This window comes from Marmota flaviventris, chromosome 19 (genome assembly GCF_047511675.1).
Source record: "Marmota flaviventris isolate mMarFla1 chromosome 19, mMarFla1.hap1, whole genome shotgun sequence".
Lineage (NCBI taxonomy): Eukaryota > Metazoa > Chordata > Mammalia > Rodentia > Sciuridae > Marmota > Marmota flaviventris.
In genome coordinates, this window is record NC_092516.1 from 20,366,974 (window position 1) to 20,433,361 (window position 66,388).

Here is a 66,388-nt window from a genome sequence, read left to right on the forward strand (position 1 = left end):
TGGTCATTCAATTCATGAGCAGAATAAAGAAGAGTATATAATTTCGATGGATGCAGAAGGAACCTGACAAAATTCCAAGATTTAGTTATGACAAAAATTTTCAGCTAAATAAAGGCAAAAGAGAACTTGAACCTGGGAAAAGGTATCTATAAAAACTGTCATCCTTATAAGTGAAAGCTGACTGCTTCCCAGCTCACTTGAGAACAAGGCAAGCTGATTACACTCACACTACTTTCATTCAGTATTGTCTTAAGAGACTTTAATTAATGCAACGTAAGATAAATAAAAAATATATATATATACTGCTAGCCTAGGAAAAGATTATAATTCAAAATCTGAAGTATGGTTTCTACTGAGTACATATCACTTCTGTAGCACCATCATCAGCTGAAAAACTCTAAGTCAAATCATTAAATCAGGGACCATCTGTAGTAATAAAACTATACTTACAAAGTATATGATTATATAACTAGAAAGTAATCTTTAAAATAACTAGAATAGATTTACAAAATGGCAAGATATAAAGCCAGTATACAAAAATTAATTGTATTTTAAATACTAGGAGTTAATAATTGTAAGGTGAAAATAACTGCATTTAAAATAGCATAAAAATCATAAAATATATTTAGGAACAATCTACACCAAAAATTAAACCACCACAGAGAAAAACTAAGTAAGAAATTAAGTAAAGAGATATAATGTACAGGATTGAAAGGTTAAATATTATTGAGATATTAATTAATTTATAGATTCAATATAATCCCAGCAGTCTTTTTATAGGCAGACTGATTCTAAAATTTATGTGGAAAAGCAAAGGACCTAGACTATCCAAAGCAATCTTGAAAAAGAAGTTGGAGGACTCATACTGCCTTGAGTTTAAGACCAACTACCATACAAAGGCTCAGCAATCGAGACAGTGTGGGAGTGGCACAAGGACATACAAAAAGATGAATGAATGGATGGAACAGAGTCCAGGAACACCCTATCCCTGCAGAGTTATGTGGTTTTTCAAAAAGTGCCAAAGCAACACAACAAGGAATGTATTTACTTCAAATGATGCTGGCACAACTAGGTTTGTGTGAAGGGAAAAAATCTCAATCTCACTACGCGCAAACCTTGAGCCAAAATATATAAAAAGGGCTGGGGATGTGGATCAGTGGTAAAGTACCCTTGGGTTCAATCCCCACTACCCAAACAAACGAATAAACAAAAAGCAGGGGCAGAAGAGTTGACCAGACATTTCACAGAAGATATAAAAAAAACAAATAAGTGTTGTTTAAAAACCACCATCACCAGACACCAAATGTTCTATAGATATTTTTCAATTATCTTAAACACACATTTAACAGGATCTATACCTTGGACACAGCTCTGGCAATTCCTCCATATGAAGAAGCCCTCATAATACCAATATATGCAAAATTAGATGTTCTATTGTTAGATAGTGTCCCAATACATGACATTGCATTTGGGTCTTCCCCCCTAGTTTTTTTTTTTTTTAAAACCTTTCTACGTGAGATAATCTAATGTTCTGGACCAGAAAAAAACAATAATATGAATATCGTTAAATTCACAGCTGTCTCTACTCCAAAAGACTTTAATGTAATTGGGACAATATAAAATATGGGTCAACATGGAGGAGGGTCAAAGAATACTGGCATTGAGAAAAGACCAAGCATTTCCTTAGATCTGCAATAAAGAGTGGCTTTACTGGTTAAACCAATTTGTCCAGAGGACAGAAGCCTGGGCTCTTCTTCACCACTAGGGTCAGATGCCTCCTCAGCCTACCTGCACTGGTGGATCTGCATGCTGAATATTGTCTTGTAGGTGGCTCATAAGCATGAGGTCACGGGCCTGATACCAGCGGGAGTGCAGAGCATGGTGGTAGATATGGCAGAGGATGGCACATGTACGGATCCGGTCTGTGCGGTCCTTGGCATAGATGTATTTGCAGAGCCTCTCCATCAGCACAGCTGAATCCTCACCCTCATTTTCTGCCTGGTCTTGCTCAGACTAGGAGGAGGAGAGACATTAATGGAGACAAACATAAAGGCTTTAAATGGCTCAAATTCTAGTAATCGAAGATGAGACTTTATCCAGCTTTATTCTAATCCCTCATTTCCCTCACTACTCCACCAAAAGAAGTTCCTAGGGAATAGATTTGCCATCAAGTCCTAATAGATTAAGTAGCACAAACCAACACACCTCTCTCCCTTGCACAACTGTCAAGTACTCACCTTTGAAGAGCCCTCAGGAGGGGTAAGCTGCCGCTGATGAGCCTTATAATCGAACTTGTAATAGGTGTGAAGGATGCGCCTCAAGTAGATGCGGCAGATTTCCTCGGTGGTGCCCTTCTCCTCCAGGTAGCGTTGCACACGCTCAATGATGGCACATACCTGTGCCTCATCCTTCAGGTGCTCCACATATTCTAGCAGAAAAAGCATTCACCCTCATCTCAGTCAGGCATCCAAGTTTTCCCAACACCTGTCCCTAATAGATCCAGTTAGCTTCATCTATTCTCTGCCATTTGTCAGGAAGTATTCAACGTGCCCTGGAAACACTATCCAGAACCTACAATGTTGCTATCCCATGGTTCAGGAAAAAAATCTCAACTACCAACCTTGGCCAACAAGGGCCTGTGAAATCTGGCACTTGCCCTAATGCATGGGATCATGATTCTCCCCTAGCCTTAGATGAGCCCACACCACTTTTTATTCCTAAAACGTGCCAAGCTCACTTTCTGTTCCTCTCAGTGCTCTCTTCTAATTCTTCCTCTGACCTCATTTCAAATGGTTCCTACTCAACGATCTTTAATTACATTTAAAGCAGCCATCCTTCCAGTCATTTTCAATCTCAGGGTTCCATTACAATGTCTTAATTCATGTGATTCAATATTACCTTGTTTATTACTTTGGTATTATTTGTTCAACTGCCTTTCTCTAGTACCAAAGTAAGCTCCATATGCATGGAGACTTTTGGTGGCCTGTTTGTAAGCACTACACCCTTGATTTAATGGGCATATTAGTATTTTTACTGAGTAAACTGTCCTGCACCTCCCCATTCCAATGCTTCTGATCCATACTAAACAAGCCAATTAAAAACAGATGCCCTGCCCCAATGGTTCTCAAAATATAAGTCCCCAAACCAGGAATATCACCTGGAAACAGGAGGAAAATCCAATTCCTGTTGTGCCCTCCTACCCACAAATGAATCAAAACTATGGGAGTGGAGCCCAGCATCTCAACAGGTTCTTCAGTGTGATGCTGGGTAGGAAAGGACTGACTTTTTGCTTTGATTTACAATCCTTACAAAACCCAAAAGTTAGCAATATTTCCTGCACTTTCCCTCTCAACAAAGACCTGCTTACTTAGGCTCACCTTGGGAGTGAGGATCAGTATTTTGCATTATTTTGGTAAATTCTTCATCCATTCGTTCCACCAGAGTTAGGATACAGCCACGGACACGCAGTGGCTGAAGAGGAAAGCAAAAGAGGAATAAATAAATTAGCCCAGATCTCTACCCTAAATTTTGCCTTTCTTCCATCTCCACTGAACCTCCCCAAAAGAAACATATACCTCCAGTTATCCTGCCAATTCCCCTTTACCTGGTCAACATTTTGCAGGTTCTCACTTTCTTCCAAAATGTTCTCTCCTACAAAGATGTTGGAATTTGCAAACAAGATGTCCATAAGTTCATTAATGCAGTCCAGGCATTTCTGCCACATCTCCGGCTGCCAAGAGATCAGACAGCAGAATCAGAGGTCTGAGGATGGGAAAAGCAACTGTCTCCCAACAGCCTCTTTCACCAAGATTACATAGAGCCTTCAACTAGTAAGATTGTGTCCATAGGCCCCGATTTTTTTAAAACTCTAGGCACCTTTCCCTGACCAGTCAATTCAGCTTTGAGATAGTCCTCTTTGTTGCCCTCACCTTCATATATGTGGCCAGGTTGGGGTTGTAGTCATAGAGAGAAGCAATGATATTGAACTTGATCTTGACGATGACACCCTCCCCCAGGTTGTTTTCAGAAGCAATCTGAACCAGCAGTTGTAGCAGTTCAATCTGGGTAGCACTGGAGGGGTACAGAACTGAGTGAGGCTTTGGAAACAAATCAAAAGGTCTCATCCTGTCATATAGAATGCTCTCTTCAGACAAGCAAGGCAGCCATTTATGATACTCCTATTTTCATCTGTATGCTTGCTTCTCCTTTATATTCCTAACAAAAACAGCAATAGTGCTAACAACCCTGGGATGATATAAAATGGTTTCATACCCATAATTCTTTTCAGTCACCTAATAATTAAAGGTGAATATTATTCCCATTTTACTTGTGGCAAAAACAGTACCAAAACAGAGCTATTTCCTCACCAATCTCTGCCTTGTGTTGTAGAAAAAGAGCTTCTTCATCCTACAGTCCATAGCCCAGGCCCATGAATCTTACCGATCAGTTCCCTTCTTGCCTCGTGCCTGTAGAATCTCATTCAATTTCTTGATGACAACAGCATGGGTGATCTCAGTTCCCTTGGCAAACATTTTTGGCTTCTCCTAGGCCAATACATATCCTGTCATATGCATGTCTGCAGAAATCTTTTACCTTAAGCTTTTCCCCACTCTGACCAGGTGGGCATTGCTCCCCAGTTCATTTTAATTCTAAAGTCCTCACCTTAACGAGGGGCACTCCACCTCGGACCCTTTCCCACTCCCCTCCTTCATTGTCTTCTTCCTCCTCATCCAGGCGCTTAGATTTCCTATCATGCTTCTTCTTGGCTTTGTCCTCCCGTTTCTTTTCAGCTGCCTTTTTGTCCTCCTCTGTGGTGGGGGCCCTGTCAGAAGACAAAAGATGAAATACCAATCCCCTTTACACCACTGAAGCTTCCTCCTCCCATGAACTACTACCTCTTTCCCTCCACTAAGGATCCAAGTTGTGCTATACAACAGTGACCTGCAGAACAGAGACAACCACAACCAGAACCAAAGCCAGGACCACTGAACATTTGATTTGCTGGACTACGCACCAATATGTCACCATGTTACACCAATTAAAATGCTATTATAAAGGGTAGGGAGGGCATGGCCAGATCCAATAAGGTGTCGATCAGGCTGTTATAGACATAAACAATCTGTCATCTAGCTCCAAAGCTAATCTTCAATGTTTAAACAAAGAAAAATTATAAACAACTTGTTATTTTTTTTTAAAATATTTATTTATTTATTTATTTATTTAGTTTTCGGTGGACACAACATCTTTGTATGTGGTGCTGAGGATCGAACCCGGGCCGCACGCTTGCCAGGCGAGCGCGCTACCGCTTGAGCCACATCCCCAGCCCCAACTTGTTATTTTTTAAATTATTTTTTTAAGTTGTATATGGACACAATGCCTTTAATTTTTTTATGTGGTGCTGAGGATTGAACCCAGGGCCTCACACATGCTAGGCAAGCGTTCTACCACTGAGCTACAACCCCAGCCCTTAGTTATTGTTTTTTGATAGGTGCTCTATCTAGGCTAAGCTTTTTTTTTTTCTTCAATAAAAACAGACTCTGACAGTCAGTTTACATTAAAAAAGGTGAAAAAATATTCTGCTGTTACATCGGCTTATTTTATGAAAAATTGATTGATCTAAAGTCTGAATTTAAAAATTTAAGAAAAAAAAACTTCAATGCAAAAAATGCTCCACAAAAAAAAAAAAAATCATTGGTTGTCTCAAAATGTCACTTGATGTTGCCTAAGCCATCTCTAGATTTTTAATTAGTACATAACAAACTATAAACCAAATATGACAAGGTTAAAATATTTAAAAGTTTGGATGTTTCAGTAAGTAGCGCTTTTTAAAAAAATATATATACACACATATTTTTTTTTTTTTTAGTTTTAGATGGACACAATACCTTTATTTACTTATTTATTTATGTGGTGCTGAGGATGGAACCCAATGCCTCACACATGCTAGGTAAGCATTCTACCACTGAGCTACAACCCCAGCCCAGTAAGCAGTTTATAAATATGCCACTTGTGTTAAAATTTTCCTTTGCCAAAAGATTAATGCTTTAGCTCTTGAAAAACAAAACAAAACAAAACAAACCCTTATGGATTTCCCCCATATCATTGTTTCCTAACAATAAAAATTCACTTTACAGGTTTTGTAAATATGCAAAATATGTTCATTAAGTTGAAACCTCTTTGTCCACATTATCCCCACAGCTCTAAGAGGATCAAAGGAGCTAATGCTATTTTTAAAATCAGCGCTTCAAATCTTTGCCACCTGCATCTCAGATATAGCATTAATCTCTAGGATATATGAAGAACTAAAAAAACACCAAAATAACACAAATAACCCAATCAATAAATGGGCAAAGGAACAGAATAGGCACTTCACAGAAGAAATATAACCGGTCAAACAAATATATGAAAAAATGTTCATCATCTCACCAATTAGAGAAATGTGAATTAAAACTACAGAGATTTCATTTCACTCCAGTCGGAATGGCAATTATCAAGATAAAAGCAATAGGCTGGGGTTGTGGCTCAGTGGTGGAATGCTTGCATAGCATGTGTGAGGCATTGGGTTCAATTCTCAGCACCACATAAAATAAATAAATAGTTTAAAAAAATACAAGTAACAATAAATGTTGGCAAAAATGTGGAAGAAAAGATACACTCATACACTGCTGGTGGAATGCAAATTGGTGTAACAATTCTAGAAAGCAGTATGGAGATTCCTCAGAAAACTCAGAATGGAATCACCATTTGACCCAGTTATCCCACTCTTTGATATATACTCAAAGGATTTAATACCAGCATACTATAGTGACACAGCCCCATAAATGTTTACAGCAGCTGAATTCAACAACAGCTAAGCTTTGGAACCAATCCAACTGTCCTTCCAACAGATGAATGCATAAAGAAATTGTGGTATATATACATTACTCAGCCATAAAAAAGGATGAAATTATGGTATCTGCCAGTAAATGGATGGAACTGCAGACAATCATGCTAAGTGAAATAAGGTGATCCCCCAAAACCAAAGGCTGAAAGTTCTGATATGTGGACACTAACACACAATAAGGGAGGGGGGTGGGAGAATAGAAATACTTTGGATTAGACAAAGGGGAATGAAGGAAAGGGAGGAAGAATGGAAACAGAAAAGATAGTATAATGAATCAGACATTATGTTCACATATGAATACATGTTCAGTGTAACTCAAAAAGGATTCAAGACACCCTTTATCAGTATATTCTTAAAAATTTGTACTAACTACAAATTCAGAAACCTGAGTGTGTAATCTGTAATTTACCTCTAAAACAATAAGCTTCAAATTTTAAGGATTTTTAACCCCAATCTAATATATTCCTTAAAAATTAACCAAACAAAATTTATCTCAAATACAGTAAAGACAGAGTCTGTGCAATAAACAACATCTTACAGTTCCTGGATAAATACTCTGGAAAAAACAGATATTTACTCAATTAAGCCACAAGCCACTAGCATATGCCTCTAGTCCTAGTTACTCAGGAGGCCAAGGCTAAAGCTGAGGCAGGACTGAGAGCTGAAACCTTATTATTCAACACAATGACCTTGACTCTTTAAGGGAGAAAAAGAAAGAAAAAAGCCACTTGATTAAAGTTAACTAAGCTGATTCTGAAAAGACATTCTCCTAGATAGGCTTTTAACCCTGTTTGAAAATTAAATATGGGTTCTAAAATATTTCTAAAAATATCTGACAGTTGTCATATTTTCTATCCAAAGCTATGATCTAATATCCAGGTGCTTTAAAGCTACCCCAGTCATAGTCCACACTAAAAAGAGATTGAAATTCTGGAGGATAAACCTACTCCTTTATGAGCTTGTTTCCATCAAAAGGTAAAGGCTGAGAAATTCTAATCAGGGAAAAGATACAGATTGGCTTTAACAAGGAGATGCAGAAAAAGGATACTGGCAGACATTATAGACAGCCCATCATATTTTCTAGAAAATCCATAAACATTGATTGGCTGACTCAAGGAGAGCTTATACAGAAAAATGTGCAAACAAAATTTATTGTGGTTTGTTTCTCCCCTTTGTTCTTTTCCTCTCTCTACAGATGCTTTGACTTATGATGGGCTTACAACACTTTATAAACTGCAACTATTCTAAGTTGCAAATACACTTAAACCACCATATCAACTGATCAAAATCAATTTTCAATTCAGTGAACTGTAGAGTATTAATTTACTCTCATGATCGCATGATTAATGGTGGAGCTTTGACCCCAGCCCAGCATAATAAGATAGTCTCACACCATATATTACTGGCCCAGGAAAAGAATAAAATTTGAAAATTGCAAAATAAATAAATTGGAGCTGGAGTTGTAGCTCAGTGGTAGAGTGCCCACTTGCCTAGCATGTGTGAGGAACTGGGTATGGTTCTCAGCACTGCATATAAATAATAAAAGGTCCATTAACAATGAAAAAAAAATTTCCTCAATGTCAGAAAACCTTTGGGAAGACTGGGACTATGGCTCAGTGACAGAGTGCTAGCCTGGCCCACATGAGGTAGGTACTGGGTTCAATCCTCAGCACATTAAAAAAAAACAAACAAACAAAAAACCCCAACAACACTATGGACTGGGGGGCTCAGTGGCAGAGCACATGCCTGGCAAGCACAAGGCCCTAGATTCAATTTCGAGTACCACCCAAAATTCCCTGTGACAACCAAAATTCCAACATTATTTCTCCAAAAACTTTCCTCAGAACATTGAATCCACTAGTTTTCAACCCTCTCCCTCTTTCCAGTTAGATGTTCCAAGTAAAATTCCATAGGTTAAAGACAAAAACAAAACTCAAGTGTAACCTCTATAACGTATTAATTCCCAAACCAGCAGAGAGAAACAAACTGAACAGGAGGGAAAAATATAGAAGTGCTCCAAAGGGGTGAGAAACAGAAACAGGATTAATCTCAAAATAAAACCAACTGATGCCCTAAATTACATACTATATGATTTCATTTATATAAGATTCTAGAAAAGGCTAAATTAGTGATAGAAAGCCAATCAAAGCTGGGTATGGTGGTATATGCCTATAGTCCCAGCTACTCAGGAGGGTGAGGCAGAAGTATTGCTTGAACCTAACCAGCTATGCAACAAGTTGTTAAAAAAAAAAAAAAAAAAAATCAGGGAAAAGGGTGAGGAGAGTAGGTGTAGCAGCATACAGGCTGAGAAAGGGGCATGAGGAAATTCTTAGATGGTAGTTATTATTTGTTTCAAGTGTGGCAAGACTTCATGGGTATACAAGAATTGTGACAATTTATCAAATTAACTTTAAATATGTGTAGTTACTAGTTACCTCAATAAAGCTATTAAAAATCTTAAAATAAGCTGGGCACAATGGTGCACACCGACAATCCCAACTTGGGAGGCTGAGGTAGGAAAATCATGAGTTCAAAGCCAGCCAACTTAGTGAGGCCCTTAGCAACTTAGCAAGATCCTATCTCAAAATAAAAAGTAAAATGGGGATGTGGCTCAGGAGTTAAGTACCCCAGGCTCAATCCTTGGAACAAAAAACAAACAAAAAACCCTTAAAAAAAAAAAAAAGCCAGATGTGTGTGGTGACCCATGTGCCTGTCATCCCAGCAACTAGGAAGGCTAAGGCAGAAAGACCACAAGTTCAAGGCCAGCCTAAGTAATTTATCTAGGCCCTAAACATCTTGCTCAGTATCACAGTTAATAGATGCCAAAGTGAGATGTGCACCCAGTCCACATGCAATGAGTAAGGTGGTTAAATATTAGGACTCTGGAGTCTTCAAATCCCATATTTAGGACTCATTAGCTTTGTGATCTTAGCCAACTAATATACTTGACTTTCTGAGCCCTGCTGTGAAACAGGAGCACTTAACATTCCTAAAATGACTATATGGAAGAAGCAACAACCTTCAAGATGACTGAAGGCTTTCTATTCTTCCCACCATAGCCCTAGGTCCCATTTATTTCCTTACTTTTTAAGGAATCTTGAGGCCAGTGCTGTTTGTTTCCCTTCTTCCTCCTCTGAGTCTGAACCAGAGGATGTGGAACCTGTGTCCCAGTCTTCATCATCTTCAGAATCTTCTGAGTCCTCATCTTCATCCTTAAAGGGAGGGAAAAAAAAAAGATAAGCAAGAAGATAGGAAGACTGGTCTCTCTGCTCTCCTGTGTCTCAAGGGAATTTTAGAAGCAGAAGGAGAGTGGTTATCAGGAGCTGGAATGGACCTCCAAGACCTACAGACATTACAACTTGCCCCAAGGACACACAACTCCCCAGGGCCAGAGGCAGGCCCAGATTTCGGTTAGCTCAGTGTCCTCATCTAAGAGGAAGCCGGTTCTCAAATCAGACTAGACTAAATCCCACCCCTCCCAACCACAGGGTTCCGTGGTTCTTTTCTTCTTTCCAGGGACCCAAATGACCTCTGGCAGGCAAATCACTCATTAATCTAACCCTGGCTCTTACATCCATCTTTTTGAGGAACTTGCGACTCTCCCCAGAAGGAGCTTCTGATTTCTTCTTCAAGAATGCTGCAGCACTAACTCCATCCTCATCCTCATCCTCATCTGATGAGCCTAGAAGGAAAGGAGGGAGAAAAAATTTAGAATGTTGAAGTGTAAGACTGAAGGGCAACCAACCAAACAAAGGAACCCCTAACTTTGGACCTCCTAACCATTTGCAATAAGGGCCTTGAAGCTTTCTCACCTTCTGAATCCTCCTCATTCTTCTCTGCATCCTCATCTGCAGATTGCTCAGGGTTCTGGACAAAGGAAAATGAGAGATAACTAAGGATGCCTGCCAACCACAACCCATCCCATCCCCCATAATTCCTTTTCCAGTCTCATACCCACTTGTTAATGCTCTTTTGAGGGAGTTATGGGATCAATGATCTCAGTTTAAAAAAAAAAAAAAAAAGTCTGCCTCTAGCATCCCTAACCTGCTTGTAGTTTGTGATATGAGACTCAAAATCTCGGTTGTATTTTCGGATCTTCTGGCGCAAAGTGCTCAGAGCCTTAGCATTATTCTTGTTCATTTTCTTCTTCCCTTCTTTATCTTCCCAAAGCTAAATGAAAGAAGAGATACAGAGGGAGAACAGTAATTTAAGACTAAGTAGTACTGACTAAACTTCAGGTTCCACCACCACTTTTTTTTTTTGGTACTGGGGATTGAACTCAGGGGTATCCTGACCACTGAGCAACATCCCCAGCCCTATCTTGTATATTATTTAAGACAGGGTCTCACTGAGTTACTTAGCGCCTTGCCCTTGCTGAGGCTGGCTTTGAACTTGCCATTCTTCTGCCTCAGTCTCAGCCTCCCAAGCCACTGGGATTACAGGTGTACACCACCCACCATCACTTTTTTGAAGGTCATTACCTATACACCACCTGCACTACTTACCAACTACACATTTTCTTTTTCTGGTGCTGGGGATTGAACTTAGGAACAACACTGAATTACATCCCTAACTCCTATTAACTTTTTATTTTTTATTATTATTATTTTTTGTATCAGGGATTGAACCCAAGGACATTCATCACTGAATTAATCCCCAGTCCCTTTTATTTTGAAACAGGTCTCATTAGGTTGCTTACAGCCTTGCTAAGTCGCTGAGGCTGGCTTTGAACCTGCAATCCTCCAGCCTCCGCCTCCTGAGCTGCTAGGATTATAGGCATGTGTCACTGTACCTTGCCTATTAATTTTTTTTTTAAATCCTTCATATATCACCCTAAAAGAACAAAATCATGAGTAAGAGATAAATACAATCTAAGGCCAAAACGTTTTTTCCCCTTATTTTATCCCATTTTCTATGTTCAAGGAACACTGTATATAGTAAGGAAGAAATGAATCCTGGAAGCCAGATGGTTAGCACAGCCAGGTGTGCTTTTTGGCTTCCCTTCACCCACATGCATCACACCTCATTAAGATAGTCCTCCAGGTCAGCCAGAATGCGGATGTAGAACCGAGGGACACCTTCCTTGTCCACAATACTCTTGGCCTTCCCATATGCTTTTCCCAGGAGCTCAAACTCTTCCAGGCACTTGGTGACATCCCGAATCTTCATGGCATTACGAATGGTCCGGATAAGATTTGTCAGCTCCTCAAACCTGGATTAGGAGCCCAGTTCCACATTTGATATGTCCACCACAGGAAAAACTTCCCACTGCTCCCAGAAACTTCCCACTGCCTCACCTCTTGTCCTTGGCACTTCGGACAACTCTCTTGGTATCTTCTTCATCCTCACTCAGTAACAATGGCCTGTTCAGAAGGAATAGAGACTATTAGCAACCTCCACTCCTAATTATTACGTTTCTCAGAGGGGGCAGGTGGAACCAAGGCACTGTTATATACTACAAGGTAAACCTTGGAAAACACTGTGCAAGACAGACATGGTGGCAAATGCCTGTAATTCCAGTAGCTCTGGAGGCTGAGGCAGGAAGACCATGAGTTTAAAACCAGCCATAACAATTTAGCTAGGGGCTAAGAAACTTACTGAGACCCTGTCTCAAAATAAAACACAAAATAGGGCTGGGGATGGAGCTTAGTAGTTAAGCACCCCTGGGTTCAATCGCTGGTACCAAAAAAGAAAGAAAGAAAGAAAGAGCCAGGCATGGTACCACGTATCTTTAATCTCAGCTACTTGAGGGGCTGAGGCAGGAGATTTACAAGGCAGAGGCCAGTCTCAGCAACTTATCCAGTCCCTGTCTCAAAATAATAAATAAAAAGGGCTGAGGATATAGCCTAGCAGTAAAGCACCCTGGGAATTCTCAGTATGGTGGGAAGACAGGATAGAGAAAAGGCTAGAAAAGAAAAGGCTTCAAGGAGCTGGTACCTAAACTAGATCCCATAAAACACAACAGCAAGGAAAACTTCTCAGTGGCTCAAACACCTCTATTGTCAGTAGTTTTCTTTTCCATGATATTGTGGATTGAACCCAATGTCACTGTACCACTGAGCTACAGCCCCCCCCCTTTTAATTTCAAACAGTATCTTCACTAAGTTGCCTAGATTGGCCTCAAACTTGTGATCCCCCTGCCCCAGCCTGTATTGCTGGGAATACAGCAACTGGCTACTAGTTTAACGAGATCAGATCACAGATCACAGTACCCAGCCAGCAAGAGGGCCTCCATTCTTTTCTTTCTATTTTATTAATTTTTCCAATTGTTTTCCATTTTATGACAAGTGATGCTGGCTTTCCACTTGTGGAAGTGATAAGAAATCATATCCACATTAGTGCGCACATGTGCCTGGGCATGTACATACTAAATAGTAGAACAGGTACACAACAGAAATAATGAGAAGTGGAAAGGGAATGACAATAGTTTGAGAAAATATATTTGCAGAGATGGGGGAAGGCTATTTAAGTGGAGGTAAACGACAGAAGTATAACAGATGTTTAAAAACCTGCTACAGAACCAAGAGGCACATCAGAGGACACCCAGGCATTAACTAAACATTCAAGGTTTGGGTCTCTGAGTCGAATGGTCACTGAGGATTTCTTGGGGTAAGAAAAGCCGGGATTTGGAGGTTTTGGGTTAAGACCAGATTGACGTAAAGGGGAGCAGGGGGTGATGGGAAAGGGACGGGGGAGGCGCAGTCTGGAGACCTATAAGCCAACCAAAAAGCTGATGCAACTGACCCCGCCAGCTGGAAGAGTCTTCTCTGCGATTCCACCCCTCCGACCCCGGGGGTGGACTCCCACAATTCACAACTCCCCATGATGGAGAGCTGCGCTTCCCCCGCCGCCCCGGCGCGGTAAACACCATCCCGCGAAGCCGCGCCCGCCCGGGCGCCGCCTCCATCCCCCCGGCTCAGTGGCGGCTCTCCGCAGCCCGTCCAATCCGCACTCCCCGAGGGGCACACGGCGCAGCCTCTCCTACTCACTGTTTGCCGTAGTTACCCCCGACAGGTTTGGTGACGAGCTCCTCCCCGGACAGGGACGACTCGGACTCGCTGTCCGAACCGGTGGTGAAAAACCGCGACATGGCGACGGCGCTGAGGGGCTAAGGCTGGCGCGGCCGGACCTGAGGGAGAGCCGGAGAGTCACGGGCCACGAGAAAGGGTCCGAGCCACCAACACCCCAGACCTCCGATCCCTCCCCGTCCCCCGACCCGGTATCCTTCCTCGAAGCACGAGGCGCAGGAAATACCAACCAGCTGAGATCCAGAGTCGGTCACACCGCCAAAGCGAAACAGCGGAAACGTCGAGAGAGAAAAAAAGCGGTGCCTTGCGTCACTTCCGGGAAGCACCGACTACACTGGAAAAACTACAACTCCCAGGAGTCTTCGCGCGATGCAGGGGCGGGAACAAGCTTGAGGAGCCGGCGCTAAGACCTTACCAGGCTGCTTCCCGAGTCCACCCCTACTGGCGGCACGACTTAAAATACAAAATACCCTGGCTTCACCCTTGAACAGCAGAATCAGAATCCTAGGGCCTGCGCGCACGTGGTGCTGATGGTTGTTAGATTTGGGATCTAGGGGCTGGGGATGTGGCTCAAGCGGTAGGCGCGCTCGCCTGGCATGCGTGCGGGGCTCGGGTTCGATCCTCAGCACCACATACAAAGAAAGATGTTGTGTCCGCCGAAAACTAAAAAGTAAATATTAAAAGTTCTCTGTCTCTCTTTAAAAAAAAAAAAAAAAGAAGATTTTGGAGCTAGGCTTAGAGCAACCTTCCAGACAGACTTTCAGGGTTGGAATCCTAACCTTTCTGTGTCCGTCAGTCTTCTCAAGCCTTATGGCTCATTTTATAATAAGGGCAATAGTAGCACCCATTTCATAGGATAAGAATAAAATCGTCTATGTGAAGCATTTGAGCCAGTGCCTTGTACAAAATAAGCATATGACATTAGTTAATATTCTTTCATATTCCTCAAATACTTATTCGCTAAACATTTATTATGTACTTCTAAAATGTTGATTTTTTTTCATTTTGGGCTGGAGATGCAACCCAGGATCTCACATGGGCTACGTAAGTGCTCTACAACTGAGCAACACTTCCACCGCGCCCCCATAGGAGCAATGTCTTAAACATTGGTACACTAGTGACCAAATATAATAGATTCTAGATTTCACAAGGAATTCACATTCTAGTGAAGTGATATAATAAACAAGTAAAGGAATAAAAAGCAATTATAGATAGTAATAATTACCATAAAGACATTAAAGTGGTTTGAGGAAGATTATTTTGGATAGGAAGATCAGGACTTCTCTAAAGAGGTAATATTTGAACTGAGATCCAAATGACAGGAAGGAAGGAACCATGTAGAAGGTCATCTAAGGAAAAGAGCATTCCCAACCAGTGCAAAGGCCCTGAAGCAGAAATGAGTTTGACCAGATTCTGGGAATAGGGATAAGGCCAGTGTAGACAATACTAGATAATGCAGGTCCTTGCAGGCCTATGGATTTAAATCCAGAAGATTGGAGAAGTCATGGGGGGGAAGGTTACCTCCAATACTTTTTAAAAAGGTGGTGTTTAAAAAAAAATTTAGTTGTACATGGACACAATACCTTTATTTTATTTATTTTCGTGTGGTGCTGAGGATCGAACTCAGTGCCTCAAGTATGCTAGGCAAGTGCTCTACCACTGAGCAACAACCAGTCCCAAATGTGTTTATTTTTAAATTCATTCATTCATTTTCCCTCACTTTTATTAGCAAATCCTGTTAAAGGAAATTTTTTTAAGGCTTTTCATTCATGGAACATTTGCCACATATCTGTCCATGTTTAGCAATGGAGGTGCAATGCTCCCCTAAAAGAAATATAGGAATCGGCAGATTGCAGGGTAAGAAGGAAGCCATTTCCCTGGAGCAGGTGCACCTGCCTGTGATCCCAGCTACTTGGGAGGTTGAGGTAGGAAGGTGGCAAGTCTGAAGACAGCCTCAGCAACTTAGGGAGACTCTGTCTTAAAAAGCAGCGAGTGGAGGTTGGGGATGTAGCTCAGTGGTAGAGTGCTTGCCTAATATGTGTGAGACTCTGGGTTCAATCTATTTTATCTTTCTCACACACACAGAGGGGGAGGAGGAGGAAGCCATTTGAGGTATTTAAGGTAGAAGAAACAAAATTGGAACAAAACCCTGGAGGCAGGAAAGCTCAAGATCTATTCAGTGGTTTTGGGGTTAAAATGTGTCAGGACCTCTCCACACACCCCAGACCTGTCATCGAATCCCTTTCCCCTCTCTCTTTCCCCTGGCTCTTTGCTCTGTTCTTTCTCCCTCTCCCTCTCCCTTTCCCTCTCTTTTTTCCCTCCTCTGCAGAGATCCACTCTATTCTGACCCAAACCTCCTCACCTCCCCAAACAGAAATCAAAATGCACTAAGATTGTCAAGGAGCCCAAGGTAAAGGGTAAAGGAGGTTGGGAGAGATGATCAATGTTACTGAAGATGAAGAAATGCAAATGTACACTAATGTGAAAGCTACTGATTTTAGAGTGGTTTCCTGTTACTCTGCAAACCTCATTCATTTGCAAAGGAAAAAGCATATCAAATTCTTTATTTTTACTAATCAAGGATGAAATCATTATGAAAGAGGGCCGTTTCACAAGAAAGGGGCTTTTGTAGTGAAGTTTTTGTTGAAGCATAACATAAATTTAGATGCATGACAGATCCCAAGTACATAGCTTGATGGGTTTTCACAAAGGGGACACAACCTGTGTAGCCAGTGCCCACGTCAAGAAACCAAATGTGACCTGCTTCCCCCAGTCCAGCTCCCTTTCGGTATCTGCCTCAAGTCACTATCCCACAGGCTTCTTAAACCTGATGTTTTTTTTTTTTTTAAAGTCATTATTATTGTGAAATACTTCAAACATAAATACAAATATAAAGACTATATTGCAAGCTGGGCACGTCTGTACTTCCAGCAACTTTAGAGGCTGAGGCAGGAGAATCTCCAGTTCAAAGCCAGCCTCAGCAATTTAGTGAGGCCCTAGGCCACTCAGCGAGACCCTGTCTCTAAATAAAATACAAAAAAGGGCTGGGGATATGGCTCAGTGGTTAAGTGCCCCTGGGTCCAATCCCTGGTTAAAAAAAAAAAAAAAGTATAATGCAATGAACATCTATGCACCCACAATCTACCCAGCATTGTCAAATGTGATATTATCAAATACCACATTCTGCTTTGGCAGTAGCTTTTTTTTTTTTTTTTTTTTTTTTTAAGCAAGCGATAAAGTTCATGCAGGAAGCTCTGGGTTCAATTCCCAGCACCAAAAAAAAAAAATTAAAAAGGAAGTCTTAATGAATGATGTTCTTTGTACATCTATAAATATCTTTAAAGTATCTAATGTGCCAGGTCTTTTTACAAGGATGATCTCTATTTTAAAATAATACATAGACATTATTATAAAATGTAAATGGTAAAAAGGGAATACAGAGAAAAATAAATCTCCTTGCCACCCACCCTCTACTTCAGCTTCTCTCTGGAAGGCACACACAATAATTAGTTTATAGTGTTATCTTCCAGGTGCTTCTTTTCTCTCTCTCCCTTTCTTTCCAGATACTGAAATATGAAAGGATATAGACAGATTATTGTATGGTAGACTGTGTATAAGGATTATATAGATGCCCCTTGACTTATGATGGCCTTATGCCTCAATAAACCCATGGTAAGTTGAAAATATCATAAGTCAAAATGTATTTTATATACCCAGGCTACCGACCTTCCTAGTTTGCAACTCAGTACACACCTGGAAGTATCAGGTGTTTCCCCTTATCATCACATGACTGACCAGGAGCTGTCCCTCTCTGCTGCTGCCCAGCATCATGAGAGTATTGTATGCATAGCATTAGTGTGGGAAAAGCTCAAAAATCGGGGCTGGGGATGTGGCTCAAGTGGTAGCGCGCTCGCCTGGAATGCGTGCGGCCCGGGTTCGATCCTCAGCACCACATACAAACAAAGATGTTGTGTCTGCCGAGAACTAAAAATAAATATTAAAAAATTCTCTAAAAAAAAAAAAAAAAGAAAAGCTCAAAAATCAAAGTATAACTGGGTGTGGTGGCACACACCTGTAATCCCAGTGGTTTTGGAGGCTGAGGCAGGAGGATCACAAGTTCAAAGCTAGCCTCAGCAACGGTGAGGCTCTAAGCAACTCAGTGAGACCCTGTCTCTAAATAAAATACATAATAAAGCTGGGGATGGGGCTCAGTGGTCGAGTGCCCCTGAGTTCAATCCCCAGTACCAAAAAAATAAATAAAATAAAATCAAAGTATGGTTTCTACCAAATGTGGATTGCTTTCATATCCTGTAAAAACAAAACAAACAACAAAAAAAAACTGTCCCCTGAAAAAAAAATCAATCTATCTAGATAGAAAGATCTGGAATGTATGTATATCCCTACCTTTTTTTCTGCATATTATTTCATTATTAATATATCTTGTAGCTCATTCTATATCAGTGCATAGGGATTTGTGTCATTCTTTTTTTTAAATTTATTTTTTAGTTTGAGGTGGATACAATATCTTTATTTTTATGTGGTGCTGAGATTCTAATCCAGTGCCTCATGCATGCTAGGCGAGCATGCTACCACTTGAGCCACATCCCCAGCCCCTCTTTTTTGTTTTTATTTTTGTGATGCTGGGAATTGAATTCAAGGACACTTTGCCACTGAGCTACATCCTCAGGGTCTCGTTAAGTTGCTGAGGCTGGCCTGGAAACTTGACATCCCCCTGCCTCAGATTCCTGAGTCACAGGAATTACAGGTGTGTGCCACTGTGCCCATAAACCGTGTTCTTTATATATTTGTTGTATATGGACACAATACCTTTATTTTGTTTAGTTTGTGGTGCTGGGGATCGAACCCAGTGCCTGACGCATGCTAGGCAAGTGCTCTACCACTGAGCCCCAGTCCCAGCCCCAGGCCCCTCTGTGTTCTTGTTAATGGCAGAAACTTGTTTCATTAAGTGCTACACATAAAATTTATTTACTCAGACCGTTACTGATGATTGCCTCTTATGAATATTCACAGTAACCATACAAAGTAGGCACAATTGTCTCTCTTTAGAAAGGAGAATGGTTGGGACACATGACTAAACCAGTCAGGGTCACTCCAAGTGAACTGGGCTGGCACAAAATAATCACACAGAGACAGAGAAATACCTTTTTCTTTGGGTTCTGGGATGGCTCCTCTGACCCAGCTCCCACAAAGGAGGGAAGGCAGGCAAGAAGAGAGAGAGCACGCTCGAACAGGGTTTTATTGGGGAGAAGCCATTCAAATGAGGCAAGGGGCCAGGTTTCAGGTGTTGAGTCTAGCTTCTTCTTTGCAGGTCAGCAGGTTTGCTGACATCTTGGAAGACCACACCCATCTCATGTGCTGTGTGATGATCAAAGGCAGATCGAGTGAAAGGGACACCTACGTGCACAGCCCAGACACAGCAGCATCCTCAGTCTAGTCTCAAATTGCTCACAGCTCACACACACACACAGCTCGTGGCTGGCTCACTAGATCCCCACATTCCCATCACTCAAAGCTAGGGGGCGCTCAGCCCCTATGTGGCGGCTCCTGACAGAGAATGTTAATGCCCTGAGAGGTCAAGTGAGTTGTCCAAGGTCACACTGAGAGCTTGAATTCTAAATCAAACATGATTCCATGGCTACCTGAACTGTCAGGAGCTTTGTTGTTTCAGAGCTAGACTCCCGACAATTTTTGTCAATTGTTTTTTTAGACTCTTAACAATTTTTTGAACTGACATAACTTGGTCTTATAAATAGGATAGATGGCAATGATGCCAGCTCACTAAAGAAAATCTAAGAACTTCTTCATTTAGGAGCATAACTGGGCTGTGGATCTGGAGCCAAACATCACATGGGTGCTTTTGTTTTGTTGTTGTTTTCGGTACCAGGGATTGAACTCTGGGGTGCTTAGCCACTAAGCCGCTTTCCCAACCCTTTTTATATTTTTTTTAGAGATAGGGTCTTGCTAAGTTGCTGAGGCTGGCCTTTAACTCCCGATCCTCTGCCTCATCCTCCAGAAGTCACTGGAATTACAGGCATGCACCCCAGGCCCAGCTCCCGTGGGTGTTTCTAATGCATGAATTTTGTTAATGCTCAGATTTTGATGGGGGTTCTACTGGCCCTAGAGAAAGAAGCATACCCTGAAGGAACTTTAATCCACCTGGTGTACCCAGTTCACATGGGAATACACATTTGTCTCAGTGGATTGCTTCTCTTCTCATTCTGTAACATTATAACCAGGAAGCAGACAGATGATTGTTAGTCATAATTGGCCTTCCAATGGCAATTTGAAACTCAAGATAGTCTGAAACTGAGACCAACTCTTAGGTGGGCAGAAAAAGCAACTATTACTAACCTCACTTTACAAATGAGAAAACCAAGCCTCTGAAGGGCCGGTGGTGGCTCAGCTAGTGACAGCATTAAGTCCTGAAATAGGTCCTGTCATTCACAGGCCACAGAAGACCCTCCCGGATGCATTACTCCACTGTGGAAGGGGAACGCAGTGAGGAGGAGGTAGAAGACAGAGTAAGAAAGGGAGGGGTGGCATTGAGACTCCCCTCTGAGACAAAATGCTAAGTATGGTGGACCCCTGCTCACTATCTGCAGGGCTGAAGCTAGCCTTGAACTTGCAATCCTCCTGCCTTGGCCTCCTGAGGCTTCGGGTCTGGCTGATCCAATATATTTCCTTTCTAAAATGAATATCTTGAGACACAATGAAATTAATAGGCAATGGAACTGTTGTTTGTTTTTAGGTTCTGGGAATTGATTCAATGGTGTTCTATCACCGAGCTACACACCTAGCCATTTTTATTTTTATTTTGTATTTTTAATATTTATTTTTTGGGCTGGGGATGTGGCTCAAGCGGTAGCGTGCTTGCCTGGCATGCATGTGGCCCGGGTTCAATCCTCAGCACCACATACAAACAAAGATGTTGTGTCCGCTGAAAACTAAAAAATAAATATTAAAAAATTAAAAAAATATATTTTTATTTTTTTTTAGTTTTAGGTGGACACAATATTTTATTTCTATGTGATGCTAAGGATGAAACCCAGAGCCTCATGCATGCTAGGCGAGCACTCTACCACTGAGACACAACCCCGCCCCCCCTTTTTATTTTTTGAGATGAGATTTTGGTAAGCTGCTGAGGCTGGCCTCCAATGTACAATCCTCCTGCCTTAGCCTCCCAAGTCACTGAGATTACAAGTGTACACCACCACGCCCTGGAGAAATGTAACTTTCTGGCATACACTATTTTATTTTTTGATACTGGGCATGTTGAACTCAGGGGCACTTTACCACTGAGCTACACCCCTTTTATTTTGAATTTTGAGACAGGGTCTTACTGATTAGTCTTCTACCAGCATCTACAGGTGGTCCTTGACTTATGATGGGGTTTGTCCTAACCCCATTGTAAATTGAAAATATTGTAAGTTGAAACGCATTTAATGTATATAAACCAAACATCAGTAACAGAGCCTGGACTTCCTTAAATATGCCAAGAACATTTAAATTAGACTACAGTTTAGCAAAATCATCTAATGTGGATTGAGTCAGGGGCACTCTACTCCTGAGCCACATCCCCATCCTTTTTTATTTTTGATTTTGAGACAGGGTCTTGCTAAGTGGTTGAGGCTGGCCTTGAACTTACAACCCTCCTGCCTCGGCCTCCTGAGTTTCTGGGATTTCAGGCGTGTGCCACTGTACCCAGCTCACATAATTTATTGAATACTGCACTGGTAGTGAAAAGCAGAATGATTTCATGGGTAAGCTTTACTGTGGTAAAGCTAAAAAATTCTAAGTTAAGGCATGATAAGTCAGGGAGCAGCTGTATTAGTCTTGTCTGTTCTTGAGCTTCATGTAAATATACTGAGATATGTGCTCTTTTATGTGAGACTTCTTTTGCTAACCATAATGCTCTTCAAATGTGTAACTATGTCACAATATATTTGTTGATTTGATCTTCAGTTTGGGCTCTTATAAATAAAGCTGTTATCAACACTTTTCTACAAGTATTTTGTATCTTGGGTACGACAGTTGAGTCATAGAGTAAGTGTATATTCAGTAAATGCTGCTATAATCTAAGCATATTTACTAAAGAGAAAAAAGAAGCTGGATGTGGTGGTGCATATATTTTTTTGGGGGGGGGTGTACTGGGGATTGAATTCAGGGGCACTTCACCTCATCCCCAGCCCTATTTTGTATTTTATTTAGAGACAGGATTTCATTAAATTGATTAGTGCTTTACTTTCGCTGAGGCTGGCTTTGAACTCATGATCCTTCTGCCTCAGCCTCCAGAGCCACTTAGACATGTACCACCACGCCTGGCTTGAAATGACAGTTTTGACAGTTGAGACTTATGAAAAAACAACTGTAACATGAAAAATGTTGATCTTTTTTCTTTATATTTGGCATTTAAAAATAAGTATTTTATGTCTCAAAATAAAAATAATTTACAAGATGTGGGGATGCAGCCTGTGGTAGGGCACTTGCCTAGCTTGGGTGAGGCCTTGGGTACAATCCCCAGTTCCACACACACACACAATTATGTGTCATATAGTTAGCATTTGTATACACACTTATGATCAAAAGTGAATGAGGGGCTGGGGATACAGCTCGGTTGGTAGAGTGCTTGCCTCACATGCACAAGGCCCTGGGTTCAATCCCCAGCAACACACACACACACACACACACACAAAGGGCATTAATGCCACCATGAAGTCCCCACCTTCCTAAACTAATCTGACCCTAGTTAACCCCCAAGGCCCCACCTCCTAATACCATCACATTAGGGATTCAACATATGAATTGGTGGTGGGGAGGCAGAAACATTTAGCTCATAGCAACAGGACAGTCGTAGCCCTGAAAAATTCAGCGTTCATTAAAACCAAGAGAAATACTGTTTACAAAATGAAGTTAGACTCTTGGCATATATTATTAGATGTCTTAGGGAAGACATGGAAAAGCCACTCAAACAGAACAATCCCTGTGCATAGCAGGATGCCATGGCTCTTACCCTCTAAGGACACTGTCCCTATTCACAGTGCGATTCAGAAGCCCCATGAATTTCCAATGTGTCCCTAGGAGGCAGTATCACCCCATGGAGAACAACTGCTCCAGACCTGTTCAATACAGTAAATAACCACTGTGACCTGTTCAATTTAACCTAACAAATTAATAAAATTAAAAGGTCAGTTTCTCAGCCATATTTCTCTTAGCCACATTTCAGGGGCTTAAAAACTATGTGTATCTGGGTACAGTGTCACACCCCTGTAATCTCAGTGGCTCAGGAAGCTGAGGCGGAAGTATCAAGCTCAAGGCCAACCTCAGCAATTTAGCAAGGTCCTAAGCAAATTAGTGAGACCCCGTCTCAAAATAAAAAATAAAAAGGGTTGGGGGATGTAGTTCAGTGGTAAAGCACCCCTGGATTCAATCACCAGTACCAGCTCCCCCCCAAAACAAACAAACAAACAAACAAAAATTTTAAAAAACCACAGCAGTAACTACTTATCTACAAAGACAGACCCAGGTCTAGATGGCTTCATTGGTCAATTTCACAAACACGTAAAGAAAAATCAACACTAATTCTTCATAAAACAAAACAAAACAAAACAACTGAAGGCTGAACTTAACCACTGAACTACATCCCCAGCCCTTTTTATATTTTATTTAGAGACAGTCTCACTGAGTTGCTTAGGGCCTTGCTAAATTGCTGAGGCTGGCTTAGAACTCACGCTCCTCCTGACTCAGCCTCCCAAGCTGCTGTGCCACAATGCCCAGCTCAATTCTTCACAAATTCTAACAAAGAATAGAGGAGGAAGCACTTGCCAAACTCATTCTTGAGGCCAGTGTTATCAAGATACCAAAACCAGAAGAAAACAATGCAAGAAGACAACAGACCAGACACAAAAATCATGGGTAAAATTCTAGAACACTCAGCCTGGCATAGAGGCACACACCTATAATCCTAGACTTAAGAGGCTGAGGCAGGAGGATCACAATTCAAGGCCAGCCTCAGCAATTTAGGACCTAAGAAATTTAGTAAGACCCTGTCTCAAAATAAAAGATACAATGGGGCTGGGGTTGTGGCTCAGTGGTAGAGTGCTCGCCTAGCATGCATGAGGCACTGGGTTCGATCCTCAGCACCACATAAATATAAAATAAAGATACTGTGTCAACCTAAAAATAAAAAATAAAAATACAATAAAATAAAAAGACTAAGAATGTAGCTCAGTGGGTTCAATCCTCTAGTACTTAAAAAAAAATAACTAATGCAAATACCATATCAATAGAATAAAATACAAAAACCACATGATTAGCTTAATAGATGCCAAAAAAAGCATTTGGAAATATTCAACACCCCTTCATGACAAATTAGGAATGAACAGATTTTTTTTTAACTTGATAAATGGGCATTCATTGGTCTGAATGATTGTGCCCCAACCCCAAATTTGATGTTAAAACCTTATCTCCAATGCAATAGTATTAAGAGGTGGCGCTTTTAGGAGCTGATTTGTTCATGAGGATGGAGCCCTCAAGAATGAGATTAGTGCCCTAATAAGAAATCCAAGGAAGCGGGGCATGGTGGTGTATGCCTGTGATCCCAGCGGCTCAGGAGGCTGAGGCAGGAGGATCACTTGTTCAAAGCCAGACTCAGCAATTTATTGAGGCCCTAAGCAACTTACTAAGACCCTGTCTCTAAATAAAATACAAAGACAGGCTGAGGATGTGGCTCAGTGGTAAAGTGCCCCTGAGTTCAATTCCTAGTACCAAAGAAAGAAAGAAATCCAAGGGAGTTAATCTGCCCCTCCTACCACATGAGGACAAATAGAAGGTGCCACCCATGAGGGAAGAGCTGTCATCAGACACCAAATCTGCTAACCCCTTGGTCTTGGCCTTCACAGCTTCCAGAACTGTGAGCAATAACTTTGTTGTTTATAAATTACCTGGTTTTAGGTATTTTGTTATAGCATCCCAAACAACTAAGATAAGCATCTACAGAAATCTCAAAGCTAACATTGTACTTAATGATAAAAGACTGAAAGCATTTTCCCCAAGATCAGAGCTAAGACAGGATACCCACTTTCTTTCTTCTTTTTCTTTTTAGTACTAGGGATCGAACCCAGGGGCGCTCTACCATTTAGCTACCTCCCCAGCTCTTATTATTAATTTTCATTTTTTGATAGTGGGGATTCAAACAAAACAAAATATAATCTTCCTTCAGTGCACATGATGTTAGGAGAGCACTCTGCTACTAAACTACACTCCAGCCCTGAAGGGCCAATTTCAAAATGGGCAGGCATCTGGATCAACATTTCTCGAGGGAGATACACGGATGACCAATGAGTATGCAAAGAGAAAAAGTTCAACATCATTAATCATCAGGGAAATGCAAATCAAAACCACAGTGAGATCCCACACTCATTAGAATGGCTATAATAAAACAAAAACCAAACCAATCGACCACACACACCCACAAAAATGGGAAACAGTAAGTATTGGTGAGGATGTGGAGAAAGTAGAACCCTCGTGCCACACAGAGGAATATAAACCGGTGCAGCCATTTTGTTTTATTTCGTACCAGGGATTGAACCCAGGGGTGCTTTTCCACTGAGCCACATCCCCAGCCCTTTTTATTTCTTATTTGGAGACAGGGTCTCATTAAGTTCCTGAGGCTGGCTTTGAACTTGCAATCCTCCTGCCTCAGCCTCCCCAGCTGCTGGGACTACAGGTGTGCCTCATTGAGCCTGGCTCAGTACAGCCATTTTGGAGAAGAGCCTGGCAGTTTTTTTAAGGATTAAACAAGAGTTACTTTAAGACCCAGCAATTATATTCCTAGGTGTTTTCTCTTATGTTTGTAGCAATCGCATTCATACCAAAAATTGAAACTCAAGTGTCCATCCACTAACAAATAGAGAAACAAAATGCTAAGTGTTCATGGACTGGGATACTATTCTGCCACAAAAAGGAAAAAAGTACTACAACGAGGAAAGAAGTACTGCTATATACTCCAAGATTGGACAACACTGTGCAAGACAGGTATGATGGTGCACTCCTGTAATCCCAGAGACTCTGGAGGCTGAGGCAGGAGGATCCTGAGTTCAAAGGCAGCCCCAGCAACTCAGTGAGGCCCTAAGCAACTTAGTAAGACCCTGTCTCAAAATAAAAAATAAAAAGGGCTGGGGATGTGGCTCAATGATTAAGTGCCCCTGGGTTCAATCCCTGGTACAAAAAAAAAAAAAAGTACTTTTGTGTTGGGAAATAAAGATGTATAAATAGAGCTACAGAATGAAAGAATAAATTAATAAAGCCTTACAGACTGGGCAGAAGTCTGCTGCAGTGCTTTCTTTATACACTCATATATACGTTTATAACATGTACACATATACACGTTTCAAAGTGGCCTTGTGTAATTTTTACAACAGTTTTTCAGAAAAAAAGAATTGCACAAGAAGTCAATTGATAAAATAAGCATTTATTCAGAGGGCATAATGCTGTGAAGAAACTCCCAAGACCAGCTTGAGAGGAGACCACGGCTGACCCATGGTCGAGGGGAACAGATCTCAGCACTTCCCACCCGGCAGGCCTGTGCTCCAACCCGTCAGAGCGTCAGGGCAGCTGGCAGAGGAAGTCATGCAAAGGCAGGGCCAGGACCCCTGACAGGGAGATCCCCAGGGTGTCAGAGATACAGGCGGCTGCCATGGCAAATTCTCGGTGCTGGTCACTGGTCTGGGAGAGCAGAGGAGGGGCGCGTGGTAAAGCTAGGGGGTCTCTGCCCTGGACTCCCTCAGAGGGACCCCCCACAGCCCTTGCTGGCTGGTACTGACCTCCAGAGCAATGTTGTGGAAGGTGTTCACGTAGGCCGCGCCCCCCAGGAGCCCCTCGTAGAGGATGATCAAGAAGACGATGTAGATGCTCGGCAGGAAGGTAAACAGCACATCTGCCAGTAGGAAGGCCAGGTTGAGGCACTGTGGGCACAGGCGGAGGGAGGTCAGTGTGCAACCAGAGCAGGGCCAGAGGGAGGCTGGGCCTCTCATCCAGTGGCCCCCATTTCTGGGACTCACTGGGGAAGGACAGAGATGACAGGCCTGAATAAAATCCCATTAGCCAGCTGCACCCACAGACCCGGATCCCGGTAGGCCTTTGCCCGACCCTCTCTCCAGCACCCTATCCACCTGTAGGCCCCACCCCCCTCTTCCCGTTGCTCCCGTCGCTCCTACTGCCTGGAATGCTATCCCACCTTCCATCACTTGGAATCTCAGTTTAATCAGGATCACGGTCCCTCCCATGACTTCACTTCCTTCTTCCAAGGGCTCCTTGAACTGAGTGTTCCCCTCCCCATTTACCAGTCTGAGACCTGTGGTCTAGGGAACTCTTGGTAACATCCAGGGCATTTTTGGTTGTCACATTTGGGGTGTTCCCCTGGCATCGAGTGGGTAGAGCCTAGGGATGCTGCTAAATACCCTACTGTGCACAGGATAGCACCCCCCACAACAGAGAATTACCCAATCCCCATGTCAAGCTTGCTGAGGTGGAGAAACCCTGTTTAGATGTTCCCAATTCTTTTAGGAAAGCTCCTTGACCCCCATCTGAGGGTGCAGACACCTCCTTTGTATCCCAGTCAATCAGTAGGATCCCTGGGGGCCTTGTTAAATATGCTCCATGCATGACTCCCCCTAAGAAGTCCTAATTCAGTAAGGATGAGGTGGCAATACATGATTTTGAGCCCTAATTCTAACAAACAGCTTTGGTTGAATGTATACCCCAAACCATAAGCTACATGTTTCAGCAGCATCTAGAAGAACCCTGAGTTGCAAATGTTGATACCACAATTTGGAACTTTGTGAGTACAAGCCCCAAGCTGGCAGCACTGCTCTGACAAATACAGGTGGTTAGAGAATATTTATAAGTCGTTGTCATATCAAACTATAATCTATACTTCTGTATCTTGTTATTATAAAGTTGAATTCTTAATTTTTTTTTGAACTGGGGTTTGAACCCAGGAGCACTTTACCACTCATTTATATCCCCAGCCCTTTTTATTTTGAGACAGGGTCTTGCTAAGTTGCTGAGGCTGGCCTTGAACTTGCGATTCTCCTGCCTCAGCCTCCCCAAGTTGCTGGGATTATTTGTGTGCACCATGGTGCCCAGCAGTTCTTAAAAGGGCAAAGGATGGCTGGGTGCAGTGGTGCACACCTGTGTGACCCCAGCAGCTAGGGAGGCCGAGACAGGAGGATCACGAGTTCAAAGCCAGCCTCAGCAAAAAACGAGACCTTGTCTCGTTTAAATTGTCATGTTAAATTGTCCTGTCATGTTAAATTGCTTAGGGCCTTTCTAAGTTGTTTAGTCAAAGGGTTACCTATCTTAGTAAATAATTGAGACCCTGTCTCTAAATAAAATACAAAATAGGGCTGGGGATGTGGCTCAGTGGTTGAGTGCCCCTGAGTTCAATCTCTGGTACTTCCCCCAAAAAATTTAAGGGCAAAAAATATTCTTTTAACATGTGTTATATATTCCTTATCTGAAATTTATGGGCTTAAGCCCAGAATTTTTTTGGATTTCATATTTTTTTTTAGATTCTGGAATACTTGCATATGGTATTTTTTGGGAAATGGGATGCATATCTAAACACAAAATTCACTTGTGTTTCAGATAAACGTTATACACATTGCCTGAAGGTAATTTGATACAGTATTTCTAATAATTTTGTGCAATAATTTTCCTGGTATAGGGCTGGGGTTGTGACACAGTGGTGGAGCACTTGCCTAGCATGTGTGAGGCACTGGGTTCAATCCTCAGCACCACATAAAAATAAATAAAATAAAGAATCATCAACTAAAAAAAAAAAAAAAAAAAAAAAAAAACCCACCACTTCCTGGTATAGAAATTTCTATTTGTGGTTGAACCTCCATGCTCAAAAACTGGCAAATTTTGGAACAATTAAGAGTTTCAGATTAGGGATGCTCAGCCTGAAGTGGAAGGTTTATTTTATTCAATTAATTCATTTACTTATTTATTTTGGGTACTGGGGATTGAACTCAGGGGCACACAACCACTAAACCACTTCCCCATCCCTATTTTGTATTTTATTTAGAGAGAGGGTCTCACTGAGTTGCTTAGTGCCTCGTCCTTGCTGAGGCTGGCTTTGAACTCACGATCCTCCAATCTTAGCCTCCCTAGCCACTGGGGTTACAGGTGTGCACCACCAAGCCCGGCCTGGAAGGCTTATTTTAACAATTACCTTCAAGGGGGGCTGGGTTGTGGCCCAGTGGTAGAGCACTTGCCTGGCATGTGTGAGGCACTGGATTTGATTCTCAGCACAACATAAAAATAAAGGTCCATTGACAACTAAAAAAACTATTAAAACAAATGAACAAACAAACAACAACAACAAAAAATCAATTATGTTTAAGGCCTGTAGACACAAAACGTTGAAATAATGAGTGCTGGTCATGTCACACTCCTTTGATTAGACTGTAGATAGAGAATAGTGTGTGTTCGCTAAAAACTATAAGTGATTATTTGCCAAGGATAGTTGAATTTGGTCACCAGAAATTATTTACTAAGATAGGTAACCCTTTGACTATAAGGTCACTGATTTTATCATAATTAACATCCAGAATGAAAAAAAAAAAACTATACATATTCCTGTATGTAGAAATATTATTTGAAATCCAGGCAGCTGAGGCAGGAGGATCCTGAGTTTAAAACCAGCCTCAGCAACTTAGCAAGGCCCTAAGCAATTTAACGAGACCCTGTCTCAAAATAAAATATAAAAAGAGATGGGGATGTGGCTCAGTGGTTAAGTGCCTCTGGGTTCAATCCCTAGTACCAAAAAAAAAAAAAAAAGAAATCCTGTCTCATTGATTAAAACACAACACAAAATCTTGTCCTATTTCTAATAACTATTCTGAGAAATAGATGCTGACCCACATCTGGTTTATTTATTTTTTATTTTTTGCAGTGATGGAGATCAAACTCAGGGCCTTGCACATGCTAGCCAAATAAGTTCTCTACCACTGAGCTACAGCCCCACTCCTCCACATCTGACTTAGGCTCAGAGAGGTTCAGAGACCTGTCCTGAGTCACACAGCTACTGAGTACAGAAGCTGGTATTTGCACTCAGGTTTGCCGGGTTCCAGGGGACACATATTGTACGTGGACCCTTGTGGATTTTGGTCTCTCTGCTTAGAAATGTTCGTGCACAATAAAGACTTCCTGATGAGGGTGGGAAGCAGCAGGGCTTGGGGAAGCTGGGAGCCAAGGTGAGAGTGGGGGCCGGGAAGGGGCTTGGTACCTGCAGCAGGGCCAGGACCCAGATGAAGCGGATGTGAAAGCAACGGAGAGAAGAGCGGGAGGCGAAGACGCCAGCCTGGTATAGCATCTGGTACCTGAGGTCGGAGGCAGGGAGCAGGAAGCCCCCCTGAGTGCCAGCTGGGCAGGGCAGCCCCGTCTCCCCAGGTACCCGTCATCAGGGGGACCTTCCAGCCCGCTAGGAGGGTGTCCCCCACCACCTTCCCTTCTGCCTCTCACCAGCGATACTGCTGAGCATGACTCAGGGATGTGTTCCGGAAAAACAGAAGCTCAAACTGCAGCAAAGAACCAGACAGGAGAGATGGGTGCGGACGGTGGACCAACTGCCTCTTCCACACCCCTCGCAGCACCCCTCACTCACCAGTCCCTGGTTGATAAAATACTCAGCAAAGTAGACCAGCACCAAGGGCACGATGTAGCACAGCAGACCCTGGAAGAGTTGGCAGGTGTAAGTGGAGGGCTGGGGAAAGTCACCAACCACGGGGCACACACTATAGTCACCACTCAGACCTTGAACACGATCCACCTTTCCTGGAGGGACAGGTTCCAGCTGGAGCCTGCAGGGGGACAAGGAGAGAGAGACAGAGGAAGTCAGAATACTGAAGACTCAGCCAGGGGCACCAGCCAACCCAGCAGTGTGGACACACTTAGATAGCACCACGATGCACACTCAGAAGTGCTTAACATGGCCGGGTATCACAGCACTCGCCTACAATGCCAGTGAATCAGGAGGCTGAGGCAAGAGGCTGGCACGTTTGAGGCCAGCCTGGACAACTTAGTGAGGCCCCGTCTCAAAAAATAAAAAGGGCTAGGAATAGATATAAAACAATCATACACACACAAACACATACACACACACACATTTTTTGGTGTGTGTGTGTGTGTATGTGGTTCTGGGGTTGAACCCAGGGCACTCTGCCATTGAGTTACATCTCCAGTCCTATTTATCCATCTATTTATTTTTGTGGTGTTGGGAATGGAACCCAGGGTCTCATGCATGCTAGGCAAGTGCTCTATCACTAAGCCACAGCCCCAGCCCTTGTCCTTTTTATTTTTTATTCTGATGTGGGTTTTGCCAGGTTGTCCAGGCTGCTCTCAAACTTGTAATCTTCCTGTCTCGGCCTCCTGAGTCGCTGGCATTCCAGGCATGGACAACCACGGCTGCCCTTCCTTTCTTTCTTTTTGGGTTGCTAGGAATTGGACCCAGGGCCTCATGCATACTAGGTGAGAACTCTACCACTGAGCTGTACCCCTAGCCCTCTTTATTTTTATTTTGACACAAGGTCCCACCACTAAGTTGTCCAGACTGGCCGTGAACTTGCGATCCTCCTACCTCAGCCTCCTGGGTTGCTGGGATTACAGGTGTGTGTACCATGTCCAGCTTCACATTCTCTATAATCACAATTAAAAAAAAAAAAAAAAAAAGGCTGGGTATGGAGGGCTGGGTATGGTGGCGCACACCTGTAATTCCAGCAGCTCGGGAGGCTGAGGCAGGAGGATCACAAGTTCAAAGCCAGCCTCAGCAACTTAGTGAGGCCCTAAGCAACTCAGCAAGACCTTGTCTCTAATAAAATACAAAAAGGGACTAAGGGATGTGGCTCTGGGTTCAATTCCCAGTACCAAAAAAGAAAAAAAAAAAAATCTTGGTACAGCAGTGGTGGAACACTTGTCTAGTATATTCTATTCCCAGCACCACACACAGAGAAGTTAGCCAGGGGCAATGGCACATGCCTGGAGTTCAGATACAGAGGAGGCTGAGGAGAGAGGATCACTTGAGCCCAGGAGTTCAAGACCAGCCTGGGCAATATAGGGGAAATCCCATCTCAAAATAAATAAATGAAAAGGACACTAGATGAAACCTCTTCATATCTCTGTGTACAGATGCTCATCTGTATACTCCACCCCTGCCTTGCTGGCTCTTCTGCTTCTAGAACATCCAAGCTTATTCCCACCACAGGGCCCCAGCTCCCCATCTTCCCTCTGCCTAGAACCTGTTCACCTAGACAACCTGTCAATCAAGTCTCAGCCCAAACATCTCCAAAAGGCCTTCTCTGAACTAGACCGTTCTCTAAAGGACAACACCAATCCTTCTCCGCCTCCCTTCAACTGTCATTGCATCATATCACTGTTTTACGTCCTTCCCAGGCTTATCAATCAATATATGAAAATAAAGATAACTTTTTCGACTCGCTGGTTCGCTTATGAACTGTCTCATTTCCTTGTCTTGGGCATTCTTTGTCCCCAAAGCAGTCAGAATGTCTGGCACAGCCAGTACTTAGAAAGCAGGTCTTGGCCCGAGTTTTGACTGGAACCAACCCGACCCACCCGCGTCCTGCCTTGACTGTGCCCACTGCAGAGAGGAAACCAGGAAAACCCCAATGCAGAAAGTGCCCTCGTGGGGGCCTGCACCTCCTACCTGGCTTTGACTCTGAGGTTTCCGAGCCTATGAGGGGCTGCCGAGCTGCGGTCTCCGCCTCGTCCTCGCCTCCAGGGTCCTGGGGCTCGGGAGATGTGAGCAACAAGAAATAGCTAAGAGTGAGCACAGTGAGGACAGTCAACAAGCCCTGTAGGGCTGGCCAGGCGTCCTGAGGCCAGGAAGGCCACCCCTTTCCAGGGCACACCTGGTATGCGTAGGCTTCCAATGATGGGGAGCTGCAGGGTACCCCATTTCCGTGCTGCAGAGCCCCTATTATGGACAAATGCCTCCTTCCGGAGCTGACACTTGCCTCCTTCCAACTACCCAAGGCCCCTGGATGCTTGCTGCCCCTCTCCAAGCAGGCGGTTCATTCCCATTCTAACGAATGGCTCTAGGTATGGCCTACTCCATGGGGACTTTGTCTAGCCCAGAAATTCCCAACCTTTGCTCACTTAGGCTCTGGCTTCATGTTATCTGCCATTTCTCCATTCTTCCTATGTGTAATTTTTTTTTTTTTTAACTTAACATTTCCTTTACATTGATTCCTTTTTTTCCTACCTGGCCTTGTTCTAAGCTATGAGCTGGGAGGTCACAGGTTCAATTGGCTCATTACAATTGTTTCCTGATTCTTATGAAAACATATGCAGAATAAAGTCCACCCTTGTCCTACTAGAATCCTCTTGGGGACCACACTGTGCCGAATAATTCACACGTGTCCCCTCGTGGGAATGCGAGAACTACCGCCATTTGATATGGGGGAAACCGAGGGTCAGAGGAGCGAAGGAACTTGTCGAATGTCACACAGGTAACAAGTGGCAGTTCCGGGACTCTAGAACTGGAATAGCAGCATCTACACCTGTCAGGATACAAAATCCATACTCCTGCCAGACACGGTGGCACATGCCTAGAATCCCAGTGGCTCGGGAGGCTGAGGAAGGAGGATAAGTTCAAAGCCAGCCTCTGAAACTTAGCAAGGCTCTAAGCAACTCAATGAGACCCTGTCTCTAAATAAAATATAAAAAGGGCTGGGGATGTGATTCAGTGGTTAAGCGCCTCTGGGTTTAATTTCTGGTACCAAAATAAATTATAAAAAAATAGTCTACTCTCCTCTCAACAAAAATGTTGGGATCTGAAGATTGGGATATGATCAAGTCCTGCCCCCTCCCCTCTTCCTTCCTTCCAGCCCAGGACTGCTCACCTGGCCAGCAGCAGGGCAGGGATCCCCAGCATGGACAGCAGGGTGTGCTGTGGGGAGAGGCCAGCCTGGGTGAGGCCCAAGTAGGACAGTGCCCCCAGCAGTCCTGCTCCCCCAGTGCCCGAGGACCACCAGGAGATCACAGCCCTGGGAAGGAGAACACAGGTGCTCTCAGGAGGACCGAAGTCAGTGGGGAAATGGCCTCTGTCCTCACTCTCTGCCATGTTGCTTACCTGGGGTAGAAGGCAGTGAGTGAGAGGAAGGTGACCTCCCCCAGACCTGATGAGATGCTGGCCAAGACCACACCTGGGAGGAGGACAAGCACAGAAGTGGCCCCAAAGCCCCAGTTCCTGAAGGTGCTTGACCATGGCCTTGTGTGTATCAGCTCAGAGGAGCTAAGTCAGAGCTCTTGGAGAGGCTGGGTTCAGCTATGAAGTAGAGCTACCCCCCTTCTCTGCATGTCCTCTTGCAGAGAATGGTACCCAGTTATGCAGCCAGGAGTGGGGAGGACCCTCCCTGTCTCCCCCACCCCCTGTGGTGGTGTGTCTGGCAAACCCTGCTCAGTTCAACCTCCATCAATCCTCCCACTTCCACTACCTACCCCTCCAAGTAGCCCTGCCTCCCATTTCCTGCTTGTGGCAGCCCCAGAAGGCTTCTGTGGGCTGCAGAAATAACCCCTTTCCTCTGGGAAGCTGGGGAGACCGCCCCCTACACCACCCCGCTGAGGTTCCTCTGGGCCAGTTCACTAGACATGGAACTGGAGACTCACCGCACAGGCTGATCGCCACTGAGTGAGAAAAGGCAACCAAGATAAAGCTGCCCGCAGAACAAACCCCACTGACGAGCACCCGGGGGCTAAGGGCGAATGGAGAAAGGGGAAGTGGAAGGTCAGCCTCCTCCCTTGGCTCTGCGGCCTCCTGCCACTCCTCCCAGCTCTCCGATCATGCCTGCCCTTTCTCCCTCCACCCCCACCCAGACCTGTAGGGCAGCAGATGAAGGCCTAGAGGAGCCAGCAATTTGATGATGAGGGTAGGGAGGATGTCAGCCAGGAGCACTGCCTGCAACAGGAGAAGAGAGTGAGACTCCAGACCTTCCTAGGGACAACCCTCCCGAACAAGTGGCCAAGGGAAGACAGGAGCCAGGCAATGTGTCCTGCTACAAGTACAGGCTCTGGAATCAGACAGATCTGGGTTCATATGTGTGTGTGTGTGTGTGTGTACGCGTGTGTGTGTGTGTGTGTGTGTGTGTTTGTTTGTTTAGGAGGTCCCCCCCACCCAATCAGGGAAGTGGGGATGCTTCAGTACCTAACTCGTAGGACTAGCATGCGGATTACATGAGTTAATATGTGCCACTCGTGGAAAGAGCCCCGTAACAAGCAGTCTCAATAACTGTAATCATGATAATCCCAGGTATGTGCCAAGGGATTCACGGTGGGGGACCAGAGGGTAGAAGGCAGTGAGTGAGAGGAAGGTGACCTCCCCCAGACCTGATGAGATGCTGGCCAAGACCACACCTGGGAGGAGGACAAGCACAGAAGTGGCCCCAAAGCCACTCACAGCTGTGGAGAGAGAGTTGCAGTCGAATCGAGATGAACTATTGTGGGGGCTGGGCATCGGGCTTGGGTCTACCTGATGGAAGAGAAAAAAGCTTTTCACCTAGGGAGGAAGGAGGGTAGACATGGCCCCAGTCCCAGCTCGGCTCTAATTTGAAAGATGGAACCAAATTCCCTGTTGGACCTACAAAGTGGTAGCTGCTCTGCTTGGATAGGGCATGTACTTCCAGCTCACTATAGCCAACTGTTTCTCAACTGGGGGCAATTTTAACCTCCAGGGTACTCTTGTCAATGTCTAGAGTCATTATTGGCTGTCACTCTTGTTTGTCAGGGGTATACTATTGGCGAGTAGTGGTTAGAAGCACAGGGTGCTGCTAGACATCCTACAATGCACAGGACAATCCCACAGCAAACAATCACCAGCTTCAGGTTAAAAACCCAACCATAGCTGGGCATGGTGGTGCACACTTGTAATCCCAGCGGCTTGGGAGGCTGAGGCAGGAGGATTCCAAGTCCAAAGTCAGCCTCAGCCATTTAGCGAGGCCTTATGTAACTTAGCAAGACCCTGCCTCTAAATAAAATATTAAAAGAAGGCTGGAGATGTGGCTCAGTGGTTAAGTACCCCTGGGTTCAATCCCTGGTACCAAAAACAAAACAAAAACAAAAAAACCTAGCCATAAAACTAGGCATGCTAGTGCACACTGGTGATCCTTGTGACTCAGGAGACTGAGGCAGATGGATCACAAGTTCTAGGCCAGCCTCAGTAACTTAGGAACACTCTGTCTCAAAATAAAAAGGGCTAAGAGTGTGGCTCAGTGGTTTAAAAAAAAAAAAAAAAGAAAGAAAGAAAGAAAAAGAAACACTCCCATAAACTATAGTCCTCCCCAGCCATTTGGCACCTATTGATCTCCTAAGGACCTTCCTGACATACGTGCCAGGAAGACTAGGAACTTAAGCCACCTTGCCCCATGGGCCACTTTACTTCATGAGTTTTTCAAGTGGGGGGCTCTGCCCCAGGGCGAATCCTAATCTTTCCATAGGGACCAACCATGGTGGTGGTGGAAGTGGAGAGGGACTCACTCACATGGCTCTGGTTCCCAGAGGCTCTCTCATGTCTAAGGATGTCGTGGGCCGCACTGAGCATCACCACGTAGGAGAAATTGTTGCAAAGGCCCAGGAGCCTGGAATGAGCAGGACAGATCTTCACTTACTTTTCTGCCTATGATCTTTTCTTGTCTGTGCCCTTCACCAAATCCCATCTTCTTTCAATGTCAGGGTTAGAAATACAGGTTTGGAGATCAGAGACTTGGGTTCACTTCCAAGTTCTCAAGGCCCCTTTCAGAAAGCTATCTTTTAACAACTTTTTCCTTTGAGCTCCAAGTGATTCAGTTCCTAGGCCACTTTTCAACCACTGATGCCCTGTAGTACAATAAAAATATCCCAGAGTTTGAAATCCAAAAGACCATTGTGGTCCCAAGTCTGCCACTTCCTTTTCAGGTGTCTCAGTCTAACTCATGTGTAAAATGGGAATATAAATTTCTCACCTGACTACATCCCCAGGGTGGCTATAAAGATTAAAATAATGCCAAAATCATTTGTGATCCATAAAGGATCCTCACTTACTTTTATCTTCCAAAGTTGTGCTCATTGATAGGAAAGAAATTTGGCTCAGTGTCAGAGTTTTCAAGAGTCCTTTTCACAAACCTGTGAAGTGGCTCTTCCTATTTTACTGTTGAAGAAACTGAAGCTAACAGAAATCAAGTCACTCTTCCAAAGAGTTACATGGGAAGCCACTTCCAACCCAACCTGCCACCCAAGTCCTCCACAGTTCTCATTAAGTTAAATTATGACATATATAAAAACTCAAATTGAGCAATAACTGTACTATTTATAGGAACTTTTGAAATCAATATCATGCTTTCACAGTTCTACTTTCTTGAGAAAAGAGATTACCAACAGCATTTGAAAAAATATATATATGAAAATATGGATAAAAGATACATATAACCTCTCCCTATTTTAATGCATCTGGGTCAATTTCATTGAAATATTCAAAGACTAAAAACTTGTGACTTAATGGGGTAAGCTAATGCTAGCAGTACTTCCCAAGGCTCAGTATCTGAAAGCTTTTGGAAGGTGAATGGATGATCTTGTAAAAAGTTTTAGCAAGTGATCCATTTATTTGAACGCGCATTAGCAAAATATTGGTTTTCTATTTGAAGTAGTGGCTCAGCTTTCTTTTTTTAAAATACCTGAATTTTAAAATGTTGAGATTGAGGCTGAGTTGGTTGGAGAATATGAAGTGAGTGATCTTACAGATGGTACTGAAATAGGTGAAGATGGTAAGCAAACGAGTGGATTTTCGAAAATTCACAGGCAGCTTCCGGGCAAACCAGTTAACTAAGTAAATATTTGTGGATTCAACTTCTTTGTGCAGTTCAGTTCCCCCATTTCCTGCTGCTGCATTTTTACTTTAGCTGAGCTCTTAGGCCACTTACCAAAAGCCCACCGCATTCTTCCAATGGGCACTCTGACGTTCCAACAGAGGGGCTTGGGGCTCAGAGGTGGTCTCCTCCCCTGTGAATTAGAAGAGCACATGATCCCTCCCACTCTCAGGTGCACGACTGCCTCGCGAGGGTCTTTCCCCGGACTGAGCCAGCTTCCAAGCCCCTGGGATGTGCACACGGCAGAAGAAGTCACTCCCGAAGGGGCGGGCCATAAATACTCACTCTCAGAATCCAAAAGGCGCCACCTGGAGCCCTCACAGCCTCCCATGGCATCAAGTTCTGATCCCCCGAAGGGTCCAAAGTCAGCGAGTTGGCTCTAACCGGGTGGATGAGGGTCTGCGACAGGTGAGATTGGTTAAGGCCCTATTGCCACACCTAGCTCCGGGTGCCTGCCGGGTTCGCGCCACAGGATCCATCAGGAGATCCCAGGGTTCCGTTTCGCGCCCTCCCACTCCCCACCACGCCCCACCTGTCGGACTCCGCCCCTGTCCCCTCTAAAGCTGGCGGACGCGGGGCGGGGGCTGAGGCCTGTACCTTTAAGAGCAGCAGAACGTTCCGCACCAAGGAGCCCCCGCAGGTTGGTGGGTCACGTGACATCACCCGCAGGTTCCCCCATCACGTGCTCGGAGGTCCTCCCTACTTCCGGGCCCTCCTCTTGCCTTCGCTTTCGGCCTTTTCAACCTCAGGGCGTGAGAAAGGTAGAATCCCGGAGAGCCCTGGCACCGCTGGTTTTGAACTGGAGAGGGTGGGAGCCAGGGAGAGCCGCGATTACCGGTCTCGAAAGCCGTGGCCGAATTCTGCCAGCAGTCGTCATGGCGCGGGCGGCTTCAACTCTTTTCCAGCCGCCCTCGCTTGCCAGGAGCAAATATGGCCACCCCGCCCTCCCCTACCTCACCCCCTGGGAGCCGTTGTTTGGAAGCAAAGAGCGCCAAACTCCAGTCACTCATTTTTATCTGATACCCTGACATACTGTTTTAGAAACCTAAAATAAAGATAATAGCCAACTATGGGGGTTTCCTGAATTATCTATGGACACTATCCAAGGCCTTAAGAGATACTCTTTCCCCTGTTATCCTAGTATCAAAAATACCACATTAGTATTCCAACCCCTGCGTTTACAGATGAGAAAACTGAGTTACCATAAGAAAAAAGTTAACGACTATCACATAACATTAGACCTTAGAGACCCATTTAGCAAGAAATAGAGCGCAGGGGCAGGGGTTGTGGGTCAAGTGGTAGAGTGCTCGCCTAGCACATGTGAGGCACTGGGTAGGATCCTCAGGACCACATAAAAATAAAGTTATTGTATCCACCTAAAACCAAAAAATAAATATAAAAAAAAAGGCAATAAGAGTGCAGAGGCAGAGCGTCATTGGGCAGACCGCTGCTGGATTCCTGCTCCATCAGAGGTCCTTAGATTCTAAGTCCTAAGATTCTGATTCTGTGATCTCACCCAATTGCCCTAGGAAATTAGGAAAGTGGGGCTTGGCAGGGGAGAGGGGGAGGCCACTTCATATAGTCTCAAATAGGGAGTCATTCTCTTACCTTCCTCTAGGTAAAGCAGAATCCTTGCTTTTCTTCATCGTGTCCTTCCCCTGTGAAAAACTCTGTTACGGCTTGCAGCTGCCTGAGCCCATCTCTACTAGCTCTTTCCCACCACCAGGCCTTCAGACTGCTGTTTGAAATGTGCCCCTTGCGATGTGCTTCCCAGATCACGCAACCAATGAGAAATGAGGTCCTACTACCCCTGCAGAGCTCTAGAAATTCTGCAGCATTTCCTACAGGGTTCCTGCCCTCAGGGAACTCACAGGAGTGTGGGAGGGAGATGCAAATGAGCACAGTACAAAGTTAGTCAAGTCCTTTTTGCAAGAATAAGCATGGATGAGGGGATGAGTGGAAGAGCCGCCAACCAACCCTTTATGCCCTAAGGAAGCATTAATGACTTGGAATTGGGAAGCCAGAGCTCCCAGCAGCCCTTTTCACTCCTCCGCTCTGTCCCTGGACAAAACAGGAACCAGAAACCCTGGCTTCCTCTCTCAGAAAGGCTGTGGCTTGGGGCAGACGGAAATGGCTGAGGTGTGAATTCAAGACCTGAGTCACTCCTCTGCAGTTGCCACATGTCCCTTCCCCCATCCCCAATTCTGAGGTCCCTTGCTCCCACTTCTTTCTTTCCGTTCTCACCCTTTGCGCTTTAAAACTCAGAATGTGCACCTGTGTCCCACAGGTGACGCACACCCATTTCCCCACCTGGGGTGGAGATTGCTGTGGCCCTGGGGAAGGTGGGCAGGGCCTGGGGATGCGTCAGGGAGAGACAGGGGAAGAGGAAGTGTCTTAGGTCCTGGGGAAGACTGTCTTGTCTTGGTGGGTGGGGACTGCCATTTGTCAGCTTTCTGGACACACAGAAACACACAAGATGGACTTCCTCCGGCTACACCTCCCTGGGCTGCATCAGGCCTTGAGGGGGGCACTGGTGAGAGGGGCAAAGAGATGCCAGAGACTTTCACCCCATTCCCTGTGTCTTCACCTTCCCTCCTCCCTTTGAACCTCTCCTCAGATTAGAGGTTCCTTTCACAGGGCCAGACAGTTTCCTTGACCAGTTCTTTCTGGGCTTTAATCTCTTACTTCCCACAAGTGCATCCAACACCCTCAGTCTAGGAACCTTCTCATTCCTTCTGCAGATCCTGTTCTCCCTGTCTGCCCAGGTCCCTAACCCGCCTGCCTTACTGTGGGCTCCTCTGGCCCAGGGCCCCCAGGGAAGGGGCCGGGCCTGGCCTTCCCTGCATGCCTTGACCTTCTCCACTCTTTTCCTCTAGGATTCCTTCAATGCCTTTTTGTCCTACCTCATAGGAGATGAGGTCCCCACTGTACAGCAGGAGGCACAGGTAGCCAAAGAACTGCAGGAGGTAGCAGCAGGAAAGCCAGAGAAGACTGTAGAGGAGGAAGCCCAGGAGGCCCTGGAAGGCCTTAGAGACCGCCGGAGCCGGGGGTTTGGGAAGCCAGGAGGGCCTGGAGAGGCTGGGAGATGCCCAGAGGGAAGCTCTGCTGCAGAACAGACCTGGGGCTGGGGAAAAGGTAGCTCCCAGGGCTCTCAAGCAGACAGGCAGGACACTGAGACCGGGGAGGCAGCCAGGGCTTCTGGGGACCAGCAGTCAGGTACACGCCTGGAGGCTGGGAAGAAGTCTGAGGCAGGGTCCAGGGCTCAGCAAGACAGGAGCGGTCACTCCAAGGAAGGACAGGAGCCTGGTGAGCAGGAAGTGAGCAGAGGGGAGACACCAAGAAACTGGGAACATGAGGAGGAGGAGGAGGAAGAGGTCAGGGTGACAGAGCCAGGGATGGCCAGGGGGGTGGAGTCAGAGTGGACCTGGCACCAAGAGCCTGAGGTGAAGGCGGGCAGTAGCGGGCAGAAGGTGGCAGGGGACAGCGGGGAGACAGAGCAAGTGGTTTCCGAGATAGCTGCAGAAACTGAAAACTTTGAGGTCAGAGGGCCTGGGAGGGAAGAAGAGGGGGTGGTAGTGGTGAGGAATGGCCAAAGCATAGGGACACAGGGGACAGGGGTAGTAGAGTCTGAGGACCAGGCAGCCTTGGGCAGAGAAGAGGCCAGAATAACTTCCTCAGACAGGGAGCAGGTCGGGGCTGCTTTAGCCAGGGAAGAGTCTGACCTCCCAGGAGTCAGGGAGACCGAATATGGGCCAGTCCCAGGAGAAAGGATCCCAGAAGTTACTGGGATCAAGATTCAAGAAGAGGTGAAGGGAGAGACTGAAGTGAAGCTTTTCCCCCAAGAGACTCAGGTCCTGGGCACTGAGGAAACAGAAGAGGCAATTGAGGGCCAGACAGCAGGGAGGGAGGCAGAAGGCCCCGAGTCAGAGGAGGAGGCAGGGGAGGGCTTTGAGGGGGACATCGATCAGCACGGGAAAGAGGCTGAGGGGAGGCAAGATGAGCAGATCAGGGCTGATGGAGCTCGTCTGGAGGAGGAGGAGGAGGTACAAGCCAAGGGGGACTGGGAGGAGGAAGGGAGTTGCCTGGTCACAGAGGCTGAGCTGGCCCTGGACAAAGAGGATCGAGGTGATGATGACTTGGAGGCAGCCCCAGAGGCCAGGCCTGGTGAAGAGTTTGTTGAGGAGAGAAGTAAGGAGGCTCAGAGGAGCCAAGAAACATTGGAGGAGGAGTGGGATGACCTCAAATTCAAGGTCACCAAAGGCCAGGAGCCTGAGCTGATGGGAGGTGTCTTGACCCCAACAGAGCAACCTGAGGAAGGACAGGGGGTTCAGGAAGAACTTGGGAGAGTTTCAGACCTGAGGAAAGAGGAGATGGAGGGGAGGCTGGAGGAACATTCCAGGCACATGGGGTCTATAGATCCTGAGGTCCCTGAGGGAGAAGACTGGGAAAACCAGAGGAGAAGGGACAGGGAAAGTAGTAACACCCAGGAGGAAAAAACAGATACTGAAGATGAGGAGGAGGAGGCTACAGGAGGTCAGGCACTGGAGGCCAAGGCCAAAGGAGGCTGGGAGTCTGACTTGTCAGAGATCCAAGGATGTGCAGCACAGGAGGGGGAGGGCTTTGTAGCAGAAAACCAGGGGCTGCAGGAAATTCAACGGGAAGAGGCAGAGAAAGACCAGTCACCAGGAGAAACAGAGGCCAGAGAAACTGAGGATAGCGAAGTGGAGGCCTCAGGACCATCGGAGGCAGACCTCACATCCAGGGGAGGCTGGAGGCTGGAGGAGGCAGCTCTCGGCCTCCAGAACCAGGAGGATGCACAGACCAGTTCTTTGGCTCCTGAGATTGTGGAGGATGAGGCAGTCCTGGTTGTGAGGGCTGCTGGGGCTGAGGAAGGGCCAGAATTCCAGGAATCTGGGGCAGTTTGGGTGGGGGAGAATGGGAGAGGCTGGAACTCAGAAGGGAGAGAGGAGGCTGAAGGAGAGGCAGAGCTGGTGGAGGCTGCAGAGGGAGGGAACCGAGGTGGGCAGGATTTGGGCCTAGAAGGCTCAGCAGGGGAGGAGGTGACTGGCAGAGATGGTGAAGCAGAGGCTTTTGAGGCCAGGGCTGGAGATCAGGCAGGGGTGGGGGGACCTGCCATGGTAGAAGGAAGTGGTGGGGTGGAGGGCGTTACCTCAGGCTCCCAGGCAGCAAGAGCAGAGGGCGCTGAAGCCAAAGTGGAGGCTGAGGGGTTCCTGGGAGAGCAGCTGTTGGAAGAGGCTGGGGGCTGGCAAGCCAGAGAGCAGGGGACAGACAGTGAGGGGCAGTGTGGGGACCACCACCCTGAGGGAGAAGGACAAAGGCTGCCGCATGTGGAGGACCCTGGGACTGGAGGCCAGAGGTCAGAGGCCAAGGAGACTGATCCAGAAGGCCTGGAGGATGTTCAAGGCCAGGAGGTGCAGCTGACACAGCAGGGCCTTGTGGAGGCCCTGCCTGGGCCCTCGGACACTGCTGAGGCTGCAGGAAGTGCCAGAGGGGACACTCACAGCAGCTGGTGTGAGGTGAGGGCTCTGGTGAGGTCCAGGGGGGACAAGCCGGATCTAGAAGCCAGCCCACAGAACTGTCTCCCTGCTCCCTTGCAGGCCTTGCTTCCTGGGCCCCTCCTGGATGTCTCCGTCCCGAGGAGCCGCGCCCTCCTCTCCCGAAGCTCCTCACAGCGTCGCTCTCGGCCCTCTTTCCGGCGAGTCCAGGCCTCTGAGGAGCCAGAGGACCCTCCTAGCCCTCAGCCCGAGGAGGGACTGTCAGCACCCGAGCAGAGGCCACTCCAGCTGGAGGAGGCCCCAGAACCAAGCCCCCCGAGACCTGAAGGGACCCCAGTGCCAGCCAGGAGAAAGACTTTGGGACTCGGGTAGGCACAGGGGCACTGGGCTGGGATAGGGTGGAGGCTGTGGGCCTCTGAGGACCAGCTCCCATGCACCTGTCTTCCACCTCCAGGTTTGGCCTGGCACACCCGGGCATGATGCAGGAGCTACAAGCCCGCCTGGGTCGGCCGAAGCCCCAGTGATTGAGACCTGACCTGGCTGAGTCACAGGGCTCCCCGGGGACCTGCTCACCCCTGACTCTCTCTGCCACCTGGATGCATTCTTCCCACCCTCTGGGCCTGGGTTTCTTGGTGTGTCCTTCATGGAGTGAACATAACTAGACATCTGTGAAGACCATGAACTTGAAGAATCTGACTCTGGACCTCCTGTGCCACTGGGACTGCCTCTCTTGAGTTCCTGTCCTGGTTACCTCCCCAACCTGTCTCAGCTACCCAGAAGACTGCGAGGAAAATGGGGGGAATTGGAGACTTTTCCCACAGCCTTCCCTTTCTGACCCCTGCAGACCTCAACCATACCTGGACCCCTCAGAGAGCCATATAGGAGGGGAAGCCCACCCACGGGAAAGAAGTCTGAAGGGCCTCGGGGACACCACTTTGGTCTCAAAGGTCGATGAGCAGCAGGTCAGCTGCCTTGAGTTTCCAAACTGATAGTTCAACTTCGGAACTCTGCTGGTTGCTATGGCAACTGCCAATTGAGCAGGTCACAGTGGGGGAAGGTGGACCAGGACACCCCAAAAACATAGGAGCAGAGAGGGGTTCTGGGTAACCAGAGGCCTCCAGGTCCTTTGAGTGTCCGATGTCCCTTCTGTGAAAAGATCTTGAAGCAAAGAGAGAGTGGGAGGGCTTTATTAGGCACGCAATGTGGCAGCCTGCCCCAAGGATGAAATAATAAATAAACTATCATCTCCCTAAGTAATAAATAAATATCTAAGAAATAAATATCTGGCAAGGACTGGAGGGGCTTTAAGTTATTGGACAGGGTCTGAAGCTAGTCCTGAAGTCCTAAAAGGTGAGGGAAAGGGGCTAAAAGATCGCTCCATCCGGGCTGGGATCTGGGTGTTGAGAGCCCCAACTCAGGCCTGGGTGCCCGGCCTTGGACAGCAACAGCAAATCCCGCACAGCCCGGGACAAGGCAAGCTCCAGGGAGCGCAGCAGCTGGTAGGTGTAGAGCAGCTGGGGCCAGGACACCTGGGCCGAAGCTGGAGCAGAGTCCCCTGGAGCCCCTGGGAGCAGCCCCTTCCCCTCCTCCTCTTCCTCCTCCTCTTCTTCCTGGGGCAGGTTGAATCCTGCAGCCAGCACCTAGGAAGACAGATCCGCAGCTCAGACAGTGGGCAGGCGGAGAACCTGAGCAAATCTGAGCCCAGGGGCTCCTGATGACATCAGGCCCCTGGATAACCCCTGCTTCAGATCTTCCATGTCGTCATCTCACGTGTCTTAACCTGATTTTTTGAGCTTAAGAAGATGGAATTTTGTGGGCTGGGTTGTGGCTCAGTGGTAGAGTGCTCACCTCGCATGCATGAGGCCCTGGGTTCGATCCTCAGCCCCCACATGAAAATAAAATAAAGATATTGTCGAAATATGATATGTCAAGAGCTTTGAAATGTTTTGAACAACTAATAATAAAAAAATAAATAAAAATAAATTACTAAATATTGATGTGGCTGTGAAAAAAATTGTATCCACCTACAACTAAAAAAAATATATATATATATATATATATATATATATATATATATATATATATATATGAAGATAGAAGTTTGGAGCAAGAGGATGCTCACAGAGCTGGGTTGCCCTGGGGATTGGGGTTCTGGAAGTTCCTCCCTGCCGTTTTGGATTGTCTCAGGATCAGAAATGGTCAGAGGTAGGGTGCAGCCAGTTTATCCGCTGCTTGTGTTTCCATTCCTTTTTTTTTTTTTTTTTAATTTTTTTAGGCGTCAATGGACTTTTATTTTGTTTATATGTGGTGCTGAGAATTGAACCCAGTGACTCACACACGCTAGGCAAGCCCCCTACCATGAGCCATAAGCCCAGCCCTCCATTTCCTTTTTATTAAGACTGAAATTTCTATTGCTCTTAGAAATGGTCAGGAGGATCTGGGTTGTGTCAGAGAACCACAGGGAGAAGGGTTCTGACCTCGCTGCAGGGCCTGCTGATGGCAGTCTGTCCTGGGTAAACCAGCGCCCTTATCTCACTAAAGACCAACCCCCAAAAGAAAGCAGGGACTTGGGTGGCAGAGCCAGGACCCTGTGTAGGACCCTGTGTGGCTACACCCTCCTGCACATTCTCATATACTTGCTCAGAAGAGCACCTCCCTCCAGACTCGCCCAACCTGAGGGCAGGGGGTGTTCTGTAAAGGGAATCAGTGGACCTCAGTTTTGTGTATTGGTCTTAGCGGGTCAAAGAGGGTGGGTGGGCACTCTACCTGGAAGCGGAAATGCCACTGCAGGTCCCGGAGATCTAGCCGCAGGGCCCACAGCTGCATCCTCTCTGAGCTGGTCCAGCCGCCCTGCCTCCCCAGGCCTCCCAGCAGGGCATGGAAGGGCTGAAGCATCATGGAGAGGAAGCAGAGTCGCTCTGGGTCCTGTTGAAGGGGAGGGACAAGGGTAGGTCAAGCATGACCCTACCCAACCCTGGATCAAGCCCAGGCTCATTCCCGCTCCAGCCTCCTGTTTCTATTGTCAGCCTCATCTCCATCCCCATTTCCTTCCTGTGCTCATCAGACTTCCCACCTCCATTGTCTTTGACCTCTATCCCATCTCCTTTCCTGTCCCATGCCCCAACCCCTCTCTAACCCCATCCCGTCCCCATCACTCTTCCTCTGCCACTCCACTCCATTCCCCCATCGTCTCTTCCTGTCTCCTGCACAATTGTTTTCCTTCTGTTTCCAACCTCTTTCCCACCCTCATTCCCATTCCTGGTCCCAGGTGGGTCCTTCCTCCATATGCATTCTCACCGTCTCCCCATCTCATCTCTGACTCCGGCCCCACCAGCCATCTCCATCCCTTCTCCATCCTTCACCTGATGTTTGCCCTCATCCCAACCTTTCTTCTCATCCCTAATCAACCTTTCTTCTCTTCCCACCCCCCAACACCAACTCCATCCCACTCATTCCCAATCCACTCCATTCCTATACCCGGCTTCACTCTTTCCCTCTTCCTAATCCCATTTCCAAATCTCTGCGTATCTTTTTTTTAAATATATTTTTTAGTTATTGATAGGCCTTTATTTTATTTATTTATATGCAGTGCTAAGAACCGAACCCAGTGCCTCACACATGCTAGGCAAGTGCGCTACCACTGAGCCACAACCCCAGCCCTCTGCTTCATCTTTATGTCCAACCACACACTCAATCTCATCCAGATTCTGTCCCCAAATCAATCCCCAACTTGTCTCTATGCTGCCCTGTCTATTGCCAGCTTCCTGGCCCCGCCCCACCAGCCCCCTTCACTCACAGACAGGTGGCGCCAGGCCTGGAAGGTCAAGGAAACGTTGGGGAGCTGCTCTCCCAGGGGCAGCAGGTCCAGCCTCACTCCTGGCAGCCGAGATTCAGCCTGAAGGGTGAAGTCTGTTAGTGGTGGCCCATGGGGGTTGACGGTCTCCTCATCCCTAGAGCCAGCTGCATTAGGGAAAACTCACAAAGCGATGAGCCTGGCCCCGGACCTCGGAGAGCAGCTTCTTGGCAAGATGCAGGCTGACCGTGAACTCCCTGCGCAGCTCCTGCAGGCTCACAGGAGGGCTCCCTGGGGGCCTTGGGAATCCCCAGACACCAGCTTGCACCAGGAGCAAGGAGAGCAGTAACAGGCTGAGCCCTGGAGAAACGAGGAGGGGAGCAAGATGTGGGCTTGGGAAGAACTCAGAGAAGGAAGGGAATGTGACTTTTCCGAGCCTGCGTGATGTGCAAGCCCCAGTGGGAACTTTCTCGGGTATCTTCACACAGCCCCTCCACACCATGATGGGGACCATTGAGGCCACCATATGAAGTCTGCACAAAGTGCTCATTTTTGTAAGCAGACCCAAGGCTGGATCTTGTCTCCCTACTCACTTCCCTGGCCAAGTGCCTTTTCTGAGTGGCACAACTGGTTGCTGTTAATTCTCTCCATTTTGCAGAGGAGGAACCTGGGCTCAATGAAGGGGACTGGCCCAAGTTCAGATAGCAGAGATTGGGGTGGGGAGCCAGGGCTGGATTCCAGATCTGTCCAAACATACAGTCCACTTGCTTTCCCCAGGGACCTCAGAGGAGGCAGCTACCTGGCCCAGGAGTGGGGACTGTCTGTTCTGCCAAGGATTCCTTGGGCTCAGCCAGGTGGCTCTGATGCCTTGAACTGGCTACTAGGGGCCCCAGGGATGGCATGACCTGTGGTTCTATCCTATGTGGTAAGGCCTCCGCCAAGGCGGGGGGTCATTCTGCAGCAGAACCCACCTGGGGCAAGTCTGCAGCATGAGAGTAGGAAGGGCGGGGGTGCTGGGAAGGGAGGGAGGGGGCTTGGCATGGGAGGGGGGCACTCTGTTTCTCATCCTGGTCTTCCTTTGAGCAAGCTGTCTCTCGTCTATGCCTCAGGCCCCCGTCTGCAAAGTGGGGGTCAGACCAGCGGGCATCAGAGGATGCTTCAAACCCTATGTTTTCCTGGAAAGAGGGAAGAGGGGCCACAGGATGGGCGCCCAGGGCAGAGGGCAGTGTTCAGTGGTTTCTCCCTCGGGTGAGGAAATCTAGCCATCATGAAGTTACACAATTGCCATCGAAACTCAAACTAAAAACCAAACCCTGGTCCATCCCCACTCTTGCTGCTCTCCAGGCCCCTTCCCTGTCCAAGGATAATCTCTAATCCCTGCACACTGCTCCTCAAAGTGCCTCTCAGCAAAGGGTAAGAGGAGTTTCTGGGCCACCCACTTCCCCCCATGGACTTCCAGAGGATGTGGGCCACGCCTAAGATCTCTGGTGTTCTGGTTCCTTGGCTTGGGGGCCACTCTGACCCTCTGGCATCCTGGAGACCCAAGGCAGAATAGGCTTCTTCCTAGCTCTATGTTGGGGGCCCAGGCCCTTGTGGTATTGCCTATCCAGATTGATTTGTGTCACCTGTACTTTACTCCTCTTCCTGCCTGAACTCTAGAGTCCCCAGCTGCTCCATACCCTTGTATCCAGTCCTGGGTTCTTGGCTCTGGCCTTCGAAGCCTCGCTCCTCACCCTCAAGCCCTCAGCCCTACCTAGAGGTACCAACTTCTCCTCTGCGTACAGCTCTGGCACCAGCCCCTGAGATCTTTAGCTGCCAGCTGCAGATTGGACCTCCTTCCCACCTTCGGACTAAAGACCTGTGTCCAACTCAGGCTGCTGGTTCCTTACTCTCAGCCCCCATCTGTGCCAACTCACCCTGCTGCACTTCCTCTGACTGGCTTCAGTTCTCAGTCTCAGCCTCACCATCCGCCTCTGGCTCGATTACTTCAAACATCATGTATCTGCCTCATCCTGGTCCTGGTCAAATTGCCTGTCCAGTCCCTCCCATTCATCCCAGCAAAACTGTCCCGCTTGTGCCCTGCCCTGGACCACACCCCCACCCTACTGCTCCAGGCCCCCACCTCACTTATCCCATACTCAGTCCCAGGCTCCAGCGAGCCGGGTCCTTGGTCCTGGCTAAGTTATTGTCCCCATGCCATGAATTCCGTCCACACCAGTCAGCCTTCCCATCCTCTGCCCAGTCTCCCCCAAGCCTCCCGCCCCTCCACTTCAGCCCTGGCTTCCAACTCACGCCAGCCAAGGTCGCCTGCCGTCTGGCCCATGTCAGGGCCCAGCCTCTTTGTCCAGCCATCTCCTGGGTAGGGGGGAGTCTTATACTGGGGGTTGCACCCGGTTTCACTTTCCGTCCTACTTGTACTTTCAACTTTGTATTCGCTTTTCGCCACCCCTTGTGCTAAAATAGGGAAATGTAATTTCCCTTCCCAGAGGGGGTGGGAGGCACGGGGGATGGCGGGAAGCTAGGGTTTCAGTGAATCTGAGCTCCTGGCTTTCAGGTCTAGGATTTTCCTCAGTGCCCCCTTCTGGGGCATGCTGTCCAGCTCTATTTGTGCGTGGGTCCCAGGGACTCAAACCCCCTCCTGCTTGTCTGCTCTGTCACCATCACCCGGGAGCCATCACCAGTCCACTGTCCTTCAAAAGATGGATGGCCAGGTAAGGGGATTGCCCACCAAAGGGGACTAGGGGTTCTGAGTCATCCTCATCCTCTCTGTTTTACCAGATGGCTGAGGGGGGTGTGTGCATGAGAGGGATGTCAGATTTCAATGGTGGCTGGAATGAGTATTGGTGCAAGGTGGGTGGGGGCTGGGTCTGATGATATCAGGGATGGCATCAGAGCTGTCTATAAACTGGGGTCAGAGGGGATGAGACCCAGGCCCAAGAACATGTCTGGGACTAGGATTGGCTCCATCCAAGGTCAAGGGCTCAGTCTTTGGCCAGAATCAGATATAGGATTAAAGCTCCATCATATCCAGGGTCAGGATTTGGTCTAGGGCTGGTTTCCGAATCTAGTCTGGGACCCACATCCTGAGTCTGTCTGTTTGGGGTCAGAGCTACCCATGTCCTGGGGCTCTGCTCTGGTCAGGGATAGGCTTGTTGAAGGCTAGGACCAGGGTTCAGCTCGTGGCCAGGGTGGGGTTGTGTGAGGTCAGGATCAGGGTTCGGCCAGAACCCACAAGAATCCCCGTGCTTCTGAGCTGGGCTACATCAACCAGCGGTCTCCCTTCCAGCACAGCCCCGCCCTCAGCCCCACCCTGGATTTCCCATCTTCAGGGAGGGGATGGGGTTTCTTGGTCTTCCCCAAGACCCACCGCTGCCGCTTTCCTTTTAGGACTTGTGGGGTTTCCCTGCTGGGTCCCTGCTATGAGACAGAAACCAAGGGGGCTTCCCCTTCCCACATCGCACCTCCTAAGCTCTGCCTGGGCACTGCCCATCAGGGCTGCCTGAAGGACCGAGTGCCAGGAACAAGGAGCGGCTGCTCTGGGAGCTGATCAGAGGTTCGCTGGGGGAGAAGAAGGAAACCAGCCTGGAGCATCCTGGTCAGACGGGTTTCCTTGCAGCGCCCCCTAGCGGTAGAAGCTCCTTCCTCCATTTCCCAAGCAGCTGGGGCTCCGTGGTGCAGGACTGGGGACGTAAATCTCAAGGATGGTGAGGACAGATAGAGCACTGGCTGGTCATCCATGCATTCCCAAGTCCTTTCTGTCACCCTGGAGCCATGGCCACCCCTCGCACCCCCTTGAGCATGTGGTCTTCCCTCCATCTGAAACTGCTGCACTTCTCAAATCTTTTTTTTTCTCTCTCTCTCTTTCTTTCTTTCCTGGGGATTGAACCTAGGGATGCCACATCCCCAGCCCTTTTAATATTTTATTTTGAGACAGGGTCTCACTAAGTGGCTCAGGGCCTCGATAAACTGCTGAGGCTGGCTTTGAACTTATGCTCCTCTGACTTCAGCCTTCCAAGTTGCTGGGATTATATGTGAGAACCACTTCTTAAATCTTGAACCCCCTCTCCCCATCTCTGATTACAATCTCCTGGGCCCCTGACCCTCATTGCTTCTTCTGCCTTTCTCTTGGCTGTAGCTAATTCCTCCGGCCTCACCCTATTCTAGCTCTGGTGACTTTGTGGTCAAGTTTGAACACTCAGCTTTCTCTTTGTTAAAGCTGCTCTCTCTGCTAGAATGTCTGCACTGCCTTCTTTTTTTCGGGCGGGGGGGGGGGTAGGTACTAGGGGTTGAACTCAGGGATGCTCGACCTCTGAACCACATCCCCAGCCCTATTTTGTATTTTATTTATAAACAGGGTCTCACTGAGTTGCTTAGTGCCTTGCTTTTGCAGAGGCTGGCTTTTGAACTCAGGATTCTCCTGCCTCAGCCTCCTGAGTCACTGGGATTCCAGGAGTGTGCCACTGTGCCCGGCTCCCACTGCCTTCTTGGTGTCCCTCTCCTCAGTCTTCCCTGCACACATACCCTGGTCACTTGGCTTCACTGATAAATGGCTCATGCTTCTTACCACAAATCTTGTCTCAAGTGGACATTTCACATGCTCTGTGTCTTGTCCCCTTTACCCTCCTCGTGCCTCATAGAACATCAAGCCTGCTCCTGCCTCAGGCCTTTCTTTATACTTGCTGTTCCTTCTGTCTGGAACATTCTTCTGGACATCCGTAGAGTTCACTGTCTTCCCTCCCTGCTCCAATATCACCTTCCCAAGTGGTGGAATTATATAAAATATAATTATATAAAAATTATAATTATATTTATATTTTTGATATCTAACATTCATCCTTTTATTTTGTGGCATGCCTTAGACTCCGGGTTCCAGGAATGTGGGAATTTGTGCCTGTTCAGTGCAGTGATGTGTCCCCAGAAGCCAATAAGAGGAGGCTCTTAATTAATCATTTTTGAACAAATGTGTTTCTGCCACAAATGCCCGATCCAGGTTCTGCTGGTGGCTGGCCACATGTAAGTCACCTAGAAGGAGCAGCAAGACAACTAGCCTGAGATATGAGGTCATATTCAACTTCTGCTCCAGCCTAGGCTTGGACCCCACTGCGACAGGGATGGGAAGGGGCAACTGGGCTGCTTGACATGGCCCTAGGATGGAGCAGACTCTTGGCAAGAACTCAGAGGGTCACTGAAAACAGGGCCAGCCTCTGTTCAGATTCTTGGAGGATGGTTCCAGACTAGTCTCCGGCTACCTGGGCCTCGTTTCACAAGTTGTTCTCGGTTGATGGACTGTGACTTGGGCCAGAGCCAGCGGGCAAAGAAGGGGATGTGGTGAGGGGTGAGAACTGGTAGGAAGGAAACTGAAGGCTGGGGTGTGGACTCTGGTGTGGAGCTGGCCCTGCTGATAACCTCAGGTGAGTCACTGGCCTGCCCTGGACCTCAGTGTCCTCGTGAAAACGTGACAGCGATCTTCAAGGGCTGCTACTATGACTACACAGAGAAACTAAAGCCTGGATGTTGAAAACAGAAAACAACCATCTAGATTTATTTTAGGGTTGTACAGGGTGTACAGGCGAGGCGGCGTAGGCGTATAATTCCAGTGACCTGGGAGGCTGAGGCAGGAGGATCTCAAGTTCAAGGCTAGCCTCAGCAACTTAGTGAGACCTTGTCTCAAAAAAATAAAAAGAGTTGGAGATGGAGCTCAGTGGTAAAAGCACCCCTGGGTTAAAAACAAAACAACAGCAAAAGATCATCCATAAGAGTTTCTGTTGGGGCACTCCAGGGGGTTGGTAGAAATCCAAGCTCAGGGGCAGCAGAGATGCTTCAGAGCTGATTGCAAGATAGCCTGGGGGGATGGGGAGGCTTTGCTCAAGACCCACAGCAGATCCAGGACAGAATGGAGACTGGAACTCCTGGTTTGGGTGAGGGAGGGGAATCCCTACACTCTCTGATGTCAGCTCCAAGGCTTGAACTGGCCCTCAGCAAAACCGAGATGGCCTGGGGTGGAGGCAGATAGGCTGGCTGGAGCTGGGCCTCACATGCAGGCTCCCAAGCCCAGGTGGAGAGACCCTGGGGCTAGGACAGCTCCCTCCCCCCAGAAGAGGAGTAGTAGATAAAGCCCAAAGCCCCTCCCTGGGTAGGCAGTCCCCTCCACCTTCATCCCATGCGAGTCCTGCTGCCCATCCGGTTGAGTCTCTCTTTTTTGTTGTTGACGTTGCTGGGATGGAACCCAGGGCCTCCTGCGGCTAGGCAAGGGCTCCACCACTGAGCCCCACCCCAGCCCCACCAGGATGCCTACTGCAGTTATCCTCACAGTGTCACCTCAGCCCCGTCCTGTCCACCTGGAGGGCAGCTCTAAATTCAGCTGCTGTTGTGGGACTTGTGACCCTGGAGGGCGAGGGGACAGGGCTTACTTTTTTCCCTGCAAGGGGTACTTGTACCTGCTATTCTCCCAGCGACGGTGGGCACCCGGGGAGGGCTGGAGGAAGGCGGAGGGGAGGTGCTCTTCCCATGAACCAGATGTCCATCACCAGGTGTTCTATGGCACTGACTTGAAGGTAGGGCTGGAGGGACTGAGCTACCAGAATCAGGAGAAGAGGGTGGGAGGCCAGGTTGGCCGAGGGTGGGGAAGGACGCCCAGGAGGCTGCGGCTGCTCAAGAGAAACACCAGCCTTGGAATGAAAAGTCCCAGTTCAAGTCCCAGCTACGCTCTGCCCTTTCCTGGGTCGCCCTCCTGGGCAAGGCTGATGCAACACTGCCCTTCAGTTTCCCCACCGTAGAACGAGGCCCACTCTCCCCTCCCTGGCACCTCTCGGTCTGAGCATGGAGATGAACTTGGGAAGGGTCAGGGCCCTGGCTGGGGAGTCAAACAGATTTACATTCCGACTCTCAGAGGTCCAGGGGGACTCTGGTCACAGCATGGCACTCCCTGTGCTGGGCTCATCTACCAGGTGACGAGGTCCCTCGTTCCAGTGAGATAGACTCTTGTGACAATCATGCACATAAAACGGCACTGTCACTGAAAGCTGTGTGATCTTAGGCAGCTGTAGTTTCCTCCTCTGTGAGAAAAAGAATACAAACTCATAACTGTCGGGGGCTCACTGAGCTGTTGTGTGTGGAGCCCTCAGAACAGGGCCTGGCTTGCGGGAAGATGCTGGGTTTCGGCTATTATTAGTAGTACAAGCTCTGACCCACAGGAAATGCTAGTTGTCATAATGCATCTGAAGGGGAGCTGGGGGAAGGAGGTCAAGAGAGAAGAGGCTACAGGGAGAGTTTAGGAAGGGGAAACCGGGGTAAGGAGGGGGTGCAGGCCAGGGAGGAGGAGCCACAGGCAGAAGGGGGCTGGTGACCCCAAGATGTAAGTCAGAGTAGAGATCAGGCTGGAAGCGGATATCTCGGGGATCCAGCCAGCCAGGTCCCGGGCTGGGGTGAGGAAGCCTCAGATAGGAGGCCCGCTGTGTGGCACTCAGCTCCTGGGCCAGATAGGCAAGGCTGTCCCCTATACTCAGGAGCCCCCAATTACCCTTCAGCAGACCCACCTGCAGGCTTATCATCAACTTCCCCATGGAACCCTCTTGGTCCTGCCCCTTGCTTTTCTTCCCTCTATTCTCCCTCTCTGGCTCCTGGCTACCTGCACACACACAAGGCACACTCCTACCACAGGGCCTTTCCACCGCTGTTACCACTGCTTAGAACACTCTTCCCTTGGCTCTTCATATAACTGGCTTCTTTTTCCTCCTTCAGGTCCTGTCTCCTGATAAACACCTTTGTTACTCTATGTCTAGGAAGACTGTCCCACTCCATTTCTGCCTGCCTGAACACCCTGTGTACAACCCTAAAATAAATCTACATGTGGGTCTCTTAGCCTCTCAATTTTTCTACACATTCTGGGCCATTGCCAGATTCCTGGAGTCTTCTCCAAACCTCAAGTTTCCAAAACCTCCCTCATCAGACATTCAGATCCTGTTGGCAATGTTGAGACTATCAACTTCCACTTGCTCCTCTTTCTCTACTGAAGTGGAGCACGTGGGTAGAGAGGGGAAGATGTAATTGAGGGCTTGGTGCTGAGGTGTGGGAACCATGGTCCTTGCCCACAGAGATGACCCAGCTGAGAACACAGGTGGTGTGTGGGGAACCAGAGCCAGCCAGAAAAGGCAGGGCAGAGTTGGTAAGTTGCTGGAGTACCCTGAAAAGCCACATTCTGGTCTTCCTTCCTTCTCCTGGAGAAGGGACATAGCATACTTTACTTGCAGAGAAACCCAGAGTGCATGAACACGGGCTCTGGGCTTGTAGAAACTGGAAAATGCTATCAGTACAGGTCACTTATCACTTATCCAAGATGCTTGGGACTGGAAGTGTTTTGGATTTCAGATATTTTTCTGTATATTGCACATACAGAATGAGATATCATGGGGGATGGAACCCAAAACTCAACATGACATTTATTTGCATTTCATATATGCCAATTTTCCACTGTAGCATCATGTCAGCACTCAAGAGGTTTGGGATTGGGGATGAGGGTGGAGCTCAGTGATCGACTGCTAGTTTGGCCTACGAGAGGCCCTGGGTTTGATCTCCAACACTGAAAACAAACAAGCAAACAAACAAACAAACTGGGATTTTTGGATTTCAGAGTTTTGACTTAGGGATGCTCAAACTGGACTGAGAAGTCACAAAGCAAAAATTGTCAACCAGGGCCTGGGGATGTGGCTCAAGTGGTAGCGGGCTCGCCTGGCATGTGTGAGGCACTGGGTTCAATTCTCAGCACCACATAAAAATAAAATAAAGATATTGTGTCCACCTAAAACTAAAAAATAAAATATTAAAAAAAAAATTGTCAACTGGCCAGAGGTGAGAGGGTGTGGAAAGAAGAGCATTGTCTGGAACCTGGCTTATGTGTCTTTTCCACATGCTCACCTAGTCCTCCTTTTTAAATAAAAAAATAAGGGCTGTGGGGATAGCCCGGTGTTAAAGTGCTTGCTAGCATATGTGAGACCCTGGGTTCCATTTCAGCAACACAAAAATCACTCACTCAATGTATAAACCAACAGCCATGCGCGGTGGCATTTACCTGTAATCCCAGCCGCTCAGGAAGCTGAGGCAGGAGAATCACGAGTTCAAGAGCAGCCTCAGAAATTTAGCGAGACCCTAAGCAACTTAGCAAGACCCTGTCTCTAAATAAAACATAAAAAGGGCTGGGGATGTGGCTCAGTGGTTGAGTGCCCTGGGTTCGATTCCCAGTACCAAAACGAAAGATATAAATCAGATAGATAAATAGATCAATAAAATAAAGCACTGGGTTTTCTTTGGGGAATCAAACTTGCTCAGGGACTGCCGTTCTACCATAGTGGACACAAGCCAGGCCCAGCCAGTCAGGGTGACCCATACCCCTCGCTATAGTGAATGGTTCAGGGATGGACATGTGAATCTGAAAATCAGCTCTGGGATTTAAGGAAAGAAGCCCTCTCTCTCTCTGTAGGCATTGCTGAACTGATGGAAGGACGTGAACCCGACTCTGTTGGGAGATGCCATGAGGCAAGAATTTTCGTCAGACTGGAGCTGGCACGTGAGAAAGCAGAGCCAAGTTTTTTTAATTGTCAATGGACCTTTATTTTATTTATTTATATGCAGTGCTGAGAATCGAACCCAGTGCCTCATACATGCTAGGCAAGTGCTCTACCACTGAGTCACCATCCCGGCCCCATAGACAAGAATCTTGATTATTATTTACTTTGAGCTCTTATATCCAGCCATTCTCCAAGTATTTACTTCTGAAATGTTGTTTCACAAAGTGATCTTTTTCTTTTTGGTCCATGCTAGCTTGAGATCCAGTGTTTCTGCCATTTACAGCACATGTCCCTCTGCCCTGTTTTGACCCACTCTTCTAAACTGATTTTCCAATGTTGAAAATCACAGGCTAGCGGGGCATGGTGGTGCACACCTATAATCCCAGATACTTGGGAAGCTGAAGCAGGAAGATCACAAGTTCAAGTCCAGCCTGGGCAACTTCTGGTCTCGAAACAAAAAGGGCTGAGGATGTGGCTCAGTGGTAGAGCACTTTCCAAGCATGCGTCAGGCCCTGGGTTCAATCCCCAGTGTTACCAAAAATATATAAATAAATGATAATATTTTTTTAAAAAGAAAATTTCAGGCTAGATAAAAGAGCATGAAAAAGTCCAACAGTATTTTGTAGTAAAAGGGCACTGTGTCAGAAGCCAATGAAGAAAGTATTTCAAAGAGTTAAAACTGAGAAGATGCTCAGTCGATATTTACAAAGCACCAACTCAATATGTCCTTGTCATTGTTCTAGATATTAGAGACACAGCAGTGAATATCTCTTCCTTCTTGGAGGAAGCTCTACCTCCTTGGAGTTTATGTCAAATATAATAGGATTGCAAGTAAAATCTGAACAAGTGCTTATACATGCTATGCACTTTTTAACTACTGGTTCATTATCTCCTCAAAATAATCCTAAATTCTGTAATCCTAGTGGCTCAGGAGGCTGAGGCAGGAGGGTCACAGTTAGTAGTCAGCCTCAGCAACTTAGCAAGCCCCTAATCAACTATTTTTTAAAAAAATATTTTTAGGGGGCTGGGGTTGTGGCTCAGCAGTAGAGCACTCGCCTAGCATGTGCAAGGCCCTGGGTTCAATCCTCAGCACCACATAAAAATAAATAAATAAAGGTATTGTGTCCAATTACAACTAAAAAATTAAAATTAAATATATATATATTTAATTTTAATTTTAGTTGATCTAAGCCTAATTTGTTAAATTTTTTTAATTTAGTTGATCTAAGCCTAATTTGTTAAAGATATTTTCAGATTTGATAAAAAACCAAGACCCAAACTGTGCTGTCTATTAGAAACCTATTTAAATATGAAGAATTATGTAGATAAAAATAAAGGAATAAAACTACTGTAGGAAAAAATATTTTTAGTTGTAGATGGACACAATACCTTTATTTACTTATTTTTATGTAGTGCTGAGAATCTAATCCAGTGCTCACAAGTGTCAGGCAAGAGCTTTACCACTGAGCCACAACCCCAGCTCCACTAATCAACTATTTTTTTTGGGGGGGGGCGGGGGTACCAGGAATCGAACTTAGGGGCACTCAACCACTGAGACACATCCCCAGTCATATTTTGTATTTTATTTAGAGTCAGTGTCTCACTGAGTTGCTTAGAACTTCGCTAAGTTGCTGAGGCTGGCTCTGAACTCACAGTCCTCCTGTCTCAGCCTCCCAAGCAGCTGGGGTTACAGGTGTGTGCCACTGCACTGGACCCTAATCAACTATTTTGACACTGTCTCAAAATAAAACATAAAAAAGGCTGGGGATGTGGCTCAGTGGTTAAGTGCCCTTGGGTTCAATCCCCAGTATCAAAACAGAAAAACAATAACAACAAAAACAAAACAAAAAGTCTGCCCCTTAACAACTGACCCACATTGCCTATAATGAGTAAATATGGGAATGAGGAGAGGCCAGAAAACAGAGCTAAAGCATTAAGGACAGCAAGAAATCCTGAGTCCCGGTCTAAATGGTGTCAGATTTCCATCTCGATCCTTCCTGTTTATTCTGAGAGTGGAATGAACCCTACTCACCCCGCCCCCTACCCCATGGCCTAGCAGGACCTATCTGTGTTCCCAGCACTGGGGATATGACTATGATGCCTATGGTGGCAAAAGTAAAAAGGATGCAGGGGACAGAGAGTCACAAGAGCAAAAGAGAGCAAAGTGTGAAACCCAAGAAGTCCCCCAGCCCCGTGGGACACTGCATGATCTGCAACCAGGAATCTTTTTTTTTTTTTTTTTTTTTTTAATTGGTTGTTCAAAACATTACAAAGCTCGGAGTCTCATGACCTTCCTCCAAGTTCTGATATTGCTTCCCGGTCCAGGTGTAGGAATGTGAATTCAAGCTTTCTCAATATAAACACCCTGGAGCCCTCAGGAGCAAAGATGCAGATAAGGGCAGGGGCCTGGCCTTCAGGGAGGAAGCTGGGTAGAGGTTAAAGGTCAGAATTACATCAGGCTCCCCCTGTGCACCTCCTCTGACCCCCATCCAGTCTCACCATCCAGGAGACTGATCTATGGGCAAACTAGTTCTTATTCACCAGGGTCTTCGGGGCAGAGCTGGTTGGTAGGACTTGAATGTCCTCACCACCATTCTTGTTGGACTGAGAGGTGAGGTCAGAAGTGAGGAGGCGGGTCAACTCAAATGGAAGCAGCCAAGTGACACCGACTCCCAACCTCCACTTCGCCCCTCTCCCGAGCCTACAGCTTCACCTCAGGTCGCTTTCCATAACCCCGTTACCCTCCCACAATTAGGTGGCTAGTTTCCCAAACGCTTCCGCCCACAGCCGGGCAGCGGCTTAGGCGCCATGATTTGACATCATCCATGAGCGCACGGCGTTCAGAGCCGGAGCCGTCACAGCTCCCGGCAGGCACCGCAGAAGGTCCCCCTGGCATGCTGGGACTTGTAGTTCTGCGTGTGGAGTCGTGCATCAGCCCTCCCAACCAGAGGTTTGACCTGAGGCATCGACAGAGGCTAGGGTGGCCCAAAACAGGGATTCTTAGTCCTAGGTCTCCAGAGTGCACAGTTTGAATCTGGAAAATTATTCATATTTTGTATTTTATTTAGAGTCAGTGTCTTACTGAGTTGCTTAGTGCTTGGCTAAGTTGCTGAGGCTGGCTCTGAACTCGCACATCCGGGGCATAATCTACAAAGGTTCTTTCCCTTTCTGAGGCGGTAGACAGCCCTGGTACCACGGGAAATAAACCTACTCGGAAATCTTGAGGCTAACCTTGGCAACTTAGCGAGACCCTGTCTCAAGATGAAAATTGTTAAAAATAAAAAAAAGAGCTGGGGTGTGGCTTAGTGTTAAATGGCCCCTGGCTTCAATCCCCAGTCCCCACTCTTTCCTCCGCACACAAAGCAAAGGAGGATAGATGAAGCTCTTGTCTTTGGGGGTCACCCCGGGTGGAGCCCCATTGAGGAGGAAGGGCCATTTGGGGCCTGAGTCTGTTGTTCAGGGCAGCATCAGTAGGCACTAGGAAGAGTCAACTTTTCTTGTTTCTTAGATCTGAAACACCTTGGGGTGCACCTCTCCAGCCTCAAAAAATTGCTAATCACACTTCAGGAGTCCTTTGCTGATCCCCTGAGAAGGATTCTCTCCTTGACCAAACTCTAGCCAGGCTCCTCTGAGTCCTTTGTCCACTAGGCCTCAACCTTGGCCTATTAAAGACTTGAACAAACAGGAAGATGGTTTCTAACAGCTCAAGGCCACACCCGTCAGATGACTGTAACTCCGAAAATTGCCTGCTTGAGAAAACTCAAGGCTGCCAAGAGAATGTACTATTTGTTCCAGCCAACACCTGAAGATAAGGCCCCTGTCTCCCAGCCTCTGTGGGAGGTTAGGAGTCTGACTTCAATAAGCACCAATTAGCAAATCCAGGTAGTTGCAGGTGGACTAATATTTAATTTCCAATTTTTGTTAATTTTTCAATTTCTTGACTCTACTGCGTCCCTGTGGAGCCCTATTCCCCTGGGAGGCTGAGGCAAGAGGATCCTGAGTTCAAAGCCAGCCTTAGCAAAAGTGAGGTGCTAAGCAACTCAGTGAGACCCTGTCTCTAAATAAAATATCAAATAGGGTTGGGATATGGTTCACTGGTCAAGTGCCTCTGTCAATCCCAGTATCCCCCCTGGAAAAAAAGAATCACTAAGTCCAGTCCCCACTTACCACTATCTGCAAAGCAGAGCAAGTGAAGGTGTCATGGGCAGGGAGGCTATGGCTTAGCTAGTAAACGGGCACCTATCCTAACTCCCAAAATTTCAGTCAAGGAATAACTATGGGAAGGAGGAATGGGGGCAGATGGGACACAGACAGCCTGGCTTTTGAGTTGGCACCAATTCATACCCAAATGGGGTGGGAAAGTGACAGAGTGACTTCAGGGGACTATTTGAACTGGAATGATGTCACAGGAGTGACCTAGGACTCAGAACTGATAACTGACAGGACCAAGGACTTAAAGGAAAAAACATGACACGCAGAACCACCGGAGAACCACACAGGCCCTCTGCCCTGCTCCAGCTACCTCATGAGTTTGTTGTCTGAGATTCATACACGTTGGCTGAGAGAGATGATTACTTATATAGAGTGACACGTTTGAGCTGTGAAAAGTGAGGCTGATTTGGTTGGAGGTGAGATGTGTCAAAGAGAAAGCCGGACATTATTTAGAGGGATAGGGGCACACTTTATTTATTTGTTATTTAGTTTTGTGGTGCATGGGATCCAATTCAGGACCTTGAACATACTAGGTAAGCTCTCTATCACTGAGCTACACCCCACCCCTAGATGGGACAGATTTTAATCAATAATACACTGTTACAATAAGGAAAGAGTCTAATGGGACTTGAATTCAACTTTGATGTGTACCGAGGAGAATGAGGGGAGAATGAATCTGCATATGTCAGGTTTTTTTCTCCAAGTCCATGGTCCTGTCAATTATCAGTTCTGACTCCAAGGTCACTCCTGTGGCATCCTTCATTCTTGTTCACATAGTCCTTTGAATCACTCTGTCACTTTCCCACTCAATTTGGGTATGAATTGGTGCCACCTCAGAAGCCAGGCTGTCTGTGTCCCATCTGCCCCCATTTCTCCTCCCATAGTTGTTCTTTGACTGAAATTTTGGGAGTTAGGATAGGTGCCCGTTTACTGGCTAAGCCATAGCTTCCCTGCCCATGACACCTTCTCTTGCTCTGCTTTGCAGATAGTGGTAAGTGGGGACTGGACTTAGTGATTCTTTTTTTTCGGAGGGGATACTGGGATTGACAGAGGCACTTGAACACTGAACCACATCCCAGCCCTATTCTGTATTTTATTTAGAGACAGGGTCTCACTGAGTTGCTTAGCACCTCGCCTTTGCTAAGGCTGGCTTTGAACTCAGGATCCTCTTGCCTCAGCCTCCTGAGCCACTGGAATTACAGGTGTGTGCCACTTCTCCCGGCTCTAGTGATTTTTTTTTAACTTTTTTGGGGGAGGCTACTAGGGATTGAATCCAGGGGTACTTTACCACTGAGCCACATCCCCAGACCTTTTAAATATTTTATTTAGAGAAAGGTGTTGCTAAGTTGCTTAGGGCGTTGCTAAATTTCAGAGGCAATTTAGCACTCACAAAGGCAATTTGAACTCACAGACTCCTGCGTCAGCCTCCTGAGCCACTGGGATTACAGGTATGTGCCACCTGTGCCCAGCACATCCCAGCCCTTTTAATCTTTTTATTTTTGAGACAGGGTCTTGCTAAGTTGCTGAGACTGGCTTTGAACTTGCAATTCTCCAGCCTCAGCTTCCTGAATCACTGGAATGACAGGCGTGCATCACGGTGCCCAGCAGCTCTTTTCTTTAATAATATCTCATCTCAGGTTTTTTGTTAAAGCAATACGAAGGGGACTAAGGCAAAGCTGATGTCCCTGAGCAGCAGCCAATGAGGACCCAAAGTTGGCCTATAGAGTACGCTTGGAAGCAGATCCTGCCCCCACCCCATCTCTAGCCTTAAACAGCCAGCAGCTCTGGCCAAGTCCTTGATTGCAGGCTTGTGAGTGACCTGGAGCCAGAACCACCCAGCTAAGCCACGCCTAGATCCCTGAGCCACAGGGACTGCGAGATAATAAATGAGTGTTGTTTTAAGCCTCTCAGTTTGGGGGTAACTTGTTACACAGTCACAGATTACTAATACACATTTCTATTGTTTTATGCTTAATTCTTTGTTGTAATCATTCAGGTCTCAGCTCAAATGCCAGCTCCTCAAAGAAGTATTTCTGATGTCTCTCCTCACCCATCACTCTCAGATCATATCATTCTATTTATTTTGTGCTTAGTATTATTCAGACAGTCAATCAATATTTACTAAGCATTTACTATGTCCAGGCACTGAAGACTCAGTGGTGAGAAAATCAACCAATCAATAAATATACAGTTTGTCAGATGGTACCATGTGCTCTTAAGGAATAAACAGAAATTTCAACATGACCGAAACTTCCTTCTGGACCTTGCTTAAATGTCACCTTCTCAGCAAGGCTTCCTTGAGGAAGGCATTTTAAAGTGTACTAGCCACGTGGAAGTTCTTTTTGTGTGTTCATTTGTCACTGTTTGTGCCCCATTATTCATGTAAGTTCCATGAGGAAAGAACGGTGTCTCTGTAGAGTCCACGCTTTTAGAATGTTCCCTGGCATGTGGGGGTTACCCAGTAAAGTCCCCGGATGAAAAAAACAAAAACCCTCCAAACTGTTTTTCCAGAAATGAGAGAAAGGGCTAAGGCTTCACGGAGCTGTGTGAGCATTCCACAGAGCGATGACAAGGATTCGTTCTGTAATTGAAGGGCTTTGCAAAAGTTGAGGAAAGGGTGTGTTTGGTCAGGGGGACAGAGGACGGATCAGAGGTTGGGGATTCTCTTGTGATTCTGCAACCATAACCTCTTTTGCAATCAGAAAGGAAAAGGGAACCTTGTTTTACAAAGAGTGTTTCTAGTTGACAGAGCCCTGAGTGCTGGTCCCAGCCCCAGGGAGAGTCCTCCTCTGTCCGGTGGCTGGAGGTACAGGAACTCAGGGCTGGGGACCCCTCCACTGCTCTCTGCAGGCTGATAAAAGAGGAGTTCTGAGATGTCCTGAATGAAGGAACAGGTCATAGGATGGAGGGAAGAAAGAGATAAAAGTTCATTTTAACTCACAGCTCCAAGCTAAATCAACAGAGAAGAAGAAAAAAATAATCCACATTTCTTTCCTGTATGCTGAGGATACCTACCAAGGGCACCTCACATTCTGCTTTTTGCACCAACCAGGAATTATCAAAGACGTCCCCCACTTCTCATTGCTCCTCTTCTCTTTTCTATAACCAACATAAGTTTAGTATCAGCATTATGTTCTTTTCCCACAAACTTTTGTTATAAAATACACTGGACCTCTTTCTTTCTTTCTTTTCTTTCTACAGGGGCCACTTAACCACTGAGCTACATCCCCAGTAAAATACACTGGACCTCTTTCTTTCTTTCTAACAGGGGCCACTTAACCACTGAGGTACACCCCCAGCCTCTCCCCCACCTTTTTTAAACATTTATTTTCTAGTTGTAGTTGGACACAATATGTTTACTTCACTTATTTATTTTTATGTGGTGCTGAGGATCGAACCCAGGGCCTTGAATGTGCTAGGTGAGTGCTCTATGGCTGAGCCACAACCCCAGCCCTCCACAGCCCTTTTTAATATTTTATTTAGAGACAGGGTCTCACTGAGTTGCCTAGGGCCTCACTAAGTTTGCTGAGGCTGGCCTTGAACTTGTCATCCTCCTGCCTCAACCTCTGGAGCCACTGGGATCACAGGCGTGCCCACTGTACCTGGTTAATGGGCATTTTTCAACTGCTCTGTGGCTGTGATGCTGGTGGCTTAGGGAATCTGTCCCAGGATAAGTCCTTTGGCCCCCGACTACCATGAGTAACACACAGCTCAATAAGCCGTTTTATTTCAGAGATCTCTTAGTCATAAAAATAAGGCCACAGTACTCTCTGGAGAATAGGGACATGGGGGTCACCACGTCTGGTCCGCTCTTGGCTCCATCTTGGACCAGCAGTGACCTGAGCTCCAGGTCTTTTCCCTCTTGCAGGTTTGGTGAGTGTTCAGCGTGGCGGTGATAGCCATCCTTGTGGGTGGCTAAAATGGGCATATGGGAAAATCAAGATGGCGCCTCCCCCAGCCCCTTCCACCCTCAGTGCCTCTTGATTCATCAGTGAGGGCCACAGGGCTCTCCTGCCACTCGTGTTGGGGTGTTTCTTAGTTTATTTTTGGCTGCTGTAAAAGAACACGGAGAACAAGTAATTCCTAACTAATGGAAACCTGTTGGTTCACAGTTCTGGAGGCTGAGAAGTCTAATATCGAGGCCCCCAGTGGGGCTGGGGATGTGGCTCAGTGGCAGAGCACTTGCCCAACACACAGGGGGCCCTGGGTTCAAGCCCCATTACTGCAAAAACAAACCAAACCCCACATTAACAGCGGGTTTCAGCAGCATATGCCTTTAGTCCCCTCTACTCAGGATTCATGATGGCAGAACCTTCTAGGCCTAATTACCACTTAAAAGATTCCCCCTCCTAAAGTTGTTACAAAGACAATGAAATCTCAACGTGAGTTTTAGAGGAGGAGGGAAACATTACACTAGTCCCCCAAGTCAAGGAAAGAGAGAATTTAAAGGGAAAGCAAAGAGAAAGGGCTCTTGTGTCCTGCTGCTTCTGAATAGTTGGGTGATGACTGAGGACAGAGGGGATCTTATTCCCCTTTCCACAGACCCCAATGGTGCTCCTGAACTCCAATGTGACATGGGGGATGTGGGATGAGGCCTAGAGGACACCAACCAAGAGCAAGGGCTGTGTGGGATGAAAGTAAAGAGCAGACAGGAAGTGCAGGAAGGGGGCCCATCTTGGCAAACCCCAGTGTTCACAGAGGATGCTGAGGTGAAGGGCATTCCAAGCCCCTTCCCAGCTCCACTCTGGAGCAGTCCTGTAGGGACAGGGAATCCTGGGGAGACCTCAGCCTGGCCTCCATGGAGCATCTGGCAGAAAAAGAACAGGAAATAGAAATTTAACCCAACAATCATCATACTGCAGACACACTGAACCTGCGTTTATGTATCATTGTGTTTTTTGTTATTTTATTTGGTATGGAGGATTGAACCCAGGGGTGCTTAACCACTGAGCCACATCCCTAGCACTCTTTTTTCATTTTGAGACAGGATCTGGCTAAGTTGCTTAGGGCCTCAGTAAGTTGTTGAGGCTGGGCTCAAACTTATGATCCTCCTGCCTCAGCCTCCCCAGTAACTGGGATTACAGGCATGTGCCATAGCACCTGGCAACTAGTATATTTCTCTTATTATATCACAGTATCACACTGTGTGCTCCCCTAAGTGTTTACACTTGTGACTCTTGGTACACAAAGTCATTGTAGGTAATGCACAGGTGAACAGCCATTGCACCTGGCTGACAGATGAACTTCTAAAAGAAGCTATAGTTAGGTATTTATTTTTACAGTTAATTTGTAATTACGACACCTAACTGTGGTTTTTCCATTTTGGGTGGTTAAATAGTTTCTTTTAAAAAAAAGTGTAAAAGGCAAGGGGCCAGTTTTCTAAGGCTAAGTCAGTACAGTATAGTTTGAATGCCCTTACAGCAGAAATCACGAGAGTTCTATGTGAAAGACACAGTT

The 66,388-nt window shown here is 46.7% G+C and overlaps 4 protein-coding genes and 1 long non-coding RNA gene across 10 annotated transcripts in view; 2 read left to right on the forward strand and 3 right to left on the reverse strand.

Moving 5' to 3' along the window:
• Positions 1-14,246, reverse strand: part of LOC114102967 (eukaryotic translation initiation factor 3 subunit C) — a 19,537-nt gene extending 5,291 nt beyond the window's left edge. Inside the window, exons 1-15 of one of the 2 annotated variants that reach the window (XM_027948476.2) lie at positions 14,142-14,246; positions 13,873-14,012; positions 12,181-12,246; positions 11,906-12,095; positions 10,928-11,053; positions 10,696-10,750; positions 10,456-10,565; positions 9,968-10,095; positions 4,663-4,822; positions 4,441-4,541; positions 3,930-4,071; positions 3,605-3,730; positions 3,378-3,471; positions 2,238-2,428; positions 1,789-2,013 (exon numbers count right to left, since the gene is read on the reverse strand). In XM_027948476.2, the coding sequence (XP_027804277.1) occupies positions 1,789-2,013; positions 2,238-2,428; positions 3,378-3,471; positions 3,605-3,730; positions 3,930-4,071; positions 4,441-4,541; positions 4,663-4,822; positions 9,968-10,095; positions 10,456-10,565; positions 10,696-10,750; positions 10,928-11,053; positions 11,906-12,095; positions 12,181-12,246; positions 13,873-13,973 (1,815 nt within the window). In that variant the 5' untranslated portion in view covers positions 13,974-14,012; positions 14,142-14,246. Of the gene's footprint in view, positions 1-1,788; positions 2,014-2,237; positions 2,429-3,377; positions 3,472-3,604; positions 3,731-3,929; positions 4,072-4,440; positions 4,545-4,662; positions 4,823-9,967; positions 10,096-10,455; positions 10,566-10,695; positions 10,751-10,927; positions 11,054-11,905; positions 12,096-12,180; positions 12,247-13,872; positions 14,013-14,141 lie in introns of both variants that reach the window. The other variant, XM_027948475.3, reaches the window with a different exon arrangement.
• Positions 14,247-26,381: 12,135 nt separating this feature from the next.
• Cln3 (CLN3 lysosomal/endosomal transmembrane protein, battenin) lies at positions 26,382-41,055 on the reverse strand. 5 transcript variants are annotated; one of them, XM_027948463.3, is made up of 18 exons: positions 40,966-41,055; positions 39,456-39,505; positions 38,445-38,646; positions 38,133-38,246; positions 37,902-37,980; positions 36,488-36,584; positions 35,408-35,479; positions 34,830-34,909; positions 34,621-34,706; positions 34,085-34,157; positions 33,855-33,998; positions 32,657-32,769; positions 30,751-30,797; positions 30,602-30,670; positions 30,460-30,515; positions 30,224-30,317; positions 26,754-26,894; positions 26,382-26,655 (listed from the first exon to the last, which is right to left on the reverse strand). In XM_027948463.3, exons 4-18 carry the CDS (start codon positions 38,176-38,178, stop codon positions 26,536-26,538), a joined length of 1,317 nt encoding a protein of 438 aa, XP_027804264.2. In that variant the 5' UTR covers positions 38,179-38,246; positions 38,445-38,646; positions 39,456-39,505; positions 40,966-41,055; the 3' UTR covers positions 26,382-26,535. The 5 variants fall into 5 exon arrangements, with proteins under 5 accessions (XP_027804264.2, XP_027804263.2, XP_027804262.2 ...); XM_027948462.3 differs by lacking the exon at positions 40,966-41,055 and adding an exon at positions 39,825-39,903; XM_027948461.3 differs by lacking the exon at positions 40,966-41,055 and adding an exon at positions 39,719-39,889.
• Positions 40,233-45,354, forward strand: Apobr (apolipoprotein B receptor). Its single transcript, XM_027948460.3, has 4 exons — positions 40,233-40,380; positions 40,724-43,384; positions 43,466-43,731; positions 43,818-45,354. The coding sequence occupies exons 1-4, from the start codon at positions 40,324-40,326 to the stop codon at positions 43,885-43,887; spliced, it is 3,054 nt and encodes a 1,017-aa protein (XP_027804261.3). The 5' UTR covers positions 40,233-40,323; the 3' UTR covers positions 43,888-45,354.
• Il27 (interleukin 27) lies at positions 44,535-49,546 on the reverse strand. The gene is made up of 5 exons (XM_027948713.3): positions 49,449-49,546; positions 47,344-47,516; positions 47,160-47,258; positions 46,130-46,288; positions 44,535-45,003 (listed from the first exon to the last, which is right to left on the reverse strand). The coding sequence occupies exons 1-5, from the start codon at positions 49,477-49,479 to the stop codon at positions 44,728-44,730; spliced, it is 738 nt and encodes a 245-aa protein (XP_027804514.1). The 5' UTR covers positions 49,480-49,546; the 3' UTR covers positions 44,535-44,727.
• Positions 49,547-49,674: 128 nt separating this feature from the next.
• On the forward strand, positions 49,675-55,012 carry LOC114102961 (uncharacterized). The gene is made up of 3 exons (XR_003584585.3): positions 49,675-49,867; positions 50,544-50,860; positions 54,897-55,012. It is a non-coding gene; the product is annotated as an uncharacterized lncRNA (long non-coding RNA).
• The last annotated feature ends 11,376 nt before the right edge of the window (positions 55,013-66,388 follow it).

Excerpts from the sequence above, each read along its gene's own strand:
- Cln3 (XM_027948463.3), bottom strand. The coding sequence starts at position 38,178 with ATGGGAGGCTGTGAGGGCTCCAGGTGGCGCCTTTTGGATTCTGAGA. Across the intron at positions 34,910-35,407 it reads GCAACTCTCTCTCCACAGCT|GCAGTGCTCCTGGCTGACAT; the intron begins GTGAGTGGCTTT and ends CTCCTGTTGCAG. Across the intron at positions 30,516-30,601 it reads ATTTTATCAACCAGGGACTG|TTTGAGCTTCTGTTTTTCCG; the intron begins GTGAGTGAGGGG and ends TCTTTGCTGCAG.
- Apobr (XM_027948460.3), top strand. The coding sequence starts at position 40,324 with ATGGACTTCCTCCGGCTACACCTCCCTGGGCTGCATCAGGCCTTGAGG. Across the intron at positions 40,381-40,723 it reads AGGCCTTGAGGGGGGCACTG|GATTCCTTCAATGCCTTTTT; the intron begins GTGAGAGGGGCA and ends CTTTTCCTCTAG. Across the intron at positions 43,385-43,465 it reads CTCACAGCAGCTGGTGTGAG|GCCTTGCTTCCTGGGCCCCT; the intron begins GTGAGGGCTCTG and ends GCTCCCTTGCAG.
- Il27 (XM_027948713.3), bottom strand. The coding sequence starts at position 49,479 with ATGGGCCAGACGGCAGGCGACCTTGGCTGGC. Across the intron at positions 47,517-49,448 it reads GGCAGGCGACCTTGGCTGGC|GGCTCAGCCTGTTACTGCTC; the intron begins GTGAGTTGGAAG and ends TCGTTTCTCCAG. Across the intron at positions 46,289-47,159 it reads AGGCCTGGCGCCACCTGTCT|GACCCAGAGCGACTCTGCTT; the intron begins GTGAGTGAAGGG and ends CCCCTTCAACAG.